Source organism: Pyxicephalus adspersus, chromosome 3 (genome assembly GCF_032062135.1).
Source record: "Pyxicephalus adspersus chromosome 3, UCB_Pads_2.0, whole genome shotgun sequence".
Classification (NCBI taxonomy): Eukaryota; Metazoa; Chordata; class Amphibia; order Anura; family Pyxicephalidae; genus Pyxicephalus; species Pyxicephalus adspersus.
The window spans coordinates 23,564,723-23,617,737 of NC_092860.1; the positions used below are offsets into that span (position 1 = coordinate 23,564,723).

Here is a 53,015-nt window from a genome sequence, read left to right on the forward strand (position 1 = left end):
ACGTGGAAGAACTATGGGAATTTACAGCTCCGTTTTCCATATTTCATCCATGTACTGTTGGCTTGGAGCTCAGCTTTATAAACCCAGAGTGCACCCAGAAGCTTGCAGCTAAAAGTAATAAAATGTCATATGTACAGGTGAGTGGCAAAGCCTCAGGTTTGTGCCATGCCTCGTTCCATGTCAATGACTGGGAGCTGATGCATCAATGGGTGCTGATGTTGAGTTTTTTCTTTATTTAAATTTCTTGCCAAGTGTTGACAGCCGAGATGAACGTGTGGCTGAAGGCGCAGTCTGTGAATGTGATTCTGCATTCAGTGTCTGTCTGCATTTGCCCTGACTTCGGCATACATTGTTCATCTCAAACAGTTCCAGTTACTCAAACTAAAACCTACCATATAGATATATTGTTAATTCTGATGCCCTATATCCATTTATGTGTATTCATTTTTAAAGGTTACAAAAAAAATTAACATTCAATATTTCATATCCCGTAAAAATACATTTATATAAATTCTCTTTTTGGTTGCTGAGGTCGGAACTGAAAACATAATGTGGAAAAACAATTAACAAGATTAAGGAGCTCCAGTATGAACTACAACACTTAATTGTTCTGTGCATGCAGCGTGTAATTAATGTACTTAATGTAATCTATCATTAACATTCTGGATTATTCTAAAGCAATGCCGTGCATTATGGGTACACAGCATCAGGTGATTCTTTTCCATACATTAGGGCAATACCATGAAACATGTGTAATGTGTATAAGAGGAATTGTCTTTGTGGTTAAATCCTGTACTTCATGCCTTGAATCTCATGACAATGTCAGCTGGCTTGACTGACTCCGTTATTGATCAGTGGAAAGGATTAAAAACAGGATGCATTTTCTGTTTTATGTTGGAGTCTCATTGAGGGGGGGGTTATGGTTGGTTTTTGGGTACATCTGCACTTTTTTCTACCTAATGTGGATCGGGGGATTCTAACATTTTTAGTAGATGAAACAGACAGAATTAGCTTCAAATGTTAAAACACAAAATCTTAATGATATGGGACACTCTGCATACAGTATTTGAACATATTTTTCTTTTCTGGTTTGGATTACCTAGGGATACATAAGTTCTAGACGAGGTGTCTGAGAAGCTTGTCAATAAACTCCAGCCCTCATCAGATTGTTCGACTGGCTTAACTAGATCGGTTTTATTGTCAAAGTCTTTTGGTAACTCTAGAACTCATAAAACTTTATCCTGCCTGCTGTAGGAACCACAAAATCCATGTCCCGTGCCCAGCATAAGCTACCCATCTATAGCACCCCAAAAACATTCAGGGCCCTGTATGAGCAGTCGATGGCAAAACACTTCATAGAGAATATATGACCAGTGTGCAAGAAATGCTGCCTTGGTCTAAAGTGCTTTATCTAGTTTAACTAGATTGGAGATCCATGGCATTTAGAATACTGAACATTTTGTTGTCCAACATGAAAGTCTAAATTTTTTTTTTATTAACTAAAGCTGAACTTACACTTCTCCCAAACTATGAAATATGCCTTAAAATACAAATACCTTACCACATTGCTTCAAAATACAAATACCTTACCATAATGCCTCAAAATACAAATACCTTACTACATTGCTTCAAAATACAAATACCTTACCATAATTTTTAGGAAAAAAGTCCAATTTCAGAATAGAGTCAAGGCCTTTCAAACTTCAGCAACTTCCTATTAGATATTGAGACTGCACATCATGCTAAAACAGTCAGAAATTGCATTAAGTGGTGGGAATAGGGGAGGACGTGATCATACCTTCACTTTTCATTTTAAAGTTGGTATTTGCATATTAGCAGACCTAAGGCTTAGGTGCTCTTACTGCCCTGTGAAAATTGTGCAAATTTCACAAAAAATCTCTAACTTATCAATGAGCTTATCATATCCCTCCTAAGCTTAACTATCATGAAAACCCCAGCTTTTAGGCAGTAAAGCCATGGTTTGCTCTCTGATGCCTTCTCCAAATTTCCAGCTTTGGAAGCGTGTCCTTTACAAGACAAGGATGTAAACATTGAAGTTTCCTGATTTAGGTAAGTATACATCTAGAGGTAGGGTATTTTGGATCTGGGGGGCTTCTTTGAAAGTGCTCTCGTTCTTTAAGTTTACATAAATAAATCTATTATGTAAACTAGTTAATGTATTTTATTTTTTTTCCTGTTTACAACCTTGACAGAGGTTATCATTCCAGGCTGGTGCAGCCCGGTGCCTTCAGTTCATAACCAGTGGAGACAATAGTTTTTCAATTTACACAAAGCAGTCATTAAAATGTTTTTAGCTAGGGAAGGAAACGCTGTTATCATATGTTCACTCCAGGTGCATTTCATATTGCTTTTTTGAAAGGGTATGACACTTCCTTCTTAGAGACCCCTAAGCAATATGTTGCTCTCTGTAGCTTATTAATATAAAATTAACTGTTGTATGCTTTCACTTCAATGTTAAATAAAACAAATATCATTCAAATTATATGGAATAATGAGTATTAGAAGGTCATGTATTTTTAAATCAATAGACAAGAGAGAAGAAATTGACCTCCAAATGAGTCTCAGAATTTTGTTCCTGACTCTGTTGCATTATAAAAAGTAGAAAAAAGTTTTATTCATAACTGTCTCATGTCACCAATCTTTTCACCCTTTAAGATGCCCAAATATATTTCTACATATATGACACTCCTGGGAGTGTTGCTCATTCCCCTCTCCACAAAGTTTAGAGGTTTCCTCTATATACCCCAAAATTACAGCAGGACACTGAAGTAGGAGTTTGAGGAAATAACTAAATCACTCAGAAGGGTGTAAAGCATTCACAAATTTATCATATGAAATTGATTTTCTGGGCACTGTAACACTCAGATCTGCAAATATAGGAATATTATATCTTTTTATAGGGTAGTATTTTCCCCACTGTGCCAAACACCCACAAAATGTAGTTGAAAGCCTCAAAAATTCTCTCCCATAGATTTCCATTAAAAGCCAATGCGCAGTCGCCATGGTAGTCTCAGCTGTTTTTTGCTTCAATTTTAATGCAACATGCTGCACTGACATCAATGCAAAGAATCCTAACATATCAGCCACAGCAATGCAATTAAATGTAATAACACTATTGCAAAAATGCACTCAACACATGCCCCATGCTCCTTGCTAGCCTAAAGCCTATGGATATATAGGCTACATACACACTAGATTTTTGTACCTGAAAATGATCTTTTGTGACAATTTCCAGTGACAGTAGAATGAATGAGCACTATACACACAGCAAGGATCTGTTCTATGGAGAGGGAAGGGAGGAGAATGTGTGTGAGGCACCGCTTCCTCCGCCATAGGACAACAGTTATTTTTTTTGAAAAATGTAGATAAATGCATAGAACATTACATAGAAAGCTAAAATGTAATTATATGCAGTTAAGACTCTTACAGGACTAGTTCAAGCAAAATTATCTTGGCACTCAGAGAGAACCATTGATGTTCATGTAGAAACAGAAGCTTCTCTGCAGCAGTCTGAAATGCGCCCTGCTGAGTCAAAGCTAAAGCTTTACAATCAGCGGGTGGTGGAAGCATGGTCAAGTGAACAGCAAAAGCTTTGACGCAAGAGTGTTGTCTCGGAACACTGCAGAGAGTCTTCTGATTCCACTCAATGTTTCTCTCTAATTGTCACATGACTGGTCCACAAATATGATCTGTGGTTCAGTCTGCCTTGTTTTTCCTGTAGTGATGTAGGGGCAGGCAGAAGGAAACATGCCATACAGAGGGTGACCAGCCATCCAACATATCTGTAAATGTCCTGGATGCTAAAGATTCTTCTCCATTGGTACCTCTTCTAAAGACTGAAAAACAGCTGAACAAACATCAGGACCAACAAACATTAAAGGCCTCTTGCCCACCATCTCAAACCCCTTGACACTGCTCAAATCAGTGACTCTGCTCTTTCTATCTGTCTGGCTGCTCCTTTCAAGTTTCTCTCAGTGGTAATTCCTCCTCGCCCACTCTCCTCCCTGTTGGTGTTCCCCAAGGGTCAGTCCTTGGACCGGTTCTCTTTTCTGTGTACACCTCCTCTCTCGGTAGTCTCATATCCTCCTTTGGTTTACAGTACCATCTGTATGCTGATGACACCCAAATTTATCTGTCCACCCCTGACCTGTCTCCCTCAGTCCTGGATAAGGTCTCATGCTGCCTGTCAGCCATCTCATCATGGATGTCTGACCGATTCCTGAAACTCAACCTGGATAAAACAGAACTCATCATCATCCCCCCCTCAAATTCCAAATCCCCCCCTGACATATATCTAACTGTTATAACACTGTTATTCGGCCCTCCCCTCAGGCACGTTGTCTTGGTGTCTCCTTTGACTCGGCCCTCTCATTTACCCCCCATATTCAGAACATTTCCAGGTCCTGTCACTTTCACCTACGCAACATCTCCAAACTCTGCCCTACCTGTCCCCTGAGGCCACCAAACTCCTTGTACATGCTCTCATCATCTCCCGTCTGGACTACTGTAACATCCTCCTCTCCGGTATTCCACTAACCTGACTCTCCTCTACAAACTATCATGAATGCTGCAGCCAGACTCATCCATCCTTCCCTCCGCTCCTCTTCCGCTGCATCTCTTTGTAGTTCTCTTCATTGGCTTCCATTTCAGAAAGAAATTCAAGCTCCTGTGCTTTGCCTTCAAATCCCTCCACAGTTCATAGGTCCCACTTACATTTCTGACTTGGTATAAAAATACTCTCCCAGCTGCTCTCTCCGCTCCTCCAATGACCTATTAATGTCTTCCTCACTCATAACCTCATCACACGCACGGCTACAAGACTTTTCTAAAGCTGCCCCAACTTTCTGGAATGGTCTTCCTCGTCTTATTCAGCTTGCTCCTACTTTCTGTTCATTTAAACATAACCCTGGACCCCCTTTTTTCATATTGCCACCCGTCTTCCTCTGTCTCTTAAATCCGTCACTACTTCCAATCACTACATATCTCCCCTCCTATTGTATCCTGCATCCCACCGCTTGGATTGTAAGCTCTTCTGGGCAGGGTCCTCTCCTCCTCCTATGTCACTGTCTTTATCTGTCTGTTATTTAGTATATAAATCCTTTTTAATAATAATAATAATAATAATATTATTATTATTGATAATAATAATACCTTCAGGAATGCAGATCAGTTACTTTCTTTTAGACATTGTTCCCACTGTTCCCAATGTGTAGTTCAATGCAGTTCACTGCTCTTCACATAGTGTGTGATATGCAATGACATTGCAATAAATATATGCGTTGCAGTATGTTTTGTCAGGGACTGCAGCGGTGCTGACAAGCTATAATAGGCCTGGGTGAGATGGTGTGTATTGTAGATCATGGAAATAAAGATAAATACGATACTACTAAAAAAAAATGGGGGAAAATACGTCTTCTGCATGCGCAGAAAGAGCAGCCAGGAGCCTCCCAGGATGCGTGATGTAGGTATCCCGGGGGTCTCTGTGTTCCTATTCTGCAGGGATCAAGACACAAAGGAGGAGGTGCCTCACTTTTTCTTTTCTTTAAAGGGTGTTGCAGTTGAAAAAAGAAGAACATTTTTACTTTATATAAAAAGTTTGTCTACCCTTCTATGTAAAGTAAAAAACTTTGAGTTTAGGTCAGCTTTAGGTGCCAACAATCAGCTCTCTGTTATAGAGTAATCAATAGACCTCTCTGAAACTATTGGCAATATTAACAGATTTTGAGTATTTTTATGTTCTTAAAAATAGCTTCTAATCACTCTTTTTACAAGTACATTGCTATATGTCTTGCTAATTTGAAGACATATACTGTATTGCTACACACAGTATAACAATACATTCAAAGTGCCACAAATATTGTCCTTTACACATAAATTTATAAAAAAAACCTCAATCTTGGCTTTGACCTTACTTATCTTGGCTGACCCCTCCGTCCTGCCTGTGACCCCTCCATCCTGCCTCCTCCGTCCTGCCTGTGACTTCTCCATCCTGCCTGTGACCCCTCCATTCTGCCCCACCCTGCCTGTGACCTCCCCACCCTGCCTGTGACCTCTCCACCCTGCCTGTGACCCCTCCATCCTGCTTGTGACCCCTCCACCCTGCCTGTGACCCCTCCAGTCCTGTTCTGACTAAGCACTCTATCCTGCCTGTTTCCTTTCAGCTGGAGTACATTCTGTGATCTGGCTACCCTTATTCTGGGTGTGACCTACCTACCTCTTCTGACGTGGCTTTAAACATCTCTACCCTGGCTGTGACCACTTTTTCCAGGCTAGGCCTATTTTTCTTTAAGCTTACCCCCTCAATCCTGTCTGTATCCTGTCTGTATCCCCACTGGCTTCACCATCCAGATGAGCAGACAGGATCCCAAAGAAATCCCAAACACCTTCTGTTGTACTGGTGAGTGGCCCTCTCCATCCTGATTGACCCCATGCTGGTTGTAGTTATTAATATCTGCCTGTCAGTGCTATTCTCTGCATTTCATTGTACTATGGTCAGACTCTCAGGCTCAGCTGACCTCAAAAGTTCCCAGGTATTCTGCTTTCAGACAGTTGACACTGTGTGCGTAATAGAATATTTTCTCTATATTGCTGTTCTCATCAACAAGTCTGATAAGAGTTATCCAAAAAATTAGGCTATGTACACACGTGCAATAATTGTTGGAAAAGAGCTTTCATGATCCTTTCCAATGACAAACGATTGAACGATGCATGGACAAGCTCTGTGCTCTATGGAGAGGGGAGGGGGGATCACGACGCTGCGCTCTCTCCTCTGCAGCCCTGAGCCCGATAATCGGATGAGAACCATTGCACGTGTGTACCTTGCCTTGGCCAAGGAAATAAATTAACCGACCACCAGAGAAGCGGTGCCAGATAACTCTGTAAATAATGAAATGATGGACAGTTATCATAAAGTTGCGCTAGCTGTGCTGCATTTTACATATCAGACCTTAAAAAGTGACAGCGTTATTATTTTATTGCATTTCAATGTAATCAGTCTGTTGTATTCCAAGTTTTGTGTGAACATGCAAAAGTTTGTCATATTTGTTACAATTTGTCTCAGCTACAACTATCATAATTTTCCTGAAATCAGTCCTTTCTGTGAAATTTTTAAATAAATTTAGCCACAAACTAGATTGCCTTCCGCTCCTCCTCCTGTGTCACTGTCTGTATCTGTCATTTGCAAACCCTATTTATTGTACAGCGCTGTGTAATATGTTGGTGCTATATAAATCGTATTAATAATTATAAATATGAAATAATAATAATAAAACAAATTTTTAACGTACAGCACTGCATAATATGTTGGTGCTATAAAAACCCTGTTTATTATTATTATTTATAATATTAATTTGAAGTACCTGCAACAATTTTCAAAAGCAGGGCAGTATTTGTCAATTTCTCAGCACACAAATTAATAAAATTGGAAAATTCAGCCGGACAGAAAGTGTTTTGCTTACATTAATGCCCCCAATGACTGATAGAATCTTGGTTTGTCCATCCAGTGGGCGCGTCTACAGAGAAGCCGGTGTGTGACATACAGGACACGTCTATAAGGATGCGGTAGATGCCACGCTACACCTTATATGGTGATATGGGCGGAGCCTGAGGCGGGGTTTCTGCTCGTGCCCGGGTTCTGGCTTGTCATTCGCCATGTCTCCTCGCTGTAGCTGGCTGTATCGGCTCCCTGGCAGAGCGCTGCTTGGCGGAATTCGCACCTTGCCAACCACAAGATGTCCGGGTGAGACAGGGAGCCCGGGGATGGGAATAGCAGATCCGCCATATAGCTGTATAGGAGGATCGGGGTGACAGGGGATCTGTGTGTCCCTATGGCTGTGATCTGAGTGCAGAGCTGTAAGGGTGAATATGTCTGGCATATAAAACCTATGTTGCACCGGTCAGGTGATTGTATATTGTATACTATTCACAGTGCTGAGATCTGCATTTATGAGCTGCCACTGCTGATCTCTCTTTGTAAAGTTCTCTGGCTGTCATGTTATTCCAATGGCTGCACGTGTTATACAATGCTTGTTATGTGTTGGATCAGTACCAGGGACAGCCAGGTGTTTGCATTAGATGGCATTATCTGCTTTTCTCAGCCATAGTGTCTTTTATTCTATGTATGTGTATGGGCTCCGATCAATGAGTGCTTGGCCTGGGCCGGACGGGTCAAACATGCATGTAAGTGCACTGCTACGGTATATGTGTTGTGTATTATTGTGCCATTCATTGTGACAATGTAGTGTGCAGTAATGTACAGGTGGTCCCTGGGTTTAGGACATCTGACATACACACCACTCCTAGATATCTCTGCAGGATGGAGCCAGGATGGGGGAGGAGGGGAGTTTGCATGCTGATCTGTAACATCTTGTAACACTTTAATGACCAAGACAAACTCTGCATTTGATTCTTTTTGCATATCAAAGCACAGCTTGCTCTTTTTCCTTGTTTGTGAAAGAGGCAGTCTGATCAATCCGGGGGGGTCCAGCATCGGGTCCCAGGGCCGGCACTCTGGGTGCCACCATCTTTTCTTCTTCTGGGTTCTTCATCCTACGTCACCCAACCCAGGCGTGAGATCAGGTGACATAGGATGAAAAAAAAACGAAAAAATGTTTTTTCCCCCCACAAAAAGGCTCTTTCTGCGCATGCCTGAGATGCTCGGGCCTGCGCAGAAGGAGCACCCAAGACCCTCCATGGATGTAGGTATCAGGGGAGGCTTTGCGCTCCCATTCATTCTCGATCACCTAGGCCAGGGGTGGGCAAACTTTTTTTATTCAGGGGCCACAATCTGAAATAAAATTTGACAGAGGGACAGGGCCTCAGCAGGGTCCTTCTTCTGACCCTGCTCAGGGTGGCACCGGCCATGTACCAACCAAAGGGCCTGGAGAAACATCACTGTTGGGGCGGCGGGTCGTAGTTTGCCCATGCCTGACCTAGGCGGTCAAAATAAGGGGTTAGTGCTGCACTTTTTTTTCATAAAAAAATAAAAAACAGAATACCCCTTTATGTAAAATGAAATTTCTGAGTTTAGGTACACTTTAGCTCACAGTGAGGATTTTTTACAGTAACTGACACCACGCTGCCTAAAAATATGTTGAGACAAACATCTGTCCTAATTGCATTTATTAAAATCAAGTACCTGTTCCTACTTACATACAAATTCAACTTAAGAACAAATCCACAGTCCCTATCTCGTATGTAACCCGGGGACTAACAATATGTGGTTATGATGACAGCTGAGGATTATTAGGCAGCACTAATGCAATGCACATTAACACATTGAACAAGTGTGAATGGGTGGAACGGCATTCAAAATGTTTTTGGATAAAGTGAAGATGGGTTAGAACCTCTGTTGGTGCTTTTAGTTATATGGGAATGTCCTGAGTACGAATGCAGATAGAAGTAAAACAGGTTCCAACCCTTCCATTGTTTGCTATATGATTTTGATGTACCCTGATAGGGGAGCATCCTGGTCACTTGGCCAAGAGGTAAGGGTCTGCAAAGGTTCTAATGGTTCTCAAATCTCCGTACAACAAGTGTAAATATGCACCATAGGCTTTATGATGACAATTGTGTGCAGTCTATGGCTGGGGCCATCCAGCCTCTGGGTTAACAATTAATAAATTCTAGGATTTGGTTTCCTGGGGAAAAGAAAGGTAAAGGCAGATGGAGAAGAAAGAGTTCATGGGGCTGATTAGCTAAGGCTTAGCAAAGTATTTATATGTTTTATTTGTTTGTAAATATTGTAGCAGTGATCAATCAAGCAGACACTTGCTTCAGGGAGGGTAGGTGCGGCGGTATACCTGATCCCTATGCTCTGTGCCCATTCATACCCGCTGCCATGTTGCTGAGGTTTAGGAGAAGTCTCAGGTGATATCAATACACAGTGAATCTGACATTCACCGAACATTCTCTGATGAAGAATCACTTGCTGCCATTATAAAACACATGTATCTGTAAGATTCTTCACTAGATAACATTTGGTAAATATCAGAATTGCTGCTTTTTAAATAGACCTCTATATTGTGGGGGGTATTGTCCCTATTTAAGATCCTCACCCACTGGGGCCTTCATCAGCCCGTCCAAGCCTTTATATAGGAACTGAATCCCATTCTGGAAAATTCCATGTGAATGCCACAATCCCCTTACTAGCCACAGGTAATACAGGTGACCAGAGTGGGGAGCAAAGAACTGCAAGCTACTACCATCCCATGTAGTAAAGTGTCACTAAAGTCAAAAACAAAGTCATATTTGTTATATATCCTAATGATCATTTCTTTCTCCTGTTGTTTTAAAAACATTTTCTGTTATTCCTAATAACAACTTTTGATTGTCTGCAGAGAACTTCATATATTTATTACCTGTGGTTACAGTTCATGCTCCATTTATAATGCCCTTGTAGCCACCCCACTGTGCTGCACAGAGCTGACATTACAAATGTGACACCCCCACATCCATGATACACAATGCAAGGAATCGTGGGACATGTAGTTCTTGTATGATACAGGAAGCTTACATTGCAGCTGCTCTGCTGCCCTCTAGTGTTCAGCAAGATGTGGAAAAAAAAAACGCCTCTATGCAAATTGTGCAAGTCAGCACTTTTTTAAAGGTATTATTATCATCAATAAACAGGATTTATATAGCGCAAACATATTATGTGCTGTACAATAAATAGGGGTAGCAAATGACAGACAAATACCGACAGTGACACAGGAGGAGGAGAGGACCCTGTCTCGAAGAGCTTACAATCTAGGAATAAGAACATTTTAAAATATATTACACATATATGGGTGTGTGATTGTTGCTGTTTATGAATTCTTAATGTGACGACTGTGACTTTAAAGGAACACAGCTAGAATCATGTAATTAGGTAGGAAGTTTTTTTTCTTTTTGTTGGGTTGGGGTCATATCTGTGCCCTTTGCTCTGAGTCAGAGTTGAAAAGTTCAGATACTTTTGTGTGAATTCAGCAGATTTCCCGGCCTTGCAATATCTACAGTACATTCCATGGACAAGGCCGACAGTGGTCCTATAAGCAGATGGTATGAGGATTGTTCTTCTGCAGGTTTACGGTTACATAGTGACAACATAAAATATTTAATATTTTGCTACTTTCCCACTTGTTTAGGAAATCATTTTTTTTGTTGCTGTACACACAATAGTAGATGTAAAACCCTTACTAGATAGTTTTTTTTTAAATAGCTGTTTTATGGCAAAAATCTTAATTATCCAATCATGTGAAAAGCAAATGCAATGCACATTTTTTTTTTGCACGTGATTGGTATCCACATAAAGCTATAGTTTAAAAATTATTATTATTCTGTATTTATATAGCACTGACATATGATGCAGCGCTGTACAAAGTCCTTCGTCCAGTCACTAACTGTCTCTTACAATCTAATGTCTCAATCATAGTCATTTGTCAATAATACAGTCTAAGGACAATTTTGGACAAACCTAACTGCATGTTTTTGGAATGTGGGAGGAAACCGGAGTACCCACAGGAAACCCACACAAACATGGGGAGAACCTGCAGCCACTTCCTGTCTACATGTATGCAGTGTTCTCCCCAGCCCTTTTTAATAGGGCGCACCACCCGGCACTTTTCAGCAACCACTTGGCTGTTTTTGTGTGGTTACTGATGAGTTGGGTCACAATACAGGGGCCACCATTCACCTACAAAAAAAGCTCAAAAAAAATTCTGGGTTGAGCACTGTGTATGCACTCCCTGATGGTTGCATGTCAATGCTCAGGCTGATGGTGACATTGGATCAGTGGGCTTGGCACATCCCCAAGTTGTTTACACTTGTGTTGCAGTATTCTGATATTGGGTTTTTATAATTGATGGTGATGGTTATCACACTATATATATTTGCTCGTCTCTTTTCCTTCTCGATGGAGGACTGATGCAGCTTGTGCTAAGCACTCACATGCAAACAACAGAGAAAATAATGGAGAAGATCAGCAATCTGTAAATATCAAAGAAAAAACATGAAATCAATAACATGAGTGAATAAATGTAAAACATCATATATCAAACTACAGGGAAACTATGAGGTTTTCTGAGACGCTTGTGAAAATCCCATAGCTTTATAACCCTCTTCACAGAAAGAGCGTGTTACAGGGTGACAACACGGGACTATTATAAAACTGGGAAAGCTCTGGATTAGCCGTCCCCAACCCTTTTTGTATTATAGACCGGTTTGAAAAATTTACTTTTAGGAAACTGATCTATAAGTATGGGGGGAGGGGTGGCGTAAAACTGTCCTTGTTGGCAGCTGCTGTGACTGGATGAATCTATGTAATTTAATTCAGCCAATCACCTAAACCTTCTCCTCTTCCCTGTCATTTCCTTCAGCCAATCATGCTAGCTGGCTAACGAGGACACAGAGCTACCTGTTACAGAATGGACTACTGTAGCCGACAAGTATGGCTAAGGGCCGCTACCAGTCTATTGTCTGGTAGTTAGGAACCCCTGATAAGATTAATACAAAAAAAAAAAAAATACATTACCATGTTCAAAGTTTCAAAATTTAAATGAGATTTTAGTAATTGGTTTTATATTTATTTTCTCCATTGTAATGTATATTTTTTATATTATTACCCAGGTCTGCACAGATCACTGACCTCCTCAGCGCACCCTCCACAAATCTGCATTGTTGGCAGTGGACCGGCTGGATTTTACACAGCACAACACCTGTTAAGGGTAAATATAATCTGCAATCCTTATCAATGATCTGCGGGTAAATAATATAGCATGAATATTTCTGTATGTTCTGATGATTTCTGACATAGTTTGTGATCTGAGAATATTGTAGATCTTTGCCCTCATGCATATGGGAATTAGGGTTCTAATGAAAGTCTGGTAGCCAATGACAACCATTTTTGTGCTATTATAATCAAACTTATGCTGAAGTCTGAATGTTTGCTTCTAAAAACGCCAACTAAAAGGCCCAACCAGTATACAAGCAGTGAATGGTAACCCCTTGGGTCTTTCTTACACTATAAGGTCCAAAGTCCAATTTATTCCACACATGGTTTAAGATAAATTCTGATAGCTAAACGGTAACTTCAGATTATCAGTAAAAGGAAAATGGTGAATGGAATACCTTTATGTGCTCATACACTGCACTACAACTCATTTCCTCATTTCCAGAGGACACAGCGGGTTTGTCTTTATTTAGTTTTTAGTTTAGTTTTAGTTTAAATTTATTTTTTTGTATGTTATGCACTCACAATTTCAAATTATGTATATTCCAAAATGCGGAATTAACTTGTATATCATTTTCAATATATTGCCACACTAAGCAAATACCCTGGCTTTTCACTTTCTTTCTTACACTTTTGCACTGATTTTGCATCAGGGTATGTGGCTTCATTGGATTAGTAGAATCTGATTAGTGAGCCTTCCATTTCACTCATTAGACCAGTAGATGGCGCTGAGTCCTGAAATAAAGTGTGTAACAGACTCTTATCATTGAAGATGAGTTACACACTACATGGGGACACAGCACCATCTACTAGTGGCCAACAGTAAAACACAAAATCTTTTAGACACAGGTGACCCATTATAACTAATATAAAAGTACAAAATACTTTCACCTATAAAAAGGGGGAATAAATATACATAAATAATTCTTAAAAAACATCATGGAAGTATTTATTCACAATATTTTTTTTTAGTATTTCTATTGATTGCTGTTTTGAATTTTGTTAGTGTCAGCTGCATACATGTACCCTTGATTTATACTCGAGTCAAAGCATATTAGTCACGGCTAATATTCGGGTAAATACCTACAACATTTTAAAAGATAGGAAAGAGATTTTGTGTGGAATCATTTGGCTTTGGTTTCTGGGTTTAGCAGTGTACAGTGGAAATAATTCTATTTTTGGCTGCACCAACCAAAGCATTCCTTCTGCCATGCCTGTTTTTATTTCTCGTTGATGATAACTCAGCTTGTCATGTCGTGCTGGAGTAGCCTTTAGCACTGGGAGCATCAGAAGGATAAAAGAAGCTTTGTTAGAAAGGACGCGGCCGTACCTTGCTTGTGTCACCTCTCGGAAGTGTTGACCAATATTTAATTAGTGCTGGTGGTGTAGCTCCTGTTCTGTTGTAGGGGAATAATACAGAAAGGTAGACACAGACAAATGTATTGTAATATAACCCCACATGTACGCTGGATGTGTCTGTCTGAATTATACTTGTCCTCTTCCTCACCCTCAATGGATTCCCTCCAGACTGGAAATGTTCTATTGTAGTTCTGTCATAATCACTGATTACATTTGTAGTATTTTCTCTCGCAGCACCACACACAGGCCGTGGTGGATATATACGAGAAACTTCCCGTCCCCTTTGGCTTGGTCCGTTTCGGAGTGGCGCCAGATCATCCTGAAGTCAAGGTGAGTGTGCAGTGTGATCAAAGGGAAAACAGTGCTGGGTATCAATATGTAGGGATCATTGTGCCCAATGTTATTTGCTTACAATTAAAAATGCAGAATTCTTTCATTCATCAGAGTTTAATGCAAAGATGTTGTAAAATTTTGTTGGAGACAATCACGGCTGTTCATCTGGGGTGACAACCATCTGACATTTTTTTGAAGTATATATATATATACACATATATATATAATATGTAACGGCAATATAACACAATACTCTATGCAGGACTTTTTAGGCAACTCAAATCCCATAACCCTGTTTATAGGTAACTTGAGTAAATTGTACAAACATGGATTATTCACAAATTCACAAATTGTGCAGTCTATGCATGATTTTTTTGTGCTTTTGCTGGTTTGTTTTCTTGTATTTGCAAAACTAATTGGTTCCTTTCAATAGTATTGTTCTCTAATCTCCTGATGATGTGGAATGCCTGGAGAACAATATCGAAAAATCTGTAGGCTAAATTGCTGATCAAATATTATGTATGCAGGATGAAAAAGTCTATTGCTTAGGTGTTTTTAAGTGGAAAATAAAGTGCTTGTTGATAGTGATTTTAATCAATTGTTAATGAATTAATAATTTGTAAATGAATTAATTGTTAATGAGGTTGAGCTGCCTAAAAAGTCTGGCATAGAGTATTGTGTTATATTGCTTTTATCTTTTTGGAATGTGGCAGTATTGAAAAATTTGAACACCAATTGGGAAGACATATATTTCTATATAATATGTGTATTAATAAAAGATGATTAAGGAGCAGGTGACCCATCATACCCAAAATACCTCAACCTTTTAAAAGGGTGGAAAATATATACAGAGTCCTTGTGATTTAATTTTTTCTCCTTTTAAGTGAATGTTTTAAAAAAATAGCACACCATGGATGTTTGTTAGCAGTGATGGATGCATTTTGTGCCTTAGGTTTATACTTGAGTCAAAGCATTTTCCTGTAAAAATCAGTAAATGGGTTTATATTCAGACTGGTTTTATTGCAACATAAAGAATAGGGAGTTCCCAAATCATGTTTGATCAATATATTGATCAAATATTATTTGGGGATTCCTGTTTTTCGCCTGATCTTTGTCACCCCACCTCCTTCTTCCTTACCAACAACTCATAATGTACTTAGTTGGAGGAGCTCTTGCTTTTGATGGTCAGGGCATAGGGTGCGGCAACAGTGACGCAAAGAATAGGACTGGTTATGGGGAGCACTGCAGTACCCAGGTAAACAAGTGTTATGGCTAATAATAATTATATATCTGGGCAGCACAGTGGGTTCAGGGGTTAGCACTCTGGCCTTTGCAGCACTAGGTCATAGGTTTGAATGGAGTTTGCAAGGTTTCCTCACAAAAACATGCATTTAGGTTGATTGATCCCCCCAAATTGACCTTATTAAAGACATATGACTGAGATAGGGACATTAGATGGTGATCCCATTTGAAGGACAGCTAGTGACATGACTATTGACTTTGTAAAGCTCTGTGTAATGTGGGAGCTATATAAATACTGTATATTAATTATAACTTATCTGGTTATACATCTTTCTGAACACAAAAATGAAATTCAGGAGGGGTGGTGGTTACAGCAGAGAGGGGTTGGCATTGATGGGCAGCAAAGGTGGCTGGTTGAAGGATGCATGGGGGTTAGCAGGTAAAACATCAGTATTTGGGAAATATCAATCATAGCTCGTCTTTAACAACTCAGAACATCAAACTGAAAAAAAGCTATATATTCTCTAATCCTATTGAAGGAAATTTTCCATTGTGTTTCTCACCTTGAGCCACCCAAAGATCTGATCTTACTGGTATCCTGCCAGCAATTCAGGGGTTTACAGCAGATGAAAGGCTGTGTGTGCGAGATAAGAAAGAGGAGCCCTTGAATGTCTGTGTAGATAGAGTGGCCTTGCAGATAACAGGCAGACCTTTCACAAGGACTTCTGTACAGAACTGAAGTCACTCACCACAACATAGCAGATCTGCAGAGATTTCTAGCTGTGTCAGTATTCTGTGGATATGGATTTGTGTGTTGTAGTTTTCTATAGAACAAATCCAGGCAACAAGTAAAATAAGTCCACAAGCCGCTAATGTAAATTGCAAACATTGCAAGTGGAATAAAGCTAGCAAGCCTGTTTTATCTCTGTTTTATCTCCAATCCCAATTCTTCTAAATTCCAGGAAGATTTCTGCTTGTGCTCTGTGTCTCTCTAGCTCACCCTCATTCTCTTCTCAGTCACTAACTCTTGTACTTTTGTTTTCCTATGCTCCTCGTTATCCTACGCTCTCATTATCCTGCTTTGTTGTGGGCGCTTGTTCTTTTTTGCTTCTTGCTCTTGGTGTTTTACTGTATGCCGTGCTCTCTGTCTTATTCTTGTTCTCTTGCTCTCTCCTTCTTGTTATTGCTTATTCATACATTTTCTCTCGATATTTTGATTTTCTTTTTTCTTCTTTCTGGCTTATTTTCTCAGTTTTGTCTTGTGGTGCTTCCTCTCATTTGCTGTTTGTGGTGCTCCCTCTCCTTTGCTCTTTGTGGTGCTCCCTCTCCTTTGCTCGTTCTTGGTGCTCTCTCTTTCCTGTGTGCTTGTTTTTTGGCAGCTTTCTCTCTTTCACTTGCCCTCTCTCCCGTTTGCCATCTCTGTAGTTTGTGCTCTTTCTCTCTCTCGTTTGTGTTCTGTCTCTTTGTCTGTGGTTAGTGCTCTTTTTGTCTGTCTCTGGTTGGCACGCTTTTTCTCTCTCTCTCTTCTTCATTTTTAACAATTACATTCAATTTTTCACTCTCTCTCGTTGGCGCTCTATCTCTCTCCCCCTCTCGTTGGCGCTCTATCTCTCTCTCCCTCTCGTTGGCGGTCTATCTCTCTCCCCCCTCTCTCTCGTTGGCGCTCTCTCCCCTCTCGTTGGCGCTCTCTCTCTCCCCTCTCGTTGGCGCTCTCTCTCCCCCCCTCTCGTTGGCGCTCTCTCTCTCTCGTTCATTTTTAACGATTACATAAAATTTTTCTCTCTCTTTTGTTGGCGCTCTTTCTCTCTCCCCCCTCTCGTTGGCGCTCTTTCTCTCTCCCCCTCTCGTTGGGGCTCTTTCTCTCTCCCCCTCTCGTTGGGGCTCTTTCTCTCTCCCCCTCTCGTTGGCGCTCTTTCTCTCACATTTGTTCCTTTCTCTTTTAGAGATGAGCCTTTTGGAAATGCATTATTTATATGAAATTATATATATTTAAAATGAAGGGGCATTAGATCTGCAGTATTCTAGAAGTAATTATTTTAAACTGCGAAGCCTTAGGGGATAGTAAGATGCATCTAATATTTTAAATGAAGAGTTTACGATAACACAACTTCACTATCCCTGGTTGATCAACATGATGCCGGAGCACGTAGGCTTTGTGATTGATATCTCTGTCAGGGCTGTTTTTTTTCACTGAAGTGCACTTTGAACGTCCGTGTTTCATGTCCTATAGTAAGCAAACACCAGATTGTTTGTTTATTTTGCTTGTAGTTTTATTTTTTTTTTATTTTCTATATTGTCCCTTATTTCCTTAGTGTTTATAGACAAAGGAGTAAACCTAGGGGAATTTCATAATCTTTTATTATTTTTTCCTTGCTTGTTTTAGCAAGTTATACCATTGATAGCCAGCATACAACCAATCTAAATGAGGATAAAGGGCAAACCTGTTAAAGGATAACTAAACCTATAATCAAAATATAATATATTGCAGCTTACTATTCTTTACATGCAATGGCTGTTTTCATTTTTTTCAGTACAGAATATATATGTTGATCTGAACTTGTGAGCAAAAACAGTTTTATTTTTCTTTGTTAAAATACTAATTCTATTGAGCTTTCTGTAATGGGGATAAACACACAGGCATGTTTGAATACATCCTGGCTAACAACCATGGATCCCTCTATACATAAGGTAAAAGAGTGAGCAAAGCTTCTTAGAAGGTACCAGGTAAAAATAAAAGGAAAAACAGCCTTAGAAAGGGAATGCTGACACGTGAAGGAAGGTCTAATACAATGCAATATATTGTTTGGGATTCAGATACTTCTGCCTTTTAAACACCATGGTAAATTTGGAACCTGGGGTGCTCTGTAATTCCAAATGTTGACCAACTTCTTGGTCATTGTCATTATTGTCCAGGTCATTATCTGTCATAAGGATCCCGTTTCTTAAAGACAATATGAATTTGTTTCAAATCTTATTCTGCAGCAGTGTTATATAATTGAGCTTAATGGTGCTTGGAGATATACAATAGAAGCATATGTGATAATTATTACACCTGGTATGTATTGCATAAAAAAGTGATTGAAAAAATTGTGGACATTCCAAACACTAAACACAAGACCTGTTGTATCTATTTTATTCCTTAAAATCCCAGATAGAGGGTCTGCCATTGCTTCGAAGACCTTTTGGAAAGGCTATGGTATCGTCTGGTCTGCTCCCTACATAGATAGAGGCTAGGGGACCTTAACATTGTAGATGGCGTGTAAAGTATACTGAAGGTTGAAAAGAGATCCAATCACCATAATTTCATCAAAAATCAATCCATAATGTTATGTATGCCTTTAACTTATTTTAAAAATTACATGTACAAGCCTCCATTGTGCAGATGTCAAAACTTTGCAAAAAAACTATAGAACTATCTTGTTTTCCTTGTCCTTGGTAAAGTTTTTTCCTTTAGACACATCACCTCTCATATCATCAGTTTTTGAAGTCCTAGAATTTATACATTTTGTTCTACTGTTCTCAGTACATCAGGTCACAGAAGAACACTTTTTCCTCAGTTGGGTGCACATGAAGTATCTCCAACATGCTATATATATATATATATATATATATATATATATATATATATATATATATATATATATATAAAACTTTATAACGGTGGAGAAGATTTGATGTTTACTATAGTCTGTCCATATACTTATATTATCTAGCTATTTCTAGACGTATGTGGTTTTTACTTTGACTGGTGGTGAATATATATTTGGTGCAGATGTTTAAGAAATAGATCTTTAAAATGAAATAAAGCTGCAAGCCAACAAAAGGTACCCATAGTAGGAGGATTTCTATGGCTTACCTTCAGGGTAGGAATATCTCAGCAAGAGCTATGTATTACTTTAAAACTGAATTCTAGTCAACTTTTTTGGGTAGGTTAAAAATATGAATTCATGTTTGAATTTGTATTTATCTCTGACCCCCATGTAGGATATTTTTTTCACTGGCTGTCCTTTTGAAATTTTTGTTTTTGACAGTTCTTTGTATCAGAAATTCCCTTAACTTAACAAGTAGAAGCACAATCTGCAGTTGTTGTTTTAGGGGTTTATAATGCTAGTTAATAAACATAGATAACTGTCATTTTTTGTACTGTTAGACATGGAATCAACAATTGCAATGATACAGACCCCATATATAACAAACACAAATGAAATAATTTTGCTAATATTGAATGGTGTCCTGTCTCAGCCCACTTTGGTATACAATTATTTTTTATTCCATACAGAATGTAATCAACACGTTTACACAGACAGCACATTCAGAGCGTTGCACTTTCCTGGGTAATGTGACTGTCGGCCGAGATGTAACGATAGAGGAGCTACAAACTGCGTATCATGCCGTAGTCCTGGTGAGTATGGAGGAGGATGGCGGATGGCAAGATGTTCCGTTCATCTTCTTATCCTTATTTATCTTATCTTTCAGAGTTATGGGGCAGAAGACAAGCGTCTGCTAGGGATACCTGGGGAAAATCTGCCAGGAGTGTACTCTGCCAGAGACTTTGTTGGCTGGTACAATGGCCTACCGGACAACCGACATGTAAGTGTTAGCAGAGACCGTGCCATTTACATTTGGGTATATCTAGTTTTAGATCCTGTATTGCATTATTTAGGACATTAAAGCTTTTATAATGCTGCAGTCCTAGAATATTCAGTTGTAGATCACCCTTTCTGTGTCATAGTTATCCCCAGACTTCAGTGCGGAAACAGCCGTCATCCTAGGACAAGGGAATGTCGCACTTGACATTGCAAGAATCCTGCTGTCACCAATAGATCTATTAAAAGTAAGTGGTGCCCTAATCTATGAACTTGCTTTGCTTCTGCAGCATTGTGACTCGTCTCACCCCTTTTTTTGTATTGTGTTGTTTATAGAAGACCGATATCACTCAGACTGCCCTTGATGCTCTTTCTAACAGTCGTATCAGGAAGGTTTGGCTTGTTGGTCGCCGTGGGCCTCTGCAGGTGGCATTTACAATTAAGGTCAGTTTTTTGTCATTTCTTGGGCTTTAGTGTATTGTAATTGTATTTAATTTTTAAAGTACAAAGTTTTTAAAGTTAATAAAAAAGCCTTTTGTACCTCCACTGACTGAGACAAATCGTCCTCCATTTGTGTCTTACACGCTCCCCTACCCAAGCACTGCAGATCCAGCAGTATTGTCAATCTTAAAAGCAGTGGGCAGGTTTAGGATTGTGTCTGGGTGCTGAATGATAAGCTACAAGCTTGTGAATCAATAGAGACAATGCTGATAGGCAGTGTAAGATGTAAGTAATGGATTTTTCATTTGCAAAATAGTGAAAAGATTTTTTGGCTGCTAATTAACTGTATGGTTCCTTTATAAGCTTTTATTATTCACTTGATTATTTCTATGACAATTGCTATATGTACATCACTAATCTGTGTTGCTGATTATTGTTTAGTGTGTAATGGGGTGAAGGAGCTTTATACTTTGGAGTGCTGACCTTTCTTCACATTCAAGCCCCTGTCCCAGTCCGAAATTTTATCTGTAATTGTAAATATATGCAAAAAATAACCTCTTCTGTCTTACTTGTACCTATTAGGAGTTGCGTGAGATGATTATTCTGCCAGGTACTCGTCCTGCAAATAATCCTTCTGATTATCAGAATCTTGGGGACTTTATTAAGGGTAAGAAGTGTGGATCAGCCAACTTATCTGTTCATTCATTTGTATGTTTTTACCCCTTCTTGACAAAAGTTTGACAGTACCGGGATCTTCGCCTGGTCCTCTTCCAGGTTTGGGATCTTCCAGACCATAATGGCGTAACTCCTGCACATGCACACAATTCATTCATTCTCAGCAGCCAGCTATGCTAAGATTGTATGTTATAGAAAGGATTGCCAACTGTCGCATACGTTTATTTTATTTCAGAAAGAACATAGCCAGTCCTTACTGCAAAAAAACCTGCTTGCTCACAATTTTATATTTTTTATGTTTAGTTCAACTTTAACTTAAATTACCCCATGAACTTCTACTGCCAACTGTGCTTAAGACAGAAGACATTACATTTACTCCCTTATTGCATGACTGTGATTGGTGAAACCTCCTTCTCATGCTCCACTGTTTGTGTGAGATTCCAGGTTTCGAACATAGAGACCAATGCTTACACTTGTGTGTGTTTTTTATCAGCTCTCATTGAAAGCCTTTCAGAGCATAAAGATACCAGAAACTGTAGGAAAATATATGGTAGGATAGCCAAATGCAGCGAATGGAAGCAAGAATATAAAGTAGAACTTTTCAGCTAGAATGATCTGTCCCCATGTCAGGCAAAGCAATAGGTTTATTTTATTGTTCTTTTTCTTACATAGCATGTAGGATATACTCCACATATATATATGTGTATATAGGATACTTGGAAGTAATGAAAGGCATATATCTAAGCTGGTAACTGCTGCTTATTCACCCTCACTGCAGAGATGATCACCTGCCCCTGATATGCTTTCAACCATTTTGCAAAGAGGGTCCCTTTTTTAATGTATCGGCCATACAGCATTTTTGAAACTAGCAGCTCACCATACTGACAGTGCTTGGCTGAACTTCATTATTGCCCTATGGCATTTCCTCTTCCTTTGTGTTGTATTTCTAAAGCAGAAAGTTAGGTAACATTGGTCCCCTTTGTGACTTTAACAACTCCATACCGTGATATTGTGTGATATGTATGTCCCTTCAGCTAAAAAGAAATGTGTAGCTGTGTATTGATATTAAATGAAACAGTATTCTCATTCACCCCAGAGATGTTTATGAGATTAGAGCTTTGTGCAGGCCACCTAAATTCCTGCACACCATCCTCATCAAACCATGTGTATGCCTTTGTGCACAGGTTACAGTCATGCTGAAACAAAAAAGGTCTTTCCCTAAACTATTTGTACAAGGTTGTAAGGGTATGATTTCTGAAATGTCTTTGTATGCTGTAGTATTATGGGTATTCCGTAATAGTAACCTGTAAACTCCATAATTTAGTAGGACTACCGAATCCTTATAGGCTCCTTATAATCCGAATCCGTATAGGCTGGTTACATGTCCTCAAATGTTTGGTTAGTGTACTTTTAAGTTTTCTATGTTATTGAGTTCAAACCCCAAGAAAAATGATTTCCTTCCTTCCTTCCTTCTTACTGATGTACACCTTTCCTATAGGCATTGTGAAGAATGATTTGAAACCTGTGTACTATGCCTGGGAATTTATTTGCAAATAGGTGTTTGTCACTTGCTTGTTTAAGGCAGTTACATTGTTAATAAAACCATTTAGTCTAAGGGAAAACATTACTTCTTTTGCTGTATGCTCTGCTAACCCTTCATTATCTAATTTTAGACCTCCCACGGCCCAGAAAACGGCTTACGGAACTGCTAGTGAAAGCTGCATTGGAGAAACCTGGAGAAAAAGAGGCTCTCCGAAGATCTCAAAGTGATCGGGAGTGGGGCTTGCGCTTCTTACGGAGTCCTGTGGCTGTTTTGCCTAGTGAGGATGGAAAAAAAGCTGCTGGTATTAGGCTTTCTGTCACAAGACTTGAGGTGTGAAAAATCATTCTAATATTATACAATCTTCACAAACTGTAGGAGTTACCAAACTATTGTAAGCTGTATGTATGTGTGTATATATATATATATATATATATATATATATATTTATATATTGATAAATTAAATGCTATCATGCTCCAGGAGTTTGACAATCTGGAATACAAAAATGTAGTACATTCTACTAAACGTAACATTGGGATTTGTGTTCTTTAGGGAAATGGGGAGAATGCAGTTGCTGTTCCTACAGGAGAAACAGAAGACATACCCTGTGGGTTAATTCTCAGCAGCATTGGATACAAAAGTGTTCCTATCTCATCCAGTGTTCCTTTTCTCCACAAGAATGGGATCATCCCAAACAGCATGGGCAGAGTGCAAGATGCTCCAGGTTACTGTTTGTATTATTATATTAATCCTAATTAAGAATCATAAATTCACATATGATATAGTGGCATGTGTTTCAGCTGTCCCATGATCTGTTTGGCAGGACTTTACTGTAGTGGCTGGGTAAAGAGAGGTCCGACCGGTGTCATTGCTACAACCATGACTGATAGTTTTGACACAGCTCAGTCTTTGTTAGAGGACATAAAATCCGGTGCTTTGAACTATTCAGAGAATCGACTTGGAGCCTCAGCAATCCGTGAACTGCTTCTTCTACGAGGTATATATAACAAAGCTTATAGTTTATGGCTCTCCATTGCTTCTAGTGTCTGATCATTTTCTTTTCTCTTAAAGTATAGTTAAAGGCCAAACTTTTATAAGTCTTGGATAAGGCAAGGGTTGGTTAGAACACCTCTCACATTTCCCCTGCACTTCCTATTCTGAAGTATTGAACCCAAACACAGCTAGGCATGTAGAATTTTTTCCCAGGTAGGTGGGCAGCTGCAGCCTTTATATTCAATCTATGACTTCAGTCCAACTTTACTCCAATTGGGATTGTCTGGCCACCCTGAATACATTTTGCAAGTAATTTTGACACATGCATATATATGTGTATGGAATAATAAACCATTAATTAAAAATTAACACATTTTTAGTTTAGTTTCACATTATTATAACAAATCTACAACCATTGCATAGCAACAGAGCTATAAAGTGATCAAAATTATATTTGGTTCATATGCAGTGGTTTATCCTTCCAAAAAGGAACCTTGTTTTAACATATTTCAAAGTTCCTATTACAATCTCCTGATCAGTTCTTGATGCATTGATAAATATTAGCAGGGTTTAAGGTAGTTAGTTCTGTAAGGCAGCCCCTCGTTATATTTTGCTATTTTATTTTTCTATCATTTGTTTTTGCACAACAATAAACTAACAAACATGTAAAATAATGTAATGTTCTCTACACATAGGTATCCAGCCTGTGTCTTTCTCTGACTGGGAGAAGATAGATGCAGTAGAGGCGGCTCGTGGAGCAGAAGTAGGAAAACCACGAGAAAAAATCTTGGATCCTGAGGAGATGTTGCAGCTAGTTTGTCGGTGACGTGCAAAATGAATCACTGTTATAGCAAGGGAGATTTTCCAATAACGGCCTTTTAAAATTTGTAAATACCTAAAGTATTAGACTCTATATCACAGCATTACCTCAATTGGTATTTTTGTAAATAGTTAATAAATTGCTTTGATACCTTGTATATCTTTCAGTCCTTGTTTATTGCTGGGTTTTAGATCCGTGTTATCTATTTAAAATGTATTTACTTGAAGCTAATTACAAAAGCAATGTACTTTCTAGGAACTGTATTCACTTTGTTACTCTAAGGCAGTGTTTCTGTGAGGATCTGCAGTTATCAAAAAACTTAAATCTAAGTTTAAGATTAATTATATACAGTTGTGCTTAGAGTTATAGCAGTATGTTTAGAAAAGTGAATACAGCTCATAAATGCAGACATTTTCTGCTGGTATTTTGAACAAACTAATATTTCCTTTCCTTCACTTTCTGTAAAGGAATAACACACATTTGATACATGTTTCCTCATGTTTTGAAATTCATTTGTGTGAATGGAAATTAAAGCTATGGTAAGTATTTTGAGCTTTATTCATTTTTTTAACACACTGCTATTATTCTGAACACAATTGTACAAATAATAAGCACTAAAGGGTGATTTGTAAAACAGTAGTGGGGTCTTCTTGCAAGTGCCTTACATTTAGGAGGGACAACAACTTTCTTTCAAATGTTGCTTCTGTACAACATGATGTCTTTTTTTTTTTTTGACTCGAGAGAAGGAGATTCCTCAAACGGGTCCTTGCATATTTCCTTGCATACCCTGTGCCTAATGTTTTTAAGGATAAGCTAATGGTTACTATTTGAAAGGTTGTGCACACTGACAAGTAACTTAATCCTTAAATCAGTCTGTTCACATCATCCCTTCCTGTAGCAGCTACTTTTGGTCATACTAGAGGGAGCTAAAGGAAAAGAAAGATGGGTTACCTATTTCAGTACAAAGTCTGTCTCTCATGTTTTCAGAAAACCCAGAAATGAACATTGCTGTAATATAGGTACCATTTGCACCACTGATCTCACGGACTCCAGACTACGCATGTGCGGGGAAGCCGTGTGTCACACAAAGGAGAAGCAATTCCCCCCCCCCAGAGTGACTTCATGATGCCAGAACCTGCCTATTCTACCATTGCAGGTATGAGCATGTGATACGGGAGTGGGCAGGTTTTGTCAAGAGACAACCCCCCTACAGGCCATGATCTGTACAGGGGACAGGGTCGGGGGAGAAGGACCCTGCTGGGGGGCACACCGGCCAGAGCCCCGGCCCACTGGAGGTTGTGGACCCCTGTCATAAAGGATAAAATGATCCAGTTAGATTAAAACAAAAATTGTGGACTACAGAGCAAAGCAGGAGAATGGGACCACCATACAACACAGGGGACACAAACACCCAGCACTCCTTTTAGGGTTGAACACTAATGAGTATTATAGATGTGGCAGCACTGGAATGAAGGGCAAAGAGGAAACATTTTACTCTAACAAGGTCACTTTCAAGTAAACCTGTCATTTCAGAACAATGTGGAGGCAACCATTGCTGCCATTTTGAATCGTGGTCACACAACTAGAATTTTTATAAAAAGTGGGATTCTTCTGTCTCTTAAACCCTTCTTACTGACTCACCATTCCATATCCCCCCTTGTATTGTGTGCTACACCCTCTACCTCTTAGATTGTAAGCTCTTCGGGGCAGGGTCTTCTCCTCCTCATGTGTCACTGCCTGTCATTTGCAACCCCTATTTAATGTACTGTGCTGGGTAACATGTTGTAGCTACATAAATACTGTTTTAAATAATATTACTAATATTAATAATAGAAGATGCAAAAGTTTTTTTTTAATCTTTCTTTTTAAATTGCACTTGTGCTACGTGGATGACGGTACCAGCGAGTTCTAATGCCTACCTTCCAATGGCTATTTTTGCTGCCAGTAGAAGACAAGTGTATTTTTCAGTTTCCTGATGCTATGGGCATCACCAGGCCAAATGACAATCGAGCTACAGCTCTTTAATACCAGGAAGTACCCCGTATATGCAGATGAAGGCTGCAAGAGCAAAGTATTACTAACCTGAGCAGAACATGGCACAAGCCCTCCTTTCTCTGCTTGTCAGCTTTGCTATGTGTTTATTTTCAGGGGCAGATGTGAAGCAGGGGAATAGAAAAATGTTTCCTTAAACTCTGTCTTCACCACTTCATTTGTCACAATCATTCCATATTGATGTGCACCACATTACCGGGAGCCTCTAACTGTACAAAGCTTAACAGAGAGCAAGAAAAGTGTAATATTTTGAGTTGCTTTCAATCAAGACAGTAAATGGCAACAGAGGCCCAAGGGCTTTCACTTCCATTCTGCTTTCAGTACAGCAAGTCCCTAACACCACACAGATGATTGCTATGTAAAATGTGTAGCTCATTTTAGCAGACACTCCAGGCACTTTAAAGAGCACTTCAGAAATGAATCTCAGGGACCTGAAGATGACACTGCCTGTTGTGAGCACATGGCGCTTTTCTGCCAGCGTCCTCTATTTGTCCTTCTGCAGAACAGACATGCTCCTGTTCCTTCATAGGTACTGAGTATGGATCTAGGTGTATAGCTATGTGGGTTCCTGCTTCTTCTGGGTAACAAGATCAGAACCATTTTTCTATATTGCTGCAGAAGCTGCATATAACCCACTCTACAAGTTACAGTGATATAAGTACATGAACATGGGAAGTTCTGCACTAGCTTGGACAATCAAGATCTTGTAAATGTGATCAAACTACAACCCAGCATGCAGTCAATGAGATCATGGACTTCAAAGAGTGGATCTGCTGTTGCAGTGTATGCAGAACCCTTTATAGCAGGAGTGTCAAACTCTGGCCTGCAACGTCCTTTTTTTGGCCCCCAAAGCAATCCTAAATTAAACTGCAGCTGGGCCGTCGCTCCATTGAAATAGTGCTGCTACTACAATTCCCGGCATCACTCGCGTTTATAGACCAGCGGGCTCTCTGCCTATGCGCATTGGACTGCTTTATAGGCGCAAGTAATGCCGGGAATCGTAGTAGTGGTGCTAATTCAATGAAGGGGGGGTTTCAGCGGTGGGCCACTCATTTAGCCCGCCTAAATGTTTTTAATAAATTTCAAGGTTGACCCGCGACTTTGTCTAAGTTTTTTATTTTGGCCCTCTGTGTATTTGAGTTTGACACCCCTACTCTATAGCATGCATTTATTGTTTTGCCAATAGAGAAGGTAAAGGAGCAGGAAACAGTAGACCCTGTACCTGGTACCATGTAACCAGTAGTGATTTTGACAGTTTTTGCAGTAGTGGCAAGCTAATTACTGATATGGGTACACTTACAGATTTTTAAGGTAATATGAGTGTATCTTTAGGGATGTTTGTTTTTTTTTTGTTTAGCTTTTGATCAAGTGGGTAATGTTAGACCCTTCAACAAGTTTTTATTGCTGTATGGGTCCTCATTGGAGACAATCACCCCTGTTTCATACTGATGACTTAAGAATGTTGCAAAATTGTAATTAAAGCCTTGCCATTGCCAGAGAGACTCTCTCCAGAGCTGTCAGGGTCATATAAAGATAAAACTTTTATTACAGTTAGATGTCTGCAGGCGTCTCCCATTGTCAATATCAGGGTAAAGCTACGTACACACTTCCAATTATTATCGTCGGCCCCCCCCCCCCAGTTTTGGGGAAGAAAAAGTGCGTCTTATACTGCAAAAAATACGGTAAATGTATTCACAGAGCATCTCGTGGTCAAAACTTTTTTTTGAATTGACCAGCTTTGTCTACCTCGAAGAATGGTCACCAGGACAAATAGAGAAAGAGACAAAGACCAAAAACAAGAATTCCTTAGTTTTTTACTGTTCTGGGTCAGTGGCTCAGCAATGAACAAAGCATAGGCAGAGAAGTCTTCTATCAAATATTCTCCGACGGAACAAGATCAGCAATGGTAGCCTACATAATTCTCCTATGACAGGTGAACTTTATAACAGAACTTCATATTTAACCTATTCCATTTGTGTTTTTTTTTTGGAAGTGTTGGGTGCATTTTTTGACTTTCCAAACGTTGAAGTTGTGCTTTAAGACCTAAGCCCTTTGAAGATAGTAGTTTAGAAATGATCATTACTCCAGCTTCTTCTTCTGCTCAGATGATCTTGTATAGATAGTTTTATATCTTCAATAAACATTTGACCGATGAGATTATGGTGGTGTGGGTTACCTTCTTTTTGCCAATCTTGGATGTTGTACAGGTCCTACGAAACCATGGGCACCCATGGCTAGTTCTCATAATACATGTAAGCCCATTGTGTTACCATCACCCGAATGTCATCCATTACAATTGCAGATCTATCATGACATATATCCCATGTTGGAATGAATACACTTACACTCCGCATTAGATGCTCACTATTACTGCTTCTGGGTGTTATTGTCTTTCTCAAAATTACCACTTTGTTCCACAGAACCCACACAGCCTGTTCACCTTAATTTACCTTTTCTAATAAAAAATGTTTTGTTTTGTACTCCTTGAACGTATTATCTGACTATGACAAGTATCAGCTAAGATTTAGTTTATACTATCTGCATTGTTTTTTTCTCATACTTCCTACTTAAAATTTGCTTCACCATATACTTTTGATCCTTGCAAATTTTAGACTTTGAATACTGATATTTGAAAGACCTATATACAAAATGTCTCATCTCTTCACTGTATGTTGTGTTGATGTGCAAATCTCTGCACTATATTATATTACTGTACATCTTTTATACAGGTGCTGGTATTTTATATGTAGAGTATGTCCTGCTAACTTGTTTATTAGCTTTTTAGGTTTTTTTTTTTTTTGCTGTCTGTGCACCTTGGCAAAGGAGAGTTCCCCTTGCTGGAAATGAGAAGGAATCCCTTCAAAGTGAACAAAGTTTTCATCCAAGAGAGATGTCCCCATTGGAAGATTTTTCCTAGTTTTACAGGTATGTGGCATACTGGGAACTTTGCACCTCTCTATGTCTGCCACTGAATCAAATGTAATTGATATTTGTACACAAAATACAACATGTAATTCTGATTAAGAGCTAGCAAGACAGGAATTATTATTATTAATCAGTAATTATATAGCACCAACATGCAGCACTTTACACTAAATAGGGATTGCAAATGAAAAACATACAATGATACAGGAGGAGGTGAGAACCCTGCCCTGAAGAGCTTACAGTCTAAGAGGACCTCAGATCACTTCATAAGCAAATGAGGGGAGGAAAATTGTGTGGTTACTTTGGATTCACTCTAGAACTGATCATTTTATCAGATTGGAAATAAATCTGTAGTATGCCTAGTGTTCCTAGATATTTGCTTCTCAGTGGCTAAGATTTATACTGCAATCCTGGCTTTATAGTAAGGCAATTTTCTTACTTGTTACAAAGCATATGACATGGAGTGTATTAGGCTTATATTTAAACCCCATTCATACCACGTTCATTGGCCTGGCTTGTTCAATACAGGTCCAAGGCAATGACAAGCTAAAATATATTGCTCCAATAGACATAGTTCTCTGGGAGAAAATAGAATGTGTCCTCATACAAGCAAAATAACAAAACATTGCAAGATGGGTTAAAGAAAGGAAAAAAGGTGTTTAAATCATTCTCTAAAAAGGCTAAAACTTTGCTATACAGTACCTCATAATAATGTGTGTTGATGCATACAGACTTAAATGCATTAATTCAGTATTCATGGCTTGAAAGCTCAGTATCTGGGGGGTTAAAAAGTACAACCTAATAAATACAATATTACAATGCAGCCCCTGCAGAGATCCTCAGGAAGCCTTACTAAATCAAAATGCATATTATTTACTAAGTAAGGACACTAATCTGGTTACTTTCATATTTCTAGTAACTATAAGAAAACAATTCATCATTCTAGAGCTCTGTGGATGACATATTAGGGGTTTATCAATTTGAAGAGCAAGATTGAGTGTTTCTATTTGCTATTTTGCAGTGGTGTGCAGAATTGTCTTGATAGATTCAAATAACACAAATAGATTTACAGTTATTATGAAAGGGGTCATTTGGTCAAAGCCTGATCTCAACTCACCTACCTTCTCCCTATTAACTATAAAAAAATAACAGTTTAAAAATGTATTAACTCAGGAAATCCACCTTTTAAAAGGATAAAGCATTTACCTTCCTATATATTCCTTTGACATTTAATGGTATTGAAATTGTCATTTGCGTTTTGGTTTGTAGATGCTGTGATTTTAATTCAATAAGGCAATCTGAAGGTGTTCTGTAGAGTGTTAGTGTATGGAATGCCTCCTGAAACAATCTCCTGCTTCTTTAGGTTCACTGGTTTTCCCAAAAGCCTGAATTAAGATACGGCACATTTTAGGGAATTGGAGTTTCAGTTTTGATGAAATACTTCCCAAGGATAAAATATGTCTAAAAGAATGCATACTCTGCAACCTTCCTCATTACAACACTGAGCGTACACCATTATAGCACACCAACTGCTTCTATTTAGGAATCAGGAAAGGCAGTAACAGGTTGCAATCTACAACAAAAATTGTTAAAATTCTTGCAATGGTCATAGAGCATTCAGAAAGGATTGGATTATCTCTAATATCGCTGATGCCGTAACTGATCACATGTACTGCGCAATGGCAACTGCATATCTAGGTAAGAGATAAGATGGCACCAGGGTCTGATGTAGCCAACATTAGGTCCCTGTGCACAACTGACTTAGAACTCCCCACTGAACTGTCTTCTATTGGCTGAGGAGAGTCAGGGGCCCGTGTGCACTTCCCTATATCTGCCCCTGAATGGCACCATCATCTATTGAAAAGGATCCGAGGATTTTGTTGCACTGTAAAGCAGTGGTCACCAACTTTTTCGGATCTTCGGACCAATAAATTTACCGGCGCCGGACCGCGCATGTGTGGGGAGCAGGTTGTCACTCAAAGGAGAAGAAACTTCCCCCTTAGTGATGTCATGATGCCAGAACCCATCGCAGGTTGGAGCCTGAGGTCTAAAGCATACGTTCCACTGCAATCAAAGACTGTAATGCTAGGCAGGTCCCCTCTCTCTTCTCAAATTACCTACTATAAGCAGTTGAAAAACAAAAAAACAAGTTAGAATTATCCTTACCTAACCTCATCTTTCACATCACTAGCCTTGATGTTACCATCCTTCCAGCAAGAGTCCCATAGAACACAGAGCAGGAGAAATCCTCAGTTCATTGCAAAAGTTTATTCTCATGTGATTTCATCTGCTTTGCATTCCACAGGAGAAAGATTATTATTATTACACAGTATTTATATAGCACCATCATATTACACAGCGCTGTACAAAGTCCATAGTCATGTCACTAACTGTCCCTCAAAGGAGCTCACAATCTAATGTCCCTACCTTGGTCATATGTCAGTAATGTAGTCTAAGGTCAATTTTTGAGGGGAAGCCAATTAACCTAACTAGATGTTTTTGGGATGTGAGAGGTAACCCATGCAGACCCAGGGAGAACCTGCAAACTCCATGCAGATAGTGTCCTGCCTGAGATTTGAACCTAGCGCTGCAAGGGCCAGAGTGCTACCTCTGAGCCACCGTTTATCAGATTTGCATTAATCAGTATTATTATTATAAATAATAATAATAATATAAAACCTTTCCCTAGGTGTGGTGAAAGACAAGGGGTGAAGTAAGTATTTTTCTAACTTTTAGGTAAGTTTCTTACCTACACATAATAGGTGATTTGATTTGTAGGTGGCCCAATCTCTACAGGAACATGGCGAATAGAGACTTCAAAACATGTTTAAACATGTTTAAACCTTAGGGCAGCTCCAAACTCTGTACCTTTGGAGAAGCTGTGTTTTAGGATAAATGTATAGGTGTCAATGGGCCTTCTTCACATGTAATGTCCTTAGCTGCTGGTGGGCCTTTGCATTCAGTGACTTCAGGGAGGTAGGTACAGGTGTTAGTAAAAAAGCAATGGGTGCTATCCTGGGCAAACATGCCAAGAGTTGCCACTGTCTCATGTACACCATACTTTCAAAGGTCACCTCTACAGCAAAAAAACAATTTCCTGGAAATGACTTTTATATTTTATATGACCCATTTTCATTTTTAGTTGCTTGTGGCCCTGAAATATACATAGTGAAATTTCTCCCAGACGAGATCTGTTTTGCATATTAATAAGCCAGTTCTGTATATCATTAGAGCGCCATGCATGCCATTAGCCTAGTATGTCATTTTCTGTACTGTAGTTAATACATTGTTCTTCATGCCGGTATCTCATTCTATCACAATCTTTGTGTCTCTTCATCTATATTTTTCTATTCGTTGTTATGCAGCAGCTCTTTGATTTGTAAATAACTTACTAAATCAATGCCACTCATCACTTTCCTGATCATTACCCAACTTTCATGCATGCTTACAATATCTTAAGCAGTTTGTTGTAATTCTTGTTACTGTACTGAGTTCATTTTCTTGATCACAAAAAAACGCTGTATACAAAATATTTCAAAGCAAACTGCTTTAATCAGCACATACAAAAGGAAACTGATGTGGAATGTAAATAAACTTCTTTATAGATATACTGGCGGAACTGTTAGGGAAAATAGGACGTTTTTTTTACATTTTCCTTTTTTATCGTTTATCAGATTTGCATGAATGAGTATTAATAATAATAATAAAAAAAAATCTTTCAGCAAACTGAAAAGAAATACTTAATACTTACTTAATACTTTGCCAACCTATCAGTAATATATATTTGTGCATTTTCTTGGTTAAAGCATACCTATAGTCAGAATTTTCACTTTACATAAAAGGGTAGAGAACCCCTTTATGTAGGGTTGAAATTCTGTTTTTTTTGTTTTTTTTTTTTGTAGTTTTACTAAAGGGTGGAGCACCATGTCCTAATTCTCAGCTGCCTAGGCGGTCGAGAATAAATGGGAGCGCAAAGCCTGCCAGGATACCTAGGTTAGGCATCTCGGGGCGCTCCTTCTACGCTTGCCTGAGTATCTCGGGCATGCGCAGAAGGAGCCTTTTTGCTGAAAGAGAAAAATTTGCCGATCTTGCGCCTGGGTTGAATGACGTAGAATGGAGAACCCAGAAGAGAAGACGAAAATGGTGACTCTGGGATGGATGTCGGGACTACGTGGGGCCAGATGCCAGACACCCCCGGAGTGATCGGGCTGCCCTCCAGGGTTGAAGGTAAGTGTGTTTTTGTATTGTTTTTTTGTTTTAAAGTATAAATTCTACCACAAAAGATTCAATGTATGTAGAGCCCGAGAGGTTCACATCCATGTGACACTGAGATTCTGCTTGAGCCAAACTGAATACACTAAGAGGGGCCTGGCTCAGATATAAGCGCACATAGCTACTGTTTGCAATCAGCTGTATTCAGCAATGATTCTACACTGTCTGCCATTTAAGAAAGAATCCTAAAGCTCATGATCTCTGCGCAATCCAAGTCCAGTAGATTCTATGCCGTCCCAGCTTCCTTTTTCTTTCCGGGGCACACTCGGGGCAGACTGGACAGTGGGCACCACCATCTTCTTTTTTTTTTTCCTGGTTCTACTTACACCACCTGATTCTGCACTGCACATGTGCAAGATTGGGTGGCATGTCTTCCTGAAAATAAGTAAGAAAAACAACACTTCTTTACATTCCAGGAAAGCCCCTCATGGCACATGTCCAATTTCAGGAGCAGCCCCCACAGCCTCCTTGGATACTGGTGGTCCTCCTAAAAGAAAAAAGGTTAGCCACCCTATTATATGGGTATATGGGATGGTGATGTGGTGATAGGTCCACTTTAAGGCTATGTTCAGTTTTTCAGTAAGGAGATAATGGCAGTGTGTGGTTCAGTACCGCCTGTTGCTGCCCACAATAAAGTGTACCAATGCTGGTGTAGTGTGGTCAGCTGTATGTGAAGGCCTGTTCCCACCGTGCTCCTGAACCGAGCCTAACACTGAAATTTAGCCTACCAGTATCACTCCTAATTGGTTCCTTATTCCCCCCTTTTATCAAAATGCTAAAGGAATTACTAAATACAATTTCTTTGCAGGTCTCTGCAAGGCAGGCAGATCATGGCTGGTAGAAGTGGACAGACGTTGTCATGCATATCTTCCCTAAAACAGAAATAATGAAGATTACACAAACGTGTGATGCTGAGACTCTACAACTGAAAGAACTCAAATCCAATAAATGAAAGAGGTGAAACATATACAGCTCATACTGGGAAGAAAGGGCTGACAATGCTGGACCTCTATCACCCAGTCTTTACCACCTTTCACCTAATGGCACAAGGAAAGGGGAAAACCTTACCTAACTGCATCAGAGAAAAGTTTGGTTATCTGGCAGCCAAGGCTGTGTTGGATAGAAGGTTGTGTTGGGTACATCTCAATACTGGATGGACAGAAATACAAATCCTTTGGGTGGAGAACAGTTTTCATATATGTATTTAATCTTTAAAATAACTGTTTGCCTATGGATCAATTTTAGGACATCAGCTTTAAGGACACCTGCCTATCTTGCTATAACCAAAACATTTTTTACTTTGAATGGAGTAAAGTTAGAGTAGAGAAAAGTTTTACTTTGAATAAAGTAATGGCTCAAACCCATGTTTTACTTTTTTGTAAAAAGTTTACTTGCTTTTCCACAGACAGGAACAGGTAGTAAGGGGAACTACCATCATAGAAAGTTCTGCCCAGATCAGGTGTCCAGATTTGAGAATTTCTTTGCATCTCTTGTTCTGGGAACAACGCTTTATAAAATGTTTGAATTTTCCCTCATTTAATTCCTGATGACAATGGTCCCCATTACAATGGATGAATCTCACAAATAAATAAGACAGCAATTAAAACATGACAGGTTCTAATAAGACCACTCCATGCTCTTGTGTCAGGAACAATGGGTGAAGTATCATTCTTGGGCTGACTCAATCTATTTGATATTGCCTCATTGACTTCTCTTCTTTCTCTATAATATCACCTTCCCTCTTGATTTCTTGATTTTATTATGGTCTATTGGACGTATACCACCCACCTTTAGTTCTTACAACTCACATTTAGTTGTAGCACTTTTTACTGATAGTTTTATTTCATTATTTAGTTTTTTTTCTGTTTAAGTCATCATCAGGTTACCTACTTAATCATTACCATAAACAATTCTTGCTAGTTACTTTTGAATTAATAACCTACTAAAAGTATTATTAGCCATTGTTTTGTATAAGGTTGCTAAGTGTATGACATGATTAATATAAACTTATGTTACACTTTATTATATGATTTTGTTTTACAATTTATATTAATTCTATTTATTTACCGTAAACCCAGATACTGACGTGTATTCACTCAAAGACTTGCTAGATGTACCGCTACCCTGAAGAAGCCTAAATCAGGCAAAATGCGCCGGATATGCGGCCTGTACATATGCGACAGTATATGTACCATTTTGCTATTGTTTACTAGATGACAATTGCCTAGCATCTATATGGCCCCATCATTCTTATGAACTGTTATTATTGTTACCAAGACTGAAATCCAGTCAATGATTTACCTATAATGTATTATGAAGAACTAAAAATATTACATTACTCTGTTTGCCAAAAAAACTCTTCTTTCTCTTTGTTGTTATTCTCTGTTGTCATACCTAAGGGTTGGCATAAAAGGCCTTTAAAAGACAATATACTTTATTCCACACTAACTTTCCTGAAATTTGATTCCATTATTTTGTGCCTTTTATTTACAGTTTTACCAAATACTTTGAAAAATGTCTGTACTGTCTTTTGAGGAATGAAAACACTTGGTAAACATACTCAGCTGATCTTTTGCTACCTGTAGGCCAAGTTCAGATACTTCCTGTTTTTCTGTTTTCTCTGCTAACCCCTGGAGACACAACAATCCCACTTGTGTCACTGCTTTCTGTTTCCATTTTATATATAGAGACATATTAAGTTTCATAACATTGGAGCGGGAGGTTAGCTACTTCTAAAGGTTTTTGATATTGCATTTTTGAAGAGCTGGCTATATGATCCCAGGGAAAATTACAGTTTCCTTAAAAGTATAGCAGTGGTACAAGGAGAAGAACAAATGTTTTGTAAGTTTTATAGAAAGGATTGGTATTTTACAGTTTTATTATGTTTTTAAAAGCAATGAAAAAAAAACAAAGTTTTTTTATGTAGAAAACTCTCTTGAATTTATTGTTATGCTGCCAGCAGGGCCTGGCTTTTTTCACCACCATTGTATCGGGAAAGACTGCCTGCTAACTGTTCTAGTTTCCTGTTGAAGAGGCCAATAACCCTAGCTGGCTATCTGTGAGCTGGGGGACTAGTTTCCTAAATCCCCCATATAGTTCTTCAAATATTTGGTAAAGCCCTACAAATGCCTCCTCTAAAGCGGAGCAAATCCTGAAGCCATAATGTCAATTGGACCTCAAAGAATATTTTCTGCCCAACAGACTAAAGGTAAGTAAAATCATAGAGTGTTCTCTAGAAGTCATCCAGCCATTTTCAATTGGGGTGCCGTAGAACCCTTGGGTTCCTCCAGAGGATGTAAAGGGTTCCTTAAAGAGGAACTAAACTGAAAACTGCCCAAAAAAATACACTTACCTTCAATCCCGCAGGGCAGTCCAAATCTATCCAGGGGTTTCTTGCATCAGGTCCCAGGTTGTCCCGGCATCTGTCTTGGAGCTGGCGCTCTGGGCGCCGCCATCTCTGTTCTTCATCCTACGTCACCCGACCCAGGTGTGAGATAGGGTGACGTAGGGTGGAAAAAAAAACTTGCTGATCTTACTGCCCATGGGTGAGATTGGTAAATGTTTCTCTTTGCGCGAAAAGGCTCCTTCTGCTCATGCCCGAGATGCTTGGACATGCACAGAAGGAGCACCCAAGAGCCTCCGGGATACTTCATGTAGGTATCCCGGGAGGCTTTGCGCTCCTATTTATTCTCGATCGCCCAGGCGATCAAGAATGGGGGGGGGGGAGCCTCCCGGGATACCTATATCACGCATCCCGGGAGGCTCTATTGTGCAATTTTGAAGTCAATTTTAATGCTATGGTTATTGTGTTTGTGGCCAAATTGTTGGGGGGGGGGTGTCTCCCTTTTTTTTTTTTAAAGTGTTGCAAAGGGTGTTGCAAAAATAAAAAACTAAACAACATAATTTTTACCTTACATAAAGGAGTTGTCCACCCTTTTATGTAAAATGAAATTTCTGAGTGTAGGTACGCTTTAAGCTGTGAATGCTGTCCTCCTATATGATGGGTCCACAAGTATAACCTGATAATCTTTTACCTGTCTATAAGGATGGAATTCGGACCACCAAAGTAAGAGGGACATTCCTCCGGCAGATCATCAATGTAAGGGCATTTTCCCAAGAAACTTATTTTAGCAGAGTTTTCCTTGGCTGTAAACATTATTTGAAGGGTTCCTCTGGGGTAAAAACATTAAGACTAAGATTTAAAAGGTTTAATATGCAAAAAGATGGGCTTTACGTTTTTTTAAACCATGCAGTACAGACTATGCTTAGGTATTATAGGCATATTCATCAATATAAATACATAAACAAGACAGAAAAATAATCAGATTCAAACAGAAGAACAAAAAATGGACTAGAAGAAGAAACAGAGTCATACATTTCCTGTTTAACTTCTAAAATAGCCATTGTTGCTGGTGGAATTTATCTTGTGAATGTAGGCTGCACATCATTTATATATGTGGTTAAAACTGAAGATAGTTGGAATTTCCATTTATTTTTGTGAATACTGGAACAACCCATGCTATGTGATTTTTTGAATATCATTATAAACTGTTGACCTGTTACACCAGCATTTTAGTAAACTCTGATTACTATGACTGTATTTAGGGGTCCATTGTATGATGGGCCAATCTAAGGATGATCAATGATCGTGTAAGGGTGCCTTCAGAAAATATTTTCTCAAGCCTGCAACAGACTGATGATATCATCTTAGTGTAGGGTATGCTATTTGATAGAAGTCCAAGAACTGATTTAAATGATAAAATGTAGAGCTTTTTTCTATATTGTTGCTGTTCAATATGACGTTAGGAGGTCCACCTTAACCTGTCACTAAAGTGTGATTGCATATAAGATATAATTAATCTTGAATAGGAATCATTGTTTTTAATACATGTGCCGGAGTAAATAATGCGGTTAATATACAGAAGGGCCACAACACAACAGAACATTTTCAGCAAATTCCTTTATTGCAGTCATTTGTGAGTTAATTCCTATATTTTTAGTAAAACTACAAATAGTCTTTGTTTTCTTGCTGAGAATCTACAAACATTTGTACAGGCTGACCTTGCTCTTTTTTAAAAAATAGTCACGTTGAAAATTTTGTGGAATCAATAATTTGTTTTCTATTTTTGCACAGCTTTATTTCAAATAGAAACGGAATTCTCTTTTTTTAACTCCATGGAAACATTTGCAATTCATAGGACCATCTGCTTTGTTTTTTTTTACCAGTTATCATTCCAGCAAAGGTTCAAAAAGTGATGAGGTTTGTCTTTAGACAATGATTACATCCAATAGGCATTATAAGATACATACAGATGTATATCTATTTTTTATCATTGTGGATGGAGAAAGCAAGGGTTATCTGTGTGCATTTTTTTTCTCTGACGTATATTTTCTTCCTTTTTGGGCTGTAACATCAACCAGAAGTCTCTCCAAAACCATGGAAATCCCATTAGAAAAAAGCAACTAGAAAAAAACGACTGTTGGAAACTTTTGCTTCTTTTCATGTTCCTGTGATCGATCAAAAAAACAGCAATTAATTCTACAAAAATGTTCCACTTATCCTTAGAATGGACATGGTATAATTAAGACAACTGCACAACGGTATTACTCAGGAAGTGATACATGACAGTGCCGAGAGTGAAAAACTGATCCAGATCCAGCTGCAGGATGGAGAAGATCTACCTGATAGAAGAAGATCTACCTGATCTGGTAGAACCCATGAAGAATCTGCCAGGAGTCTTTCCGGGTCAGCATACTACATCCACCTGGGCCAGCTCAGAGCAATAAGTATCACCAGAATTCTCTCCATAATGATCCAGTGTAGAAGTCAAGAAAGCTTCAGGGCAGTTTCCTTTATTTGAAATTAATATCAGAAGACTGAAACTACTTAAGGGCAAGTTCATCAGTCAAGGAAAACCAAGCGACCCAACGAGTGGATGTTTATAAAACCATCAAACTGGATATAGAGTCAGTAAAGAGATTTGTAATTTGTGTCATAATTTCATGCATGGCCCAAGCACTCAGCATTTAGGTGATGTTCCTTAACATTGCATAGGTGGGAAGAGCGTGGATTGTGCACATGCAACACTCTACCCAGCATATGACATCAGCATTTGTTAGACAAAAACAAATAATCTTTTATATGGTAACACAGCTCCTATTTGTGTATTTTGGAGGTGTATTTAGCTTTGTGCCATGAGCACCATTTATTGTGCAGGAGAAAATACAATGTGGTGTGTTGGGCAGCCTATTCAAATCAATTGGCTGCCTTATTGTAATATAATCCGATAAGGCCAAGCTGGTGTGATGGGCCCTAGGGAAACATAAAATTCCCAAATTCTTTAGTAAATCATGTATAGACTACATTTCCCCATCCTATGAATTAATGGGTGCCTATTCATGTCACTGAGCTTCCCTCACATTCTTATGCCCCTACCATTGTCCTAAGGTGTATTGTCTCTTACATAGTTTGTAGCCAGTTTAGTAAAATAATCAACCAACATTTTTTAGGGATGTAAGAGAAAACTCAAATATAAACTGACTGTGACACCCATCAATTTTAGGCCATTGTGATAACCATGAAATTATAGGATGTCCATTTGGGATATTTACTGTTTTTCTGCTTGGCATGGATAATTATCCATGGATTGTGGTCATTGAGCTTTCGGGCAATTATTTGTTCATTTGAATTTATGTAAATGTTCATCTGAGTTTATTATAATATACATTACTTACAGTTTATATTAAGCTGTTCTTTTCGTTGCTGGTTTAAAGAGCTTATAAATGGACATTGCCCTCTCTTACTGCTATTCTCGGAGGAATACTGAGGTTTAATATCATGGTTCGAGAATCTGAGTGATCATGATAAGGCTAATGGACCAGTTTTTTCTCATTGTGCATTAAACCGCAATATTAAATCCTCATTCCAAAATTGTATCTAAAGCTTATGATCGGGAAGGGCTACAGCCTTTATCAGATGATGTTGTTTCTGAGTTCACCCTAGGGAGATTCACCGTAAAGCAGTAAGCAACGCTCACTCTAATAGATGTGCCTTATGTTAAATCATTTTCTAACAAGGAACCATTAAATCAATTTGACATGATTAATTACTACTTAAACTGTGGTGTTTGTACTTTAAAGGACATTGCTTTAAATGTTCACTAAATACTTGTGATTATCTCAGGTGAATTTCTAGCATATACAACAGTGCCCTGATATTGTTTAGCAATACACTATGGACAATGACGAATGTCATGTCCTATGGGGAAGAAGCAGCGGGAGTGCCTCTTACTTGTCCTCGCTTCTACACTTTCCATAGAACTAAACAGAGCTTGTTTGTACTACAGTCACTAAGAAATGGATTGTGGAAGATCGTTTCTAGTAAAAAACATTGTCGTCTGTATATAGCTTAAAGCTTGACTGATGCAGGCCACACACAAAATCATAACCAATCAAGCAATTAACTAATCATTAATATTTAAAGCCTCACTTCAGTAAACATTTTTAAGAGCTACAACTATATAGTTTGAACCATCATCGAATATTGTCCCCAGTACTTTAGCCATAGTCTGCAAGCCATAGTTTGCATATTATGGCACACTTACCTGCTGAAGTTCCCCTTTCAGGTTTGTCACCACGCCTGACACCTTCACCCAGTCTACCTGTCAGTTCAGAATCTTTACTTATCTGTATTGGTTGCTCAGGTGTATGATGTAATTCCAACATATATGTGGTGACTCAAGAAATGCTTAAAATTTATACTGAGTGGCCCAAAGTCTTTTCTGCAAAAAATGTTTCCAAATTGTTCCAAGAGGTGTTGGTGTCCCTGTAGACTTAGGGGGACCAATTGCTCCAATCAGAGCAGTGTTCAAAAGCAGCAGAGGATTTATTCTCTTCTTTATGTGAATTTTATACAAAGAAAGTAAGAGAAGTAGAAGAAGGGGAGATGTTGATAAAATGTTCTTCAGTCTATGCCAAGTGTCTATAAATTATTACCAATTATACTGAAATTAGAAGAAAAAAGAAAAAAAAAAGGGGGGCTTTTTGGCATCATGGTATACAGTTTTACTTGTCATTTTACAGGAATACACACTGATTATTTATGTCATAGCTCTACAGGACAGGAATTCCATGGTGTAAATTTGCTTAGAATTATCCAATGTTTCAAATAGGTAACATGTCCCACCCGACACGTTTCGCCCTATTCGGCTTCCTCAGGGGTGTGCAGAGACCTGAATAACAGAACTAAAGTATCAAAAAAAATACATTAATTTGTATGTTGTATATTAAAATGTTGATTTGTCAAAAAACAGTGGTCTTATAAATATTCAATGGATCATATCGTAACTATCAATGCTAGCTGATGGTTACGATATGATCCATTGAATATTTATACATTTATGTGGAAACATTAGTATGTATATATATAATAGTCACTAAATACATATTCATTTTCAGGACATTCGTTTTAATTAATATTCTCTTCTTTACAATCTTTATTTTAAGATTTATGTTCAGTGACTTTAAAGATCAACTCTGGGCAGCTACCCCCTTCCACCCCCACAAAGCGAACTACCAGAAGATTCCCCAGTGTCGTCAGTCCTATTGCTTGATATGCTGGGTTCCTTTCCTCTTTAGATCCTCTCTTGTGGTCAGTGACCTCATTTTACATTTATTATCATTTATATAGCTGCAGGAACATGCAAGAAAATAACTTGTCCAGGAAAGGCATGTAGCACTCATTCAAATACAGCACAACGTAGCTCTTAAATCAAACAACTGATTACAAAATATAAAAAATAATCATTTATTTTTAGCCATATTAGCCTTTGTTATGGGAGCAGCATTGATTCATTAGTGATTAATATCAAATTTGTTTCTTTCTTACCATGGCAAGGACTTGAAATTGTGTTCCTGGAAGATTCCACCACTGGGGGGCTCAGTACAGCATCAAATGCACAATGAAGTCCTATACAGTTCAGTTATTTCCAAGCATTCTTCCTCAGTTTGTAGGCTCTTTATTGGCTGGTTTGTTACCAATAGTCAGATTGAAAACAAATGAAATTTCTATAATAAAGAAAAACAAAAATCAAGGTAATCTTACTGCTAACTATAGATCTATATGTTTAACTTCTACTGTAGGAAAGATATTGGAGGGGTTAGTAAGGGTGACAAAGAAAGTTTATCAAAGTGCATCGTGTAACGTTAGGCAATGAACCTCACTCACATTTGTGGAGCATTGGGTTTCTGGAGAATCCTCAGGGCTTTAAAAATGGTCCTCCTGCATTTTTGTAGCATGCCACAACACAGAAGAAATTGAAAAAGGGAGAAAAAGTTTCTTCATTGGTGTCATTTGGAGTTATTGGGTGTTCCCTTATCTAACTAGGACATTTTTGTCAAATGGACGTCAATCCATCCAACAATGTGGTTTTTTTTCTTATGCAATGAGCATTTAAGCCTCCAGCCCTCCGCTACTGCTCAGTAGGGTCCATGGTGGCAAACCCAGCCCAGGACATGGTGAACCATACATGGAGAACCTTCAAGCAATATGCAGCCCACATGTTTTGCAGCACTGATAGAAAGCATGCTTTTCCTATTTAGCTGCTCAGTCAGAAGGGCAGTCTTCCAAATAGAGGTGATCCTTAGCTACAGATTGACAGAGCCTCCTCCAAAGACACAGCAAATTAATAGAGGCATCACCAGTACACATGACGCACTGCAGCTTAGTCCCCACCCTTTCATGTTTTATTGGAAACATTCACTTGCCATATCAACACCCGCTGCAAAACTGCGGGTTTACAAGAGTTCCTTACTTTCTATGTATAGTACTCAGATATTCAGCTGATTTGGTATTACATAGTCAGTTAGGTCCATAAAAGTCCACTAAGTTTAATAACTATGAATATAGAATAAACATATCTCAGATAAAAAACCCTATGGACATAGTTGGTCTAGAGGAAGGCAAAAAAAAACCCTGGTACAATTTGCTCTAACAGGAAAAAATTCCTTCCTGATTCCATGAGGCAATCGGATGTTCCCTGGATCAACAGTCTCTGATATCTTTACTTAAAAACTTTAAAACCCAGTTATATTCTGTGCTAGAAAAGCATCCAGCTTTTTCACAGACCTTACAGTGAAGAATCCCTTCCTTATCTGGAGATTTCATTTATTTTCCTCTATGTAACTATATAATTATATTAAAAAGTGTAAACTAGTATTATAGCCCCCTTTGCAGCTGTTATGTGGTCCAGGTGCAGGGTACTGAGCTTATGGCTTATGGGAAGGAACCTGAGTCTCTCACCTCTATCTTCATCAGTATACAACGGGTAGGTGTTCAGTTACCTGGCCATTGAGGTATATTGTAAACCAAAACTGAGGAGTTTATTAATACACAATATTCTAACCAGCAATGTTAAGGTAATGTAGATGAGGATGTAATATTGTCCACTTTCCATTGATGGGACCCAACAAAATATTGCTATGGGAGCTCTGAGGTTTGTGGTTGTAAACAGTAATAGAAAAAAAATAGGGTTCCCTTTTAAGTGGTCTTTTAGTTGTTTAAACAAAATGCCACATCCCAAAACATATCAAAGCAAGTAATTTTATATAGGACTTTTTACGGAATAAATATATTTTAACCCATTTTTCCAAAATGCCAGCAAACTTTATTCGTTTCCATAACCTTAACAAACACACTATTTCACAACATATTTGTTTCACAACATAATTCAAATCAATATCCTGGTGTATCCATATACAGTACATATGTCTTAAAGCACTACATATGTAGTATCAACACGTTTCGCAGATCTAGAGCCTGCTTCCTCAGGATACCCTTAGGACCTAAAATTTTAATATACCCATCAAACAATTTTTTAAACTTTTTTTATATAGCATACACCAAAAGTACATCCTTATTTGTGCACAGTACTGACTTACACATCCAGAATCTTATATATTGAGTTCAGAACAGGAGAGGATCTTCCACTCTATTTATATGGGCGCACTTAAACTGCAACTTTACACAATGGGGTAGACAACCTTTTTATTAAAAGTAAAAATTGCCAAAAAGTGTGCAGCATTGCTTTTTAATTCTTGATCGACTAGGCGATCAAGAATTAGTGTGAGCGCAGAGCCTCCCAGGATACCTACGTCACGCATCCCAGGAGGCTCTTGCCTGCTCTTTTTATGCATGCCATCGCATTAATAGATAAAAAATGCATGTGCAGTGAGATCAGCAATTTTTTCCCAATCTACATCACCCGATCCTGCACCTGCGCAGTGCGAGTTTGGGTGACAAAGGAAGAACAACCTGGAAGAAGAGAGAAAAGACAGATACTGGGACAACGCAGGACCCGACGGAAGAAACCTCCCGACAGATAGACTGATCTAAGGCATTGAAGTTAATTGTGATTTTTTGTTTTGGGTATACTTCCGCCTTAACTGGACAGCAGCATAGAGACAAGGGAGGTATTTGTGTAGCTTGCAGTCAACTGGACTTCAGCTTGGAGACCAGGAGATGTAATTAATATGCCTCAAAGAGCTAAAGAGAAAGTCTTGATGAAAATATTAAGAAACATTTCCAAACTGCAGATCTAAATCTTAACATTTGGTTCATACATTCCATAACAAATTTTCTAAAAAATAGAATAATTAGTAACTATTTTAGAGTTTCAATTGTTTAACTGTAAAAAGGGGTCCAATAGAGGGATGGATGCTTTTCTAACAAACACAAAATTTGAAAGGTTACAAGGTACCCCATTATAGAATGATGGTCCAGAGAGTTATCTGATTGCATTTAGGGGTGAGAAAGACATTTTTGGTCTTTTTGTAGCAACTAAATTTATTATCAGAGTATTTTCTCTTCTACTTGATCATTAGCGAGTCAATGGTTCTTGAAATGAAAGGTTATTTTTTTACCTATTGATTTACATTTATATTTTTTGCTTCATGAAAATTATAATGTATCAATTTCCACCTAGGTTTTCATGAAATAATAGAAAAATGTAATCTAAAAATGGATACTGAGTCAGTGTTAGTGTAATTAGTATAACTTGTTAATATACTATTATATAATTAATAATAAAACATAATAAAGTATATTAATATAATTTGTTTTGTTGCAATCTAATAACCTCTTAGTGAGGCTTAGTGTTTTAATTGTAAACCTAATTACTTTTTCTTCTCAGTTCTATATACCCTTTTTCAATATATGGTATAGGGTTTCGGCTGCAGTTCATATAAAAGTCTGCACTATATAATTTAGTGGTGCATGTAAAGCCTACCAGCTACTTTAATATGAGAAGCCTACAAAAGACAGTAAAACAGTCAGGTCTATATTTAGACATCATGATACCCCTGGCGCATGTGAATGATGGTGTCCTTTTGTAAGACTTCTTCAGTTTCACCAAAAACTATATTCATGTTCTTATGAGGACAGTATATTGTTTGCTACACATGAGGGATATAACTTGCAAATACCATCGAACAAGAAAAGCAAAAATGGTTGCCTATTGAGCTTTAAAATACAGAATAGGAAAATTTCATTTTCAACAAGTAATGTGTTAAGTTTTTTTCTTTTTTTGTTTAGTTTTTTTAATGAACCTATGCTTTGACCTCCCAGAGTTGTAAATTAGACGACAAGGGGCAGCTATATTGGTTCTGCATTGCTGCAGTATGGTTCTGCTATGCTAACCTTATTGCTCGTCTCAAATACATAGTTTAGTAATGATGAAAACTATGTGTTCAGTGGAAACACTCAATACTCATTTAAAAGACCCTGAAGACTCCTAATACCCAAAAGACCCATAAATGCGGGCAGAAAAAGGAACACATTGGCCCTGATTTAATAAATCATTTATTAGATCACCCAGCTTCACTGATGAAAGTATATCCTCTACAGCCTAGGAGAGCTTTAATAAATAAGGCCATAGATGCAAAATGATAACTGGATTTGTAGCTGGGTCTCCTAGCCTTGATGCAAGTGGTGGTTATTCAAAAAGTACCCCATAGGATTGTGCCTGATGTTCCCAGCCATTAAGTTTGTGGAGTGACCGTAAAAATCCATACGCTCCTCAACAAATAAAATAGTGTGAAATAAAGCTTTGCCTCCTTAAAACAATTACAGTAGAACCCCGGTTATCAAGAACTCAGATAACCGGAAAACAAAGATAACCGGACAACTCAGATAACTGAGTTCCAAATAACCGGGGTTCTATGGCAATCAAGAAAGCAGAGCAATCAGCAGAGCTGCGCTGATTGCTCTGCTCCGTGATTGGCTGAAGAATTCATCCAGTCAGCATTAGAGGTGAATGGGGACATTCACACATGGGGACAAGTCTAGTGCTGAATGGCTGAGAAAAGGAAACCTCAGTTATCTGGAAACTACACTTATCCAGAATTTTATCGACTATTCCCAGTGGGTACTGGATAACTGAGCGCCTACTGTACATGATATGGGATCAAAAAACAAGACACTCGTTCCTAACCTAGCAGGGTGGTCTAGGAAGGTATACAAACATTGTGCTGTATTTAAAGGTTAATGTCATTGTCTTTTCATTGTTCAGCATGTCATAACTCCCAACTTTACGACAAGGGGTACAATTAGGCAAAAGATGGTAAGCAAAGGAATCCTGCTACACCCCCAGCTAGGTGAAGTATAAAGAATTAGTATTAAAAAATATTTTCATTTTTTTCCTGAGAAGGATTTCATGGTGAAGCATCAGTCAAACCCAGTCCAGTCTGGGAGATGGTCCCTACACAGGATACCAGACTTCCAGAATTACCAGCTCGCTTAACCAACCCAACTGAGAATAATAATTTTAGCTATTGGACAGCTAGTTATTATGAACAGGTGACCCACCATGCAATTCTTCCACTACCAACCTCCCCAGGGGTAAAGTATTTGTTCTCACTACTGCACATTGCATACATATTATTCAGATACAGTACTTTAGTTGCTATGCAGGATATTGTTCCTCATACTTTACCCAGATGTCATTTTTTAATTCAGCGCACATTGCTATTACAAGCCCTGAAAGGGTAAATCTCGGTATCATTCATGATGCAGTGATTTGTTTATATACTTCTATATATAGTGCATATCATTTGTTTATAGCACTTCACCTTGTACACATTATTAGGTAATTTTACCTAATCATGCATAAATCTTTTAATTTTAAATACCGCACAGGTGTGCATTGAGAGCCACTTAATCACACAGCCAGAAGGAAGAGGACTAGTAACTATGTAAGTGGATTTGTTATTTCAGACAAAGATGAAGACTTAAAAAATATTCTTTTAAAGGATAACTTTACTTATATAATAATTAATCCTAATGGCACCACTTCCCCTTTCCCTTTGTATCTATAGCCCAATATTACTTTTGTCCAATCAATGGACATCCTGGTCCACAAGTGGTGCTCTACATCAAGCCGGAGAGCCCTATGATTTTCTGCTGAGCTGATGGACTTGGGTGATGTGGTGCATACACAGCTTTTCTCCATACACCCTAACATCTATGTGGAAGACTTCTCCGTCTACTTGCAGGTTGCCAGTCCAAGGTGGAGTTGCCTAGAAAGGTCTGGGAGATGATCCAATACAGCATGTTACTGAATATTAAGGTTGTATTATTAATAAACGATCTGGGGACAGGATCTATTGATTTTGTATATATGTAATATTATGAATTAACATTATATTTGCATTTTAGATTGTGGTGGACTTTTCATATATCAGACTTTACCTGTGAACTTTTCTAGCATTTTACACTGGTCAAGTTGGCTAAGGAGTAGGTGCACCCCACTTCAAACTGTGGAATAGCCAATTATGTGATATCACTGACTTCCCACTGAGCATCAAATTAGATTAATGCTCTATATATCCAAGGTAACATGGTCAAATATGTGGCTAACCGGGTCGGGATTTGACAAGCCCTCAGGGATAAAAGGAATTGTATAGCAAATTAGGTTTTCTAGTAATATTGTCCTTTAAACAAACCGCAATGACAATACAGGGCATTGACAGTACAGGTCATTGATGTTACATAAAAGGGCACTGATGATATGATAGACAGCATTTTTATCCTCTAAACAAACAGACTGGGCAATACAGAGTACTGGTGATTCAGGTCTATGATGTTACGATGATAGGACAGTGATGATGATACGACATGAAAGACAGCATTCCTGACCATGAATGGAATACAAACAAGCCATTGGTAAAACGCAGGTAAGAAATAGTCATATTATGACAATACATGGACAACAAATAATCATATTTGACAATATGAGAGCAGCAAACAGACAATTGTGAAAATACAGTAATTAGCAAACAGGCACATTGCAACAATACAAGGGCAACAAATGGGCAACTAAACTAAAGTATTGCAAATGTTACAGAATACGATTAAAATGCCTAGCTCGAGTTTCCAGTATTCGGGTAGCTGCCATTGAAACCTCTTTCCCTAAAATGCTATTTTACTTTTCCCTTACATATATGAGGAGAGTGGCTATAATTAAAATGATAACTTTCCCTAAACCCCTGTACTCCTCCAAACACTCCTCTTGCTATGGAAGGAGATAGCATCTTTTTATGGAATCTTCAGTTCCTATATTTGGGGAGGGGAGAAGCCCAGATTGAGGAAAATTAAGGAAAGATGGCGGTCTGAACTTCCCAGGTATTGAGTTATATAATTTGGCAGCAATCTCTAGGTACTTAAGGGACTGACTTCAAAAAACCTAAATGTATCCTAATCCTGACCTGGAACAGAAGAGTATCCCCTATTTAAATCTATCATATGTCATCCATATGCATAAGGAGTGCCTGTCTGTTGAGGTCACTACAAACCCGCTGCTGTTTTCTGGATGGCAAGTGTGGCATTGAATCTGTACTTTTTATAACTTGAATAGCTATTCCACTCTTTTCTTGCCATTTTAGGGAAACCTAGACATTCCCACCGCCAGCTTGATTTGCATCCCCAGAGTCATGCCTGGCCTTTCCAGATCTTGCAATCAAAGATATAGTTAATCTCTCCACTTGAAAACCCCTATCTTTTGAGGGAGCAGCACAGGAATCCTCAGAGGAGCTCTTTTTATCTACATCCAAATGCGATCATATGTCTCTTACATAGTCCAGAATCTTTCAGAAGATGACTGGTCCAACTTCTTGGATCTCCTATTCTCACTACCTTACCCGCCTAAAGAGTCAACAAGTCAAATAGTTTTCCCACAAAAGTCAGTTATAGACATACTATCTGATCTTTGTAGAGTAATAAAGTCCATCATGACTGCCATGTATAGAGAAATGGTTCCTAAACTTTTTCACTATTCATGCATATCCCACACAGAGCATTCCTCATGGGTCTCACACCCTCTTCCCAGTGTCCCAAATGTGATGAACAGGAAGTGGACTTATACCATTCACTGTGTACCTACCCAAAGATAAAGTATTTTGGTATATGGTCACACAATATTCTTCTAATTTTCCAGTAAACTACTAACAGAATGGGCTATTTTGGGATACCTAGACTTGAAGGGTTCCAGGACAACAAGAGGAAGTAGAAAACTTTTAGCCAATTATTTCCCTGGTGGCAAAGAAAGTAAAACTCCACAACTGGCTGTCCCCCAACCCTCCCACCCTCAATTTGTTCCTTGAGAAACTTATATTTGTGTTCCAAATGGAGTGGATTGAGGCCTCACTGGACAAGGAATATAGAGTGGAACATTTTTTTTAAAGCCTGGGAATCTTTCATAGGTAAAACAAATCATTCAATCCTTAAAATGTACTTCTTGGTATACATATAGATTGCCATATAATGACCCTCCAATGTGGATAAGCCCACCTGCCTATTCTTCACCCCAATACTCCAGGCTCCTATGTCTAGTTCCTGTTTTGTCCCATGTCTTCTGACACTGTTATATTGATGAAAATTCCAATGTAAATTCCTAACTATCCTTGTCTCATGAAATGTACAAAGCACACTGTTTTAAGCACTTTTCTCTTGCTTGCATTGTTTTGGAATGGAAAGTGTATGAAGTTTTTTTTTAATGATGTACTATCCTCTAATAAAAAATAAAATCTAAGAAATGCTATTTTACTGACTGCCATGCAGATCCAGTATTGTTAACATTCTGGGAGTCATTGAACCACAATAAACTCGCAGATTAGGAGTTGTGACTTCACTCTGAGTCTGTTAATTCATATTTGTTCCAGGTCAGTAACTCAAAGTATTGACAGTATATGGTAAAGTATATGGCAGCCTATATATTTCTCCCATTACAAATGTCTTGCATTTCAGTTGCATACATACACCATTAAAGAATACAACCAGGAAACCATACCATACATTTTGGCTATGAATTGTATGTGATATATGGTGCATATAAAATATGCAGCTTTTGGAAAATACATATTATTAATGTATAGCATGTCTATTTATCCACAGAAATGTAATTTAATTAAATCCCTACTTTTACTTATATCCCTATTTTACTTATATCCTTATGCAGCCTCTACAAGTGCTGCATAAGGATATTGCTATGGAATGGTACATTCAGCATAGTCTTTATGTATGAATTTACATACTGCTGATGTATACTGTGAAAATATCTTCTGACCTTATTCCCAAGCACACCGATCAATAGTGCTCTGAAAGTAAGAGTTTAATAGAAACCAATGCTAGACAGAGCACTTGGTGTAATGACGCTAGTCCTTGCTAGCCTATTACCGAACAATACATCCCTCATATGAATCAATGTTTATGACTTTTTTCTTGTCAGTCCAGTGATTGCTTTATGTTTCATCCTATGACATGGCACAGTCATGAGAGGGGTTTAACTTCACTTTTTGTGACCATGAGTGTTAAAATATACCTATAGTCACACATAAAATTTGATATGAAGTAATAATATGTTAGCTTTTATCATCACAGATTAGATATACCGTAATTAATATGGCATGTGAAATCATAATTTCATGCTAACCCTATGATAAAAAAATTAGAAGGGGTACAGCTGTTGCGCCCCCTTTCTCTTGCTGCGGACTGAAAGTCAGCGAATATTGGATTCTGCAGGGCATCCCAAAGCACTGCACCAAATATTGGGAATATCCTGCAGGACCTGGGACAGTAGCTAACTTTCTATAACGGGGTTGTGCTGACAGGCCATTTTCTAGACCCTGCATAATGCTGATGTAATAAAGCTGCCGCTTTCTGAGCCACTGAGGTGAAAAATGTAAAATCAATAGTTTTCAGAATGAGTATTATTGGTTAGGATGAATTTTCATTCATTATGGCATGTTGATGAGCAACAACACATTTTGTTTGCCTTTAATGTAACTGGGGGTCAAGACTTGGTGTTATCCCTGCAGCCACCAGTTACCATTCTGAGGTGGTCAGGTGAAGATTAGGAGACACCTAGACTTTGCACCCCAGGTAATTCCGGGTAGGTAGCAAAGCTATAACAGTTGCATTTTCCTTAACCACCCTGGTGGTATTCCTGAGTGTGGCTTCGGGTAAAAAAAACATGCAAAAAGCGGTAAACCAGAGCCACACTCCGGGTAGCTTAAAAACATATAAAAACACACCTTGTCTTGCTCGTTGCTCGTCCTTGGGCCACGTCCTCTTCCTCCGATCCTCCCCTGGCAAGTGCAGTGACATTCTCCGTTGTTTCCCGGTGATGTCGGTGCATGCGTCGGTGTGTGCGGGAAGTGCGGCGGAAAATTTTATTACTTTTGTATTGAATTCAATACAAAATAACTGCATTGAATCCAATACAAAGTAATCCTTATATAATATATATAATTATGTTATATATATATTATACATGCTACTGTACAGTTATATTACGGGTTTCACTATCTTTATGCACCCTTGTTTTAACGGATTATTTTTTTTAATTTAAAGTTTATTATTACATTTATTAAATATTGGACATATTTCGGTGAGTTATGCCTAAGAATTATAGGCCTACAATGTAAAATAAATTTCCAGCAAAACAATGTATCGCTTTTGCGTAAAACTATGGACAGATTTAGAACGCCAGGGGGGTT

General features: G+C 38.5%; 1 protein-coding gene across 2 annotated transcripts; it reads left to right on the forward strand.

The window, feature by feature from the left end:
- The first annotated feature begins 7,585 nt into the window (after positions 1 to 7,585).
- Positions 7,586 to 24,876, forward strand: FDXR (ferredoxin reductase). 2 transcript variants are annotated; one of them, XM_072403940.1, is made up of 12 exons: positions 7,586 to 7,759; positions 12,625 to 12,722; positions 14,321 to 14,416; positions 19,941 to 20,063; positions 20,138 to 20,251; positions 20,394 to 20,495; positions 20,584 to 20,691; positions 21,271 to 21,355; positions 23,037 to 23,236; positions 23,459 to 23,630; positions 23,730 to 23,903; positions 24,595 to 24,876. In XM_072403940.1, exons 1-12 carry the CDS (start codon positions 7,672 to 7,674, stop codon positions 24,723 to 24,725), a joined length of 1,491 nt encoding a protein of 496 aa, XP_072260041.1. In that variant the 5' UTR covers positions 7,586 to 7,671; the 3' UTR covers positions 24,726 to 24,876. The 2 variants fall into 2 exon arrangements, with proteins under 2 accessions (XP_072260041.1, XP_072260043.1); XM_072403942.1 differs by lacking the exon at positions 7,586 to 7,759 and adding an exon at positions 7,779 to 7,920.
- The last annotated feature ends 28,139 nt before the right edge of the window (positions 24,877 to 53,015 follow it).

Bases quoted from the DNA above. Each gene is read 5' to 3' on its own strand.
- FDXR (XM_072403940.1), top strand. From the start codon at position 7,672: ATGTCTCCTCGCTGTAGCTGGCTGTATCGGCTCCCTGGCAGAGCGCTG. The intron at 20,692-21,270 runs GTCAGTTTTTTG...TGTACCTATTAG, and splicing joins AGGTGGCATTTACAATTAAG to GAGTTGCGTGAGATGATTAT. The intron at 23,904-24,594 runs GTATATATAACA...CTCTACACATAG, and splicing joins TGAACTGCTTCTTCTACGAG to GTATCCAGCCTGTGTCTTTC.